The 63,078-nt window shown below is 44.0% G+C and overlaps 6 protein-coding genes and 1 pseudogene across 7 annotated transcripts; 6 read left to right on the forward strand and 1 right to left on the reverse strand.

The window, feature by feature from the left end:
- Positions 1 to 20,850: 20,850 nt before the first annotated feature.
- LOC106565647 (von Willebrand factor A domain-containing protein 1) lies at positions 20,851 to 26,586 on the forward strand. 2 transcript variants are annotated; one of them, XM_014132977.2, is made up of 6 exons: positions 20,851 to 21,152; positions 23,690 to 24,241; positions 24,665 to 24,982; positions 25,252 to 25,527; positions 25,889 to 26,170; positions 26,366 to 26,586. In XM_014132977.2, the coding sequence occupies exons 1-6, from the start codon at positions 21,068 to 21,070 to the stop codon at positions 26,413 to 26,415; spliced, it is 1,563 nt and encodes a 520-aa protein (XP_013988452.1). In that variant the 5' UTR covers positions 20,851 to 21,067; the 3' UTR covers positions 26,416 to 26,586. The 2 variants fall into 2 exon arrangements, with proteins under 2 accessions (XP_013988452.1, XP_013988451.1); XM_014132976.2 differs by having other exon boundaries at positions 25,889 to 26,586.
- A 588-nt stretch (positions 26,587 to 27,174) lies between these two features.
- LOC106565646 (cyclin-L1) lies at positions 27,175 to 34,910 on the forward strand. Its single transcript, XM_014132974.2, has 10 exons — positions 27,175 to 32,092; positions 32,301 to 32,375; positions 32,549 to 32,658; positions 32,741 to 32,861; positions 33,108 to 33,172; positions 33,311 to 33,410; positions 33,658 to 33,916; positions 34,166 to 34,256; positions 34,389 to 34,454; positions 34,544 to 34,910. Exons 1-10 carry the CDS (start codon positions 31,847 to 31,849, stop codon positions 34,704 to 34,706), a joined length of 1,296 nt encoding a protein of 431 aa, XP_013988449.1. The 5' UTR covers positions 27,175 to 31,846; the 3' UTR covers positions 34,707 to 34,910.
- A 4,561-nt stretch (positions 34,911 to 39,471) lies between these two features.
- LOC123725656 (olfactory receptor class A-like protein 4) lies at positions 39,472 to 41,122 on the forward strand (annotated as a pseudogene).
- A 430-nt stretch (positions 41,123 to 41,552) lies between these two features.
- Positions 41,553 to 42,944, reverse strand: LOC106565690 (olfactory receptor class A-like protein 4). Its single transcript, XM_014133060.2, has 2 exons — positions 42,858 to 42,944; positions 41,553 to 42,728 (listed from the first exon to the last, which is right to left on the reverse strand). The coding sequence occupies exons 1-2, from the start codon at positions 42,942 to 42,944 to the stop codon at positions 41,730 to 41,732; spliced, it is 1,086 nt and encodes a 361-aa protein (XP_013988535.1). The 3' UTR covers positions 41,553 to 41,729.
- A 1,564-nt stretch (positions 42,945 to 44,508) lies between these two features.
- On the forward strand, positions 44,509 to 47,296 carry LOC106565645 (uncharacterized). The gene has a single exon (XM_045691673.1). The coding sequence runs from the start codon at positions 45,239 to 45,241 to the stop codon at positions 46,385 to 46,387; it is 1,149 nt and encodes a 382-aa protein (XP_045547629.1). The 5' UTR covers positions 44,509 to 45,238; the 3' UTR covers positions 46,388 to 47,296.
- Positions 47,297 to 47,538: 242 nt separating this feature from the next.
- On the forward strand, positions 47,539 to 52,080 carry ssu72 (SSU72 homolog, RNA polymerase II CTD phosphatase). Its single transcript, NM_001139654.1, is given in 5 exon segments — positions 47,539 to 47,791; positions 48,628 to 48,771; positions 50,342 to 50,481; positions 50,675 to 50,793; positions 51,176 to 52,080. Coding segments are annotated over 5 exon segments (585 nt in total). The 5' UTR covers positions 47,539 to 47,711; the 3' UTR covers positions 51,278 to 52,080.
- Positions 52,081 to 54,699: 2,619 nt separating this feature from the next.
- Positions 54,700 to 60,078, forward strand: LOC106565644 (transmembrane protein 240). Its single transcript, XM_014132972.2, has 4 exons — positions 54,700 to 55,530; positions 55,816 to 55,922; positions 57,452 to 57,660; positions 59,038 to 60,078. Exons 1-4 carry the CDS (start codon positions 55,474 to 55,476, stop codon positions 59,190 to 59,192), a joined length of 528 nt encoding a protein of 175 aa, XP_013988447.2. The 5' UTR covers positions 54,700 to 55,473; the 3' UTR covers positions 59,193 to 60,078.
- Positions 60,079 to 63,078: the final 3,000 nt, after the last annotated feature.

The raw sequence follows: 63,078 nt of genomic DNA on the forward strand, positions 1-63,078 counted from the left end.
AGATTGTCAGCAGATATGTTTTTTGTTGTTGCATGAGTTACATTTAAAAAAATAAGAAGTTGAACATTTAAAGAGCAGCTGGGTTGGAGAAGCTTATACTGCCAACTACTGTAGTAACAACAGAGGTATAGGTATCCTGATAAATAAGAATAAACCATTTTCCCTTATGTCCCAGCATATGGACCAAGAAGGCTGTTTTCTAATGTTGAATTGTACGGTGAAAAATATGGTGAAAAATACACATTGATTTCATTGTATATCTCACCAGGAGCCATTTCTGGTGTTTTTGATAGAATTCAAGCTATATTAGAACAAAACCAGTCAGGAACTATTATTTTAGCAGGTGAACTAAATCATACATTTGATAAGATTGACAGACGTCGTACAGTTTTACAATCGCTTACACACTGAAAGTGGTATTTGAGGCACACTCAGTGAAACCATAAACTCATGTATGTAGTCAGACACGAGAGGTATGTGGCAGGGTCTACAGTCAATCACGGACTACAAAAGGAAAACCAGCGGACCACGATGTCTTGCTCCCAGACAAACTAAACAACTTCTTTGCTCGCTTTGAGGACAATGCAGTGCCACTGACACGGCCCACTACCAAAACCTGTGGGCTTTCCTTCACTGCAGCCAACATGAGTAAAACATTTAAACGTGTTAACACTTGCAAGGCTGCAGGCCCAGACGGCATCCCCAGCCGGGTCCTCAGAGTATGCGCAGACCAGCTGGCTGGTGTGTTTACGGACATATTCAATCAATCCTTATCCCAATCTGCTGTTCCCACATGCTTAAAGAGGGCCACCATTGTTCCTGTTCCCAAGAAAGCTAAGGTAACTGAGCTAAATGACTACCGCACTCATATGTCACTTCCGTCATCATGAAGTGCTTTGAGAGACTAGTCAAGAACCATATCACCTCCACCCTACCTGACACCCTAGACCCACTCCAATTTGCTTACCGCTCCAATAGGTCCACAGACGACGCAATCGCAATATCACTGTACACTGCCCTAACCCATTTGGACAAGAGGAATACCTATGTAAGAATGCTCTTCATCGACTACAGCTCAGCATTTAACACCATAGTACCCTCCAAACTCGTCATTAAGCTCGAGACCCTGGGTCTCGACCCTGCCCTGTGCAACTGGGTCCTGGACTTCCTGACGGGCCGCCCCCCAGGTGGTGAGGGTAGGTAACAACATCTCCACCCCGCTGATCCTCAACACTGGGGCCCCACAAGGGTGTGTTCTCAGCCCTCTCCTGTACTCCCTGTTCACCCATGGCTGTGTGGCCATGCTTGCCTCCAACTCAATCATCAAGTTTGCAGACAACACTACAGTGGTAGGCTTGATTACCAACAACGACGAGACGGCCTACAGGAAGGAGGTGAGGGCCCTCGGAGTGTGGTGTCAGGAAAATAACCTCACACTCAATGTCAACAAAACAAAGGAGATGATCGTGGACTTCAGGAAACAGCAGAGGGAGCAGCCCCCTATCCACATCGACTGGAAAGTAGTGGAGAGGGTGGAAAGTTTTAAGTTCCTCGGCGTACACATCACGGACAAACTGAAATGGTCCACCCACACAGACAGCGTGGTGAAGAAGGCACAGCAGTGCCTCTTCAACCTCAGGAGGCTGAAGAAATTCAGGTTGTCACCACAAACACTCAAAAACGTTTACAGATGCACAATCGAAAGCATCCTGTCGGGCTGTATCACCACCTGGTACGGCAACTGCTCCACCCACAACCGTAAGGCTCTCCAGAGGGTAGTGAGGTCTGCACAACGCATCACTGGGGGCAGGGGCGAAAATCTGATATCCACTTTGGAGGGGACAATTACATGAAATTTTCTCAAGAGCAATTCCTGAGGGGGACACCAAAAGTAGTGCTGTAACACATAGCCTACATTGTAATATGGTAAATGTATACTGAGGAACCAAAGAAATAAGGTGTTTGCCGTACTCCTAACTACCGGTACCCAAAACTACACAACTAATCACAACAGCAATACCATTGCCTTTAACAAATCTTAGTTCAGTCACCAGTTTAAGTTGAGAGTGGGGGTATCCATGGCATTTTCCAATTACGTTCCTATTTTACAAGTCAAAAAAATTGAGAACCTTTCATAATGTTGCCAAACAAAGACTCAACAAACTTACCTGAGACTCCCTGTCTCTGCCAGTCTGTCCCTGCATATCTGTCCCCAACTCTGCTGTCTGTGTGCCATCTGTTGCCTGCTCTGCCTAATGACATCATTGTGAAACATTTCCATTAGAATTTCATTTCTTTCTTATGAACATTTTATCAACTAGTCTTTGAGATATTAGGCTACTAGGGTTCTTACTATGCGTTTTGGTGTATTGAAAAATACTCTGATGTCCGTCTTTTATTTTTCTGCCATTTTTCTACCTGGCTGGCTACACACACAGTGTGCAGGGGCGGAAATCCCGGGGGGGGACGGGGGACACACGACCCCCCCATCCTGGGAAAAATATGATTTGTCCCCCCCAATATATCACTGAAACATAACTATGTAATTTAAATAATATTAATAATACGCAATGAAAACACTACACACAATTCTTTGCATTTGGCACAATTTTCATGCAGAAAATCTCTTGTTTTCACAATGAACACACTGCCATTCAAATATGCACACTGACTCATCACATGGGCAAACACCCGTCACATAGTTTTACAATTAGCAATCAGAGCTTTAGCATAAAAGGGCAACAGGTGAGCTCTTCTGTTTTGGAGCAATGGATGCCAACATTGGAAACAGAGGCAGAGCCAGAGGAGTGAGAGTAAGAGGAGGAGGACGGGGAGGACAAGGACAAGGATGAGGACGAGGAAGGCCAAGGACCGTAATCTCTGATGAGGTCCGAGCCACTTTGGTTGATCATGTGGGGTTCTTGTTGCTTCCTGTTTCCGGTCACAACTTGCAGACTTGTTTACGTGCTGCTGTGCGTTTTGTTGACGATCTTACTTTGCTACCTGACTACTTCACGGTTTTTACTTTTTCATTACCGTATATTTTTAGTTTTTCCCTCACTCAACTTTTTTCATTCAACTTTTTCACCCCGGAGGTTTTATCTGGACATGGTTCGTCAGGACTTCAAACAGCCGAAGCTAAGTAACATTAACATGATGCCTTCTAATTGCAGTCGTTGTACTCATAATATACAGGAGAACGATCGCCTTACGGCGAGGATAGCTGTGCTGCAAGCCCAGCTTCAGACGCAATCGTTAGGCAAGGGTCATTTCAGTGTAGGAAAGGATGAAACAGCGTCTGTGCCACCAGTAAGTACAGATAGTAACGTTAGTATAAACCCCCTCGCACGGTCCCCGCAGCCGGACAATTTTCTCATGGCTTCTGGAGGGAAACGCTGTAGGAATGCTCAACCGGTGTCGCTTATTCAGCCGACAGAAACTTTCAACCGGTTCTCCCCATTAAGCGAGTCGGAGTCGGAGTCCGAAACTTCTCTGGTCTCTGCTCCTCCCGTTATGGGGTCTGAGACGCCGAAGTCTCCCACCATTAGCTCTGACAAATTGAAAGCCCTAGTTATTGGCGACTCCATTACCCGTAGTATTAGACTAAAAACTAATCATCCAGCGATCAAACACTGTTTACCAGGGGGCAGGGCTACCGACGTTAAGGCTAATCTAAAGACGGTGCTGGCTAAAGCTAAAACTGGCGAGTGTAGAGAGTATAGAGATATTGTTATCCACGTCGGCACCAACGATGTTAGGATGAAACAGTCAGAGGTCACCAAGCGCAACATAGCTTCAGCGTGTAAATCTGCTAGAAAGATGTGTCGGCATCGATTAATTGTCTCTGGCCCCCTCCCAGTTAGGGGGAGTGATGAGCTCTACAGCAGAGTCTCACAACTCAATCGCTGGTTGAAAACTGTTTTCTGCCCCTCCCAAAAGATAAAATTTGTAGATAATTGGCCCTCTTTCTGGGACTCACCCACAAACAGGACCAAGCCTGGCCTGTTGAGGAGTGACGGACTCCATCCTAGCTGGAGGGGTGCTCTCATCTTATCTACGAACATAGACAGGGCTCTAACTCCTCTAGCTCCACAATGAAATAGGGTGCAGGCCAGGCAGCAGGCTGTTAGCCAGCCTGCCAGCTTAGTGGAGTCTGCCACTAGCACAGTCAGTGTAGTCAGCTCAGCTATCCCCATTGAGACCGTGTCTGTGCCTCGATCTAGGTTGGGCAAAATTAAAGATGGCGGTGTTCGCTTTAGCAATCTCACTAGTATAAAGACCTCCTCCATTCCTGCCATTATTGAAAGAGATTGTGATACCTCACATCTCAAAATAGGACTACTTAATGTTAGATCCCTCACTTCAAAGGCAGTTATAGTCAATGAACTAATCACTGATCATAATCTTGATGTGATTGGCCTGACTGAAACATGGCTTAAGCCTGATGAATTTACTGTGTTAAATGAGGCCTCACCCGCTGGTTACACTAGTGACCATATCCCCCGCGCATCCCGCAAAGGCGGAGGTGTTGCTAACATTTATGATAGCAAATTTAAATTTACCCCCAAAAAAACAACAACGACGTTTTCGTCTTTTGAGCTTCTAGTCATGAAATCTATGCAGCCTACTCAATCACTTTTTATAGCTACTGTTTACAGGCCTCCTGGGCCATATGCAGCGTTCCTCACTGAGTTCCCTGAATTCCTATCGGACCTTGTAGTCATCGCAGATAAAATTCACATTTTTGGTGACTTTAATATTCACATGGAAAAGTCCACAGACCCACTACAAAAGGCTTTCGGAGCCATCATCGACTCAGTGGGTTTTGTCCAACATGTCTCTGGACCTACTCACTGCCACAGTCATACTCTGGACCTAGTTTTGTCCCATGGAATAAATGTTGTGGATCTTAATGTTTTTCCTCATAATCCTGGACTATCGGACCACCATTTTATTACGTTCGCAATCGCAACAAATAATCTGCTCAGACCCCAACCAAGAAGCATTAAAAGTCGTGCTATAAATTCTCAGACAACCCAAAGATTCCTTGATGCCCTTCCAGACTCCCTCTGCCTACCCAAGGACGTCAGAGGACAAAAATCAGTAAACCACCTAACCGAGGAACTCAATTTAACCTTGCGCAATACCCTAGATGCAGTTGCACCCCTAAAAACTAAAAACATTTGTCATAAGAAACTAGCTCCCTGGTATACAGAAAATACACGAGCTCTGAAGCAAGCTTCCAGAAAATTGGAACGGAAATGGTGCCACACCAAACTGGAAGTCTTCCGACTAGCTTGGAAAGACAGTACCGTGCAGTATCGAAGAGCCCTCACTGCTGCTCGATCATCCTATTTTTCCAACTTAATTGAGGAAAATAAGAACAATCCGAAATTTCTTTTTGATACTGTCGCAAAGTTAACTAAAAAGCAGCATTCCCCAGGAGAGGATGGCTCTCACTTCAGCAGTGATGAATTCATGAACTTCTTTGAGGAAAAGATCATGATCATTAGAAAGCAAATTATGGACTCCTCTTTAAATCTGCATATTCCTCCAAAGCTCCGTTGTCCTGAGTCTGCACAACCCTGCCAGGACCTAGGATCAAGGGAGACACTAAAGTGTTTTAGTACTATATCTCTTGACACAATGATGAAAATAATCATGGCCTCTAAACCTTCAAGCTGCATACTGGACCCTATTCCAACTAAACTACCGAAAGAGCTGCTTTCTGTGCTTGGCCCTCCTATGTTGAACATAATAAACGGCTCTCTATCCACCGGATGTGTACCAAACTCACTAAAAGTGGCAGTAATAAAGCCTTTCTTGAAAAAGCCAAATCTTGACCCAGAAATTATAAAAAAAACTATAGGCCTATATCGAATCTTCCATTCCTCTCAAAAATTTTAGAAAAAGCTGTTGCGCAGCAACTCACTGCCTTCTTGAAGACAAACAATGTACACGAAACGCTTCAGTCTGGTTTTAGACCCCATCATAGCTGCACTTGTGAAGGTGGTAAATGACCTTTTAATGACGTCAGACCGAGGTTCTGCGTCTGTCCTCGTGCTCCTAGATCTTAGTGCTGCTTTTGATACCATCGATCACCACATTCTTTTGGAGAGATTGGAAACCCAAATTGGTCTACATGGACAAGTTCTGGCCTGGTTTAGGTCTTATCTGTCGGAAAGATATCAGTTTGTCTCTGTGAATGGTTTGTCCTCTGACAAATCAACTGTACATTTCGGTGTTCCTCAAGGTTCCGTTTTAGGACCACTATTGTTTTCACTATATATTTTACCTCTTGGGGATGTCATTCGAAAACATAATGTTAAATTTCACTGCTATGTGGATGACACACAGCTGTACATTTCAATGAAACATGGTGAAGCCCCAAAATTGCCCTCGCTAGAAGCCTGTGTCTCAGACATAAGGAAGTGGATGGCTGCAAACTTTCTACTCTTAAACTCGGACAAAACAGAGATGCTTGTTCTAGGTCCCAAGAAACAAAGAGATCTTCTGTTGAATCTGACAATTAATCTGGATGGTTGTACAGTCGTCTCAAATAAAACTGTGAAGGACCTCGGCGTTACTCTGGACCCTGATCTCTCTTTTGAAGAGCATATCAAGACTGTTTCAAGGACAGCTTTTTTCCATCTACGTAACATTGCAAAAATCAGAAACTTTCTGTCCAAAAATGACGCAGAAAAATTAATCCATGCCTTTGTTACTTCTAGGTTGGACTACTGCAATGCTCTACTTTCCGGCTACCTGGATAAAGCACTAAATAAACTTCAGTTAGTGCTAAATACGGCTGCTAAAATCCTGACTAGAACCAAAAAATGTGATCATATTACTCCAGTGCTAGCCTCCCTACACTGGCTTCCTGTTAAGGCAAGGGCTGATTTCAAGGTTTTACTGCTAACCTACAAAGCATTACATGGGCTTGCTCCTACCTATCTTTCCGATTTGGTCCTGCCGTACATACCTACACGTACGCTACGGTCAAAAGACGCGGGCCTCCTAATTGTTCCTAGAATTTCTAAGCAAACGGCTGGAGGTAGGGCTTTCTCCTATAGAGCTCAATTTTTATGGAATAGTCTGCCTACCCATGTGAGAGACGCAGACTCAGTCTCAACCTTTAAGTCTTTACTGAAGACATATCTCTTCAGTAGGTCCTATGATTAAGTGTAGTCTGGCCCAGGGGTGTGAAGGTGAACAGAAAGGCTGGAGCAACGAACCGCCCTTGCTGTCTCTGCCTGGCCGGTTTCCCCTCTTTCCACTGGGATTCTCTGCCTCTACCCCTATTACGGGGGCTGAGTCACTGGCTTACTGGTGTTCTTCCATGCCGTCCCTGGGAGGGGTGCGTCACTTGAGTGGGTTGAGTCACTGACGTGGTCTTCCTGTCTGGGTTGGCGCCCCCCCTTGGGCTGTGCCGTGGCGGAGATCTTTGTGGGCTATACTCGGCCTTGTCCCGGGATGGTATGTTGGTGGTTGGAGATATCCCTCCAGTGGTGTGGAGGCTGTGCTTTGGCAAAGTGGGTGGGGTTATATCCTACCTGTTTGGCCCTGTCCGGGGGTTTCATCGGATGGGGCCACAGTGTCTCCTGACCCCTCCTGTCTCAGCCTCCAGTATTTATGTTGCAGTAGTTTATGTGTCGGGGGGCTAGGGTCAGTCTGTCACATCTGGAGTATTTCTCTTGTCTTTTCCGGTGTCCTGTGTGAATTGAAATATGCTCTCTCTAATTGTTTCTTTCTCTCTCTCGGAGGACCTGAGCCCTAGGACCATGCCTCAGGACTACCTGGCTTGATGACTCCTTGCTGTCCCCAGTTCACCTGGCCGTGCTGCTGCTCCAGTTCCAACTGTTCTGCCTGCAGCTATGGAACCCTGACCTGTTCACCGGACGTGCTACCTGTCCCAGTGTCACGTCCTGACCAGTATAAGGGTTATTTGTTATTGTAGTTTGGTCAAGACGTGGCAGAGGGTATTTGTTTTATGTGGTTCGGGGTGGTGTTTTTGTAGAAGGGTATTTGATTTATGTATTCCGGGGTTTTTGGGCACTGTTCCTTGTTAATGTATTTCTATGTTTAGTCTAGTTAGTTGTATTTCTATGTTTAGGTTAATGGGGGGTTGGACTCTCAATTGGAGGCAGGTGCTTTCTCGTTGCCTCTGATTGAGAGTCCTATATATGGGTAATTGTTTGGTTTAGTGTTTGTGGGAGATTGTTTCTTGTTTTGCCTGTGTGAGCCTTACAAGACTGTTTGTTGTTCGTGAGTTCTTCGTTGATTATTATTTTGGTGTTCACTTTATTTTATAAATAAATCAAGATGAGCATCCACATTCCTGCTGCGTTTTGGTCCTCCATTCCAGACAACAACCGTGACACCCAGACCTGTTGTCCCAGACCTGCTGGAACCCTGACCTATTCACCGGACGTGCTACCTGTCCCAGACCTGCTGTTTTCAACTCTCTAGAGACAGCAGGAGCGGTAGAGATACTCTCAAAGATCGGCTATGAAAAAGCCAACTGACACTTACTCTTGTGTTACTGACTTGTTGCACCCTCGACAACTACTATGATTATTATTATTTGACAATGCTGGTCATTTATGAACATTTGAACATCTAGGCCATGTGCTGTTATAATCTCCACCCGGCACAGCCAGAAGAGGACTGGCCACCCCTCATAGCCTGGTTCCTCTCTAGGTTTCTTCCTAGGTTTTGGCCTTTCTAGGGAGTTTTTCCTAGCCACCGTGCTTCTACACCTGCATTGCTTGCTGTTTGGGGTTTTAGGCTGGGTTTCTGTACAGCACTTTGTGATATCAGCTGATGTAAGAAGGGCTATATAAATAAATTTGATTTGATGTGGTCAACCATGGTCTAACAATGAGGGAGGCTGGGCAAAGAGTACAGCCAAATTTGAGCAGGTACACTGTAGCATCCATCATCCGGACATTCCGAAATGAGAATAGGTAAGAAATCTACTCTCACTAGAAAATTGCAGTACTGCATATCAATACAGTACTCAATGAGTACAGTATTGCCTGTAGACTGTTCTGTAGGACTTTAAAAATAAAGTATGTTTCAAGTATTTGGGAAATGTATTCCTACTTTGTATTTACAGTATTTTACTATTTGTTTGGCAGAACTGAAAGATTACCAACACAAGGTGGTATTGATAGGTTCAAATATTGATAGGTTAAGCTTATCAACCCTGGACCGTGTCTTGCGCAGAAATAATCTCAGGATGAAGCAGGTCTACCTGGGTGCCATTTGAACGCAATTCAGAAAGAGTCAAATAATTGCGATATAACTATGTGCAAGTGAGTCCTATACAATCCCACAATTGATGCATACTCTCAACACTGTATAAATTATACATATTTCAGTATTGTAATCATAATGATTGTGCTTCATGTCTATTTCTGATATCCACTCCATGTCTATTTCTGATATTGTCATGTGTGTTTCAGAGAGTCCTTGAGCTAGAGGTGGCTGCAGTGGAGCACCAGTTCATCTTCATCGATGAGGTTGGATTCAACCTCACAAAAAGACGAAAGAGGGGAAGGAATATCATCGGCCAGCGTGCCATTGTTCAAGTCCCTGGCCCGCGCGGAGGGAACATCACAATGTGTGCAGCGATTACCCACCACGGCGTCATCCATCACCATGCTACCCTTGGCCCCCTACAACACCGCCCATCTGATCACATTCCTGGACACCCTACACAACACACTCATTCCACCAGATCAGGTAGATTTTACATTTACATTTACGTCATTTAGCAGACACTCTTATCCAGAGCGACTTACAAATTGGTAGATGGCCCAGAGCAGCTCAGGTACGTTGTCATTTGGGACAACGTAAGTTTCCACAGGGCTGCTCTGGTTCGTAATTGGTTCACTGCCCACCCACGCTTTTTAGTTGTTTTTATCTCCCTCCATATTCTCCATTCCTCAATCCTATTGAGGAATTTTTTTCTGCCTGGAGATGGAAAGTGCATGACCGAAATCCACAAACGCGTATACCTCTTCTCCAAGCTATGGAAGACGCATGTGGAGATATAGCAGCTGATGCTTTTCATGGCTGGAATCGCCATGCTAGGCGATATTTCCCCCGCTGCTTGGCCAGGGAAAACATTGCTTGTGATGTGGATGAGGTGCTGTGGCCAGACCACAACAGAAGAGAGGATGCAGCATAGTTTTTTTTTTTTTTTTTTACTGTAACTGTATACATTCAATTCTTCTGTTTTGTATGTAGACCACTGTATGTGCAACTTTGTGTTGGTTGGGAATGGGATGTACACTGTGTACATTGTTTTTGTGGGAAAAATAAAATATATTTGTTACCGTGTATTTGTGTGTTCTGAGTATAAAAACAATGTTCTCAAATATTTTACAACACACATATGTATGTACTGTCTGTAGTAATGGCAAAACTGAACCAAAAAAAGGCCTTAGTCCTTATGATGAATGGAGAACAAGTGTTTTCCATTCATCATAGTGTTTTATATTGAGCACATCAGTGTTCAACTGGTTCTTATAAATGTCTATTCATATGATGGTTTGTGTGTGTCATTTGAAAACAAAATACCATTTTGATAAGAAATAACATTGTTTTGAATGTAAAGTTTCATTTTGCTGGAGAATTGAGGGGTTTTGCCCATTGTGTGTGTGTTTTTTGATTTGTGTGTAGAGTTCTGAGAATATGAGGCATGCTTTCAGAAAAACTGTAACAACCCACAAACCGTGATGACAGCAGTGCAACATGCACTAACTCAAAATAATCTCCCACAAACACAGGTGGGAAAAACTACTTAAATATGATCCCCAATTAGAGACAACGATGACCAGCTGCCTCTAATTGGGAATCATACAAAAACCCCAACATAGAAAAAATAAACTAGATAAAACCCCCCAGTCACGCCCTGACCTACTCTACCATAGAAAATAAGAGCACTCTATGGTCAGGACGTGACACATTTGAACATCTTGGCCATGTTCTGTTATCTCCACCCAGCACAGCCAGAAGAGGACTGGCCACCCCTCATAGCCTGGTCCCTCTCTAGGTTTCTTCCTAGGGTTTGGCCTTTCTAGGGAGTTTTTCCAAGCCACCGTGCTTCTACACCTGCATTGCTTGCTGTTTGGGGTTTTAGGCTGGGTTTCTGTACACCACTGAGATATCAGCTGATGTAAGAAGGGCTATATAAATAAGATTTGATTTGAATAGAATATAAGTTATTTTTGGCGTGGCGTTGGAATGTATACGATCGCCAACCCTTGTGGTGACATAGACGAGGGGGCATGCCAGGGCTGAATACGCCACTCCAGACGCTACTTCCCCCGATGTTTAGCCAGAGAGAACATAGCTTGTGATGTTGATGAGGTGCTGTGGCCAGACCCAAATAGGACACAGGATGCACCTAATTGTTTTTTTCTTTATAGTAACACGCCTATTTGTTTATCTTATACTGTATTTGTTTTGTCTGTTACTGTTCATCTTGAAATCTGGATGAAAATAATGTTTTGAGAAATAAATACATTTTTGCATATCTGTTTATAGTGTAAATATATACTGAATATGCATACATACTGTATATATTTGTGTACATGAACGTGTGAGTGCTATGACAAAGTGCCGTGGACTCCACTGAACATGGAAAAGACAAAAGATAGTAATGTTTTTCATTTGTCACATCCTGTAAGGGCTGTCTTCAGGAATGGACCAAAATGCAGCGGAGTTAGTATTCATCTTTCAATTTAATTAGAAAGAACACTATAACAAACAAAACAAGGAAACTGACAGCCAACAGTCCTGTCAGGTGCAAACACACTAAACAAGAAACAATTACCCACAAACCCCAGTGACAAACAACTCCTACATATGTGACTCCCAATCAGGAACAACGATTCCCAGCTGTTCCTGATCAGGAGTCACAAGACACACACCAGACTGCCACGTCCTGACCCCCAAACTACTACACCAGCTCCATCTGCTGGTCAGGACGTGACAGTACCCCCCCCCCTCAAGGTGCAGACCCCGGAATGCACCTAACCACAACAACATAAAACCACCAACAAACAAAATCCCCAACAAAACCCTAAAACAGTAACCCTAAACAATAAGGGAGGGAAGGGAGGGTGGCTGCCGTCAACGACGGCACTGTGCTACACCCTCCCTCCCCAACCCACCTATCCTGGAGGCGGCTCAGGCTCTGGCAGCTCGGGGCAGTCTGGCCACTCCGGCAGCTCGGGGCAGTCTGGCCACTCCGGCAGCTCGGGGCAGTCTGGCCACTCCGGCAGCTCGGGGCAGTCTGGCCACTCCGGCAGCTCGGGGCAGTCTGGCCACTCCGGCAGCTCGGGGCAGTCTGGCCACTCCGGCAGCTCGGGGCAGTCTGGCCACTCCGGCAGCTCGGGGCAGTCTGGCCTCTCTGGCGACTGTTGACTGGCGGGCAGCTCTGATGACGACTGTTGACTGGCGGGCAGCTCTGATGACGACTGTTGACTGGCGGGCAGCTCTGATGACGACTGTTGACTGGCGGGCAGCTCTGATGACGACTGTTGACTGGCGGGCAGCTCTGATGACGACTGTTGACTGGCGGGCAGCTCTGATGACGACTGTTGACTGGCGGGCAGCTCTGATGACGACTGTTGACTGGCGGGCAGCTCTGATGACGACTGTTGACTGGCGGGCAGCTCTGATGACGACTGTTGACTGGCGGGCAGCTCTGATGACGACTGTTGACTGGCGGGCAGCTCTGATGACGACTGTTGACTGGCGAGGCTGGGTTGACACACTAGACTCCTGATGCGCGGGGCTGGTATAGGACGTGCCAGCCCGGAGACACGCACCTCCATGCTAGTGCGTCTGGCGGGAAACACCGGACCGAAATGGCGCGATGGCGGTCTTGATTGTAGGGTTGGCATCACCCCTTCCGGCTCGATGCTCCCCTTGCCCTGGCACCTGCGGGGCGCTGGTACTGGGCGAACTGGGCTGTGCGTCCGTATCGGCGAGATGGTGCGTACCACAGCGTAACATGGCGCCCTCCACCTCAATTGCACCTCCCTGTAGTCACGGGTAGCTGGCTTACGGCTCTTCTCTGGCCTGGCCAAGCTACCCGTGTGCCCCCCCCAAAAAAAATCTTGGGGCTGCCTCTCGGGTTTCCTAGCCAACCGTGTTCCAGCGTAACGTTCCCGATGGTTCCTCTGTCCAGCTGCCTCCACTCTCCTGAGTGCCTCCACCTGTTCCCATGGGAGGCGATCCCTTCCGGCCAGGATCTCTTCCCAGGTGTAGACTCCCTTTCCGTCCAGGACGTCCTCCCATGTCCATTCCTCCCTTTTTCTCTCCTGTCGCTGCTCCTTCCTCTTCCGCTGCTTGGTCCTTGTTTGGTGGGTAATTCTGTAAGGGCTGTCTTCAGGAATGGACCAAAATGCAGCGGAGTTAGTATTCATCTTTCAATTTAATTAGAAAGAACACTATAACAAACAAAACAAGGAAACTGACAGCCAACAGTCCTGTCAGGTGCAAACACACTAAACAAGAAACAATTACCCACAAACCCCAGTGACAAACAACTCCTACATATGTGACTCCCAATCAGGAACAACGATTCCCAGCTGTTCCTGATCAGGAGTCACAAGACACACACCAGACTGCCACGTCCTGACCCCCAAACTACTACACCAGCTCCATCTGCTGGTCAGGACGTGACACATCCGTATGTAGTTGACGTGCATAAGAGCTAATCATTTCATGGTTTGTGTGTAGAGTTTTGATGCAAAAACACTATTTTGAGAAGAGTTAAAATAGTTTTGAATTAAGTGTTTGGTTTTGTAAGAGATGTGTGACGTTTTGCATGTTGTGTGTGTGTTTTGGGGTTTTGTGTGTAGAGAAAGGGAGTCATCGTTTCAGAAATCATGTGTATGCATTTGTCAAAAACTGTAATATAGAAAAGCAAATTTAGGAAGACTCCAAAGAAGCTGAAAAATGAAATCTCTACAAAGAATTTACAGGACACCTGGAGATTACTATTCCCAACTACAAAATACCTTTTTTTCTCAAAGTAAGGAAAGCCATTCAAGAATTGACTACATTTTTACTTCCAAAATGCAAATCAATTTAGAACATTTTTGACATGCGTTTTTCTGTATTTTTTTGTTGTTATTCTGTCTCTCACTGTTCAAATAAACCTACCATTAAAATTATAGACTGATCATTTCTTTGTCAGTGGGCAAATGTACAAAATCAGCAGGGGATCAAATACTTTTTTCCCTCACTGTATAGACGTATCAATAATAGTTGTTGATGCGGAAAAGGCTTTCAATCATCTTGAATGGCCTTTTCTATTCAAAATTTTGGAAGCTTTTCTACTTTCCAGCTAGAATTATAAATGAAATACAGATATTGTATTATGATCCTAAAACGAAAATATACACGAATAATACATTATCTGATTAAATTGCTTTAGAAAAGGGTACAAAACAAGGATTCCCCCTCTCCCCCCTCCTGTTTGCACTGGCAATTGAACCGCTTGCAGAAATAACTGGGATTGGTAAACATGAATATAAACTAAACTTATTTGCAAAAAGCTCAGGTTATAAAATTAAGTGGGGGAAAAAAGTAATAACGGCAATGATGAAAATTCTTAATAAAACTCACGATTTACAGCAATCCTTCAAGTGGACCACAAAAACATATTAAATACTTAGGATGCTTAATAAGTGACAACAAATATATAAAGATAACTTTATTCCACTACTCAACAATATAAAAGCAGATCTAATTAAATGGAAGAATCTTCCCATAAATCCTCTTTAGAATGGCATGGCTGCCAAAGTTTTGTATTTATTTTCGGTAATAACAATTACCCCACCAAAGACATTCCTTAAAAAAGTATACTCGGTCATAACACTTTAAAAATATATTTTTTTAAATGTAACTTTTATTTAACTAGACAAGTCAGTTAAGAACAAATTCTTACTTACAATGACGGCCTAGGAACAGTGGATTAACTGCCTTGTTCAGGGGCAGAACAACAGATTTTTACCTTGTCAGCTCAGGAAGTTGATCTAGCAACCTTTCAGTTAACTGGCCCAACGCTCTAACCACTAAGCTAGCGGCAGGTAGCCGCCTAGGGCAAATTAAACTCAGAGAATAAAAAAGTCTGAGGGTGGTTTTCAAAGGATAAAGCTGAGAACATTAAAAACTTCATAGTTAAGAACACTATAACGATATGGGAAAAAATGAATTTTACAAGAACCAATATCCCTCCCTAGAAACACAACCTTAAGGAACAATCCTTGGATAGCTTTTAAGAATTAATCGACAAATTGGCCCACATGGAAAACTGAAGGCATAGAAACCATAAATGACTTGGTAATAGGAAAGACATATACTTCCATGACAGCTTTACAGTTTTTCCCAATTGTTTACACACTAAAATTGGACCTTGAAACGCAATCACCGAAACCTGAAACTCATGTACCAAATCCCTACACCAAGTCTGCAAAATTGCAAGCACAAATCCTGCTTTACACTCAGTTTTCAATTCTATATCACACTTATTGCAAAACACTACACACAGTTCTCTACATTTGGCACAACATTCAAAATTAAAATCTCTTTAGTCCCTTTGGAAAGCAACGCCAATCACAATGCCAAGCTCTATACACCAATTGGCAACACCCACTCCTCACAGGTGTAAACACTAGATGCTGAATTATTCACTTAGAAATCAGAGCTTTAGCTCTATAAAAGGCCACAGATGAGCTCTCCTGTTTTGGAGGAAAATGGAAGTCAATGGTGAAACAAGAGCTAGAGGTGAAGGAGTGAAAGTAAGAGGAGGAAGAGGAGGACGAGGACGAGGAAGGACAGTTGTCTCAGATGAGATCAGGGCCACATTGGTTGACCGTGTGCCCAACCATGGATTGAGTATGAGGGAGGCTGGGCAGAGAGTTCAGCCCAACCTGAGCCGCTACACGGTTTCATCTATCATCCGTAAATTCAGAAATGACAACCGGTACATTACCTACCATCTACAATATGCTTTTTATGTATGTATACTGTAGTATACTGCAGTCCGGCATATCAGTAGGCCTATGTTACTCAATGATTGTTGGCCAATGTTACAGTAATGTAATTTCATAATGAAAGGAAATAGATTATTTTAGCTTACTGTAACCAATCATATCATATATGTGGATCTTCTGCAGAACTGAGAGACGGCCAGGCCATGGTGGAAGACACCGGCTGTTCACACCAGAACAGGAGACCGCTATTGTGAACATGGTGGTGGCAAACAATACCATTAGACTACGAGAAATACAGAACCACATAATTGCAGACAACACAATATTCAATAACATTCACCAGGTGGGCTTGTCTACACACCGGATCTGGATGAAGCAGGTCTACAGGGTGCCATTTGAGCGAAACACAGAGAGGGTTAAAGAACAGAGCTATGAATATGTGCAAGTAAGTACTATACTGTGAATTTACTATCATATCAGCACTGTATAGACACATTACAGTACCGTAATCCAGTGTTTTGTGACTCACCATATTGACTGCTCTAGGTCTATGTCACATATTGTCTTGTTGTCTGTTTCAGAGTCTTGGAGCTGGATGCCGCTGCAATTCAGCACGTTTATATTTACATTGATGAGGCTGGCTTCTACCTAGCCAAAAGAAGGGGACGGGGACAGAACATTATTGGTCACCGTGCCATTGTGAATGTCCCTGGACAGCGTGGAGGGAATATCACCATGTGCGCAGCCGTTAGCCAGCAAGGCGTCCTCCATCACCATGCCAACCTTGATCCCTACAACACCGCCCTTGTCATCACATTCCTGGACACACTACATGGCATCCTCATTCCAGCCGAGCAGAGGGGTGGATCAGAGCAGCCCAGGTATGTTGTCATCTGGAACAATGTGAGTTTCCACCGGGCTGCTCTGGTCCGCAACTGGTTCATCGACCACCCACAATTTATTGTTCTATACCTCCCACCATATTCCTCATTCCTAAACCCAATTGAAGAGTTTTTGGGGGGAAATGACGATGGAAGGTGTATGACCTCCGTGCCTCTTCTCCAGGCTATGGAGGATGCATGTGGTGAAGTTGATGTGGGGGCTTTCGGTGGCTGGATCCATCACTCCAGAAGATTCTTTCCCCGCTGTTTAGCCAGGGAGAACATCGCTTGTGATGTAGATGAGGTGCTGTGGCCAGACCAAAATGGGAGGCAGGATGCAGCCTAATGTCTTTTTTCTTACATTTTGCATGTGTTTTTGTCTTTTTGTGTTTAGAGTTTTGAAAGAATGAGCCACTATCATTTATTTAATTTTTTTTGCAGAAAAACCTTTATCTTGCTGAATGTTTTTCCTGGTTATCTCCTGTTGGGTATGGAAAGTGTTACATACAAAACACAAGTGTTCAAAAATACAGCATTTTGGAAATAAACGAAAATGTTTTTGTTACTGTATTGCATTTGTGTGTGTTTATTTATGTATTTTTGAGTAGGTATACACTACTGTAACAATCTTTACAACCGGCTACAGTGTAACACTGAAAATGCAAAAGGCATTAACCTACTGATTGGATATTCATAGTAGTGTTTTGTGTTGAGCACATCAGTGTGTTGTTGGTTGATAGACAGATTTATTCATATGACATGTGTATGTCATTTTGATGCAAAAAAAAAACATTTTGGAAAGAGAACAGTTTTGAATGCTGTGTTTGCTTTTGCTAGAGCTTTGTAGAGTTTTGCAGTTTGTGTTTTGTGTTTAGAGTTTTGGAAAAACGTGTGGAAACAATTGTGGAAAACTGTAAAAAGCAATTTTGGGTTGACCAATGTAGATATTTTCAAATACATCCAACTTAAAAGTTTAATTTCATTTTGAAGTCTTTTGGATATCAGAGCAATCTTGAGGGAATCCTATTCGAGTAAGAAAATTATATTCATATGATAGGTAAGCTATACAAAAGCTTGCAGAGAGCCTTTCCAACTGACAATCTCTTAGAAATAAATATAAACTATTGGAACCAATATTTTAAAAGAACAAGATGGAGGAAATGTCAGAACATCACTAACGAGATTACAGTTAACAAAAATGTACACTTAATCCAGTATAAATGAATGTACAGAATTTATTATAGAAGAGAAATTCTACAGCACAAGGGCAGAGTCATGTCTGAAGTGTAAAACTACTAATGACTCAATATGCCTTCTGGGAATGTTACAAAGTTCAAACGTTTTGGGTGGAGGTGGCGAGATGGATGTCAGCGGTATTGCAATGTAAATGTACTTTTAATTTGTCTGTCTGTATATTTCAAGACATGACATGTGAGGGTGCACTGAGATACCCGATGAGTTGGACAAAACTCTTCTCATCAATTATCTTTAAAAAACGTATATTTAAACTGAAAATGAGCCAATTCTCTGTCGTTCATGCAATGAAAAGGTCAACTGCTTTATCTAAAAATGTAAAGTGCGATGGCGACAGAGAGAAACAAAATCGTGCAGTTTGTGGCCATGTGGAGAAAAGTGATAAGAGCACTGGACATAGGGGTGGGGGCTAGTGGGTCTGGGCAGGTATGTTTTGTATTGTTTATAAAATATGCAAATTCAATATTGTGTGACTGTGTAGAGTCCTGTGAGTGTGCATAGAGTCAGTGCAAAAATCTAAATAAAAGGCTCTTAGGTGTTTATTGCAATGAATAGTTTGCTGCCACTCCACCCTGTTAGCCTGCATTGTCTCAGGACATGCCCGAACACTGCTCCTCCCGTCCCTGAGTAGAGCACAAACCTGTTCACTGAAGGGGGTCCAGGTATTACTATATATACAAAAGTATGTGAGGACCCCTTCAAATTAGTGGATTCTGCTATTTCAGCCACACCCGTTGCTGACAGGTGTATAAAATCGAGCACACCGCCATGCAATCTCCATAGACAAACATTGGCAGTAGAATGGCCTTACTGAAGTGCTCAGTGACTTTCAACGTGGCACTGTCATAGGATGCCACCTTTCCAACAAGTCAGTTCGTCAAATTTCTGCCCTGCTAGAGCTGCCCCGGTCAACTGTAAGTGCTGTTATTGTGAAGTGGAAATGTCTAGTAGCAACAATGGCTCAGCCGCAAAGTGATAGGCCACGCAAGCTCACAGAATGGGGCCGCCAAGTGCTGAAGCGCATAGCGCGTAAAGATCAATACTCACTACTGAGTTCCAAACTGCCTCGTCACCACAAGAACTGTTAGCTTCATGAAATGGGTTTCATGGAGTGGCGCAAAGCTCACCACCATTGGACTCTGGAGCAGTGGAAACACGTTCTCTGGAGTGATGAATCACACTTCACCATCTGGCAGTCTGATGGACGAATCTGGGTTTGGCGGATGCCAGGAGAACGCTACCTGCACCAATGCATAGTGACAACTGTATATTTTGGTGGAGGAGGAATAATGGTCTGGGGCTGTTTTTCATGCTTTGGGCTAGGCCCCTTAGTTCCAGTGAAGGGAAATCTTAACACTACAGCATACAATTACATTCTAGATGATTCTGTGCTTCCAACTTTGTGGCAACAGTTTGGGGAAGGCCCTTTCCTGCTTCAGCATGACAATGCCCCACTGCACAAAGCGCTGTCCATACAGAAATGGTTTGTTGAGTTCGCTGTGGAAGACCTTGACTGGCCTGCACAGAGCCCTGACCTCAACCCCATCGAACACCTTTGGGATGAATTGGAAACACCGACCATGAGCCAGGTGTAATCGCCTAACATCACTGATGCTCTTGTACCTGAATGGAAGCAAGTCCCCGCAGCAATGATCCAACATCTAGTGGAAAGCCTTCCCAGAAGAGTGGAGGCTATTATAGCAGCAAAGGGGGGACCAACTCCATATTTGTATTTTTATTTAACCTTTATTTAACTAGGCAAGTCAGTTAAGAACAAATTCTTATTTACAATGACGGCCTACCAGAAGGCAAAAGGCAGGGACAGGGGCTGGGATTCAAAATAAATAAAAATATAGGACAAAACACAGCAGCACAACATGGTAGCAGCACAAAACATGGTACAAACATTATTGGGCACAGACAACAGCACAAAGGGCAAGAAGGTAGAGACAACAATACATCACAGGAAGCAGCCACAACTGTCAGTAAGAGTGTCCATGATTGAGTCTTTGAATGAAGACGTGGAGATAAGACGGCCCAGTTTGAGTGTTTTTTGCAGCTCGTTCCAGTCGCTAGCTGCAGCGAATTGAAAAGATGAGCGACCCAGGGATGTGTGTGCTTTGGGGACCTTTAACAGAATGTGACTGGCAGAACGGGTGTGTATGTGGAGGGTGAGGGCTGCATTAGGTATCTCAGATAGGGGGGAGTGAGGCCTAAGATTAATGCCCATGATTTTGGAATGATATGTTCGATGCGGATACTTTTGGTCATGTATTGTATGAGTGTAGAGCGATCATAATAGCCTACTAATGGAGTCAATAAAGTTTTAATCACATTCGTGCTATTGAATGTGAAGCATTCTGGATAATGTCCCAAACAGGGACGAAGTCCAACAAAAGTGACGCCGAAAAACTATTGACTGTTGAGGGGAGGACGCTTGAGAAAGGGAAATAGAAGGGGCAGTAGAGGACCAAAATATATTGGAGGGTGAAACAGTAGCAGAGCCGAGGAGGACATGAAATCGAAGAAGCACTTCCTTATCAGTTGATCTTGTGGAGAGGGGGGTAAATTCGTGCTGTGGTAGTGGGAGTGTCGCGCCTTCTAATACGTTTTAAATTAGGTAGTGTGGATAACACGGTCTCCGCTGTTTGTGTGTGCGCACGCGAGTGCCCTTGTGTGTGTGTGTGTGGGGGGGGGGGGGGGGGTAGTTCGTAATGACTTTTCAGCCTTGATACAATTAGGCTGTACAACTAAAAACGGACTGATCCCTTGGCGCATGAGAAGCTCGAGGGAATGTGAGAGGGAAGGATCTGTAATACAGTACAACAATGCCATGGACAGTGACTTGGGAAGATCCCGTTTAGGGTGCACTTGTTTGGTCTATTTCATCATAACGTATTGATCCAATTTATGATGGAGTGGCTTGGATTTTCCTGTTTGCTGTTCGGTGTGTTACTCCGGCCAAGCAACACACAAAACGTTGTGCCTGACGCAGGTGAGTTTAGCCTACCTTATACAGGTGTGTCACGGTTAGAGAGATGGCGTTTGAATATCACATTTACATTTATATAGAATATTTCCTGTAGACTCTCAACAATGTTCCTTTCTGCAGTTGGCGCTGATTAAAGTCGGGATACACAGTCACATCATTAGATAATCATTAGTTTTCTAACAATGACCTCCTTAGAATGCATCGTAATATTTATCTGATCACATGGCTTATTAGTGTGGTATCAGCAAAATAGTAACTTATTTACAGGGTCTAGTATAAGTGTATTGTATTATTGACAGAGTTCATATTTTTTCTGTAAAGTGTGTGTGTGTGTGTGTGTGTGTGTGAGAGAGAGGGAGAGGGAGAGGGGGAGAGAGCCTTCCAGCTCTTGGCATTACAGTTGAAAGGGAGACAATGGAAGCTCTGTCTTTCATTGATATTGCTGTCTTCAAGAAAAACATTTTTCCTGCTGACTTAGGCCAGAATTTTTCTGGAAACGGGTAACATTCTGTTTGTCAAATTACAATAACAAAGCTGTAATAATATATCCACGCTTATGGTAGTCCCCAACTAATTAAAAATAAACATTTGGATCTATGACTCAGGTTTATTTGAAAAATATTAAGCAAAGCCTTTGGAGACATTTTTCTGCAGGTCATAAAGGTGGGAACAAAGCTTAATGGATTTTTTTTAGCTACTTTTTAATTACATAAACAGAGACTTAGGGTTTGAAGGAAAAGCCATACTTCTTCTCTATTACATCTCTCACACGCAGTCTCTCTTGCTCACAAACACCTCACTGTGGAATGCAGAGGGAAGAGAGCTGCAAATCCCTTTGATCTCTTCTCTCTCATGATCCTTCTCTTTTCCTCCCAATATTTCACTAAGCTTCTATCTATTTTATAAGGGGTTAATAGGGGATAGTGCCTCTGCCTCCTTTCCCATCCCTCCCTCACTCTCTTCTCCATCTGTGTTAGTTACTATTGTATGGTTGTTTTCAGACATTAGCTGATACCATTCTCCTGATTGCTCTGTTCTCCTTCATTTCCTCTCATCCCTCCCTCCCTCTCTCTCCCTACCACCACCATCATTTTCTAGCGCTCTATAAAAGTTTAATGATTGTGGAATGTTGTTCCAAGAGGGCTCTCTGAAAGGAACAGAGAGCTGAAGTTTATGTGGGTGACACAGAGAGAGAGAGAGAGAGAGAGAGAGAGAGTGAGAAAGGGATAAAGGGAGATGAAAACTAACAAAGGCTCTGCAGGAAGTGGAATAAAATGTGTGGAAGAAGTGACGCAATATGCATAATATGTATATGTGCCTTTGGATGATGGCAGTCATTTGTGTGTGTCTGTGTCTGTGCGTCTGTGTCTGTACCAGGCGTCAGCTTGTGATTGAGTGATACCTGTATTGTTCTTACTAGACCAGAGCATGTCAGTGCATCACCCCAATAGCATGTTAGAACAGCAAAATCATTGGGTTGCTCCTGCATTCATGCAGGGTTATACACCTGTTACAACAGGTCATGACAGCTGATGGAAAAATAGATGGGTTTCATCTGACATGCCCTTGTCCCTGAGGTGACAGAGGTATGTCTACTGTTTTACCAACCATATACTGTATAGCTGTTGCCAACCTGCTTTGGCAGTCAGCCTCTTAGGCGTTCTATCACACCAGTAACACACAGCAGAGAGGCAGAGAGCTGAGTCAGACACAGGACAAATGAAAATGTATGAGCTACTATATTTGAATTTACTGCAAGTGTGTTTTTGTTTTGTTAGTAGAAGCTGGGGTGTAGAAACTGGAGTGCTAATAGAAGCGATTTAGATTTTACTGGAAATGATTATAGTATGTAGATGGTTGAGAGAGCAAATGGGGCTCAAATGTTTCTGAGAATAAAGATCCAGTGACAATTATAATGTGCTTATCAGAGTGCATCTGTCCAGACTGTGGCTATTCTCTGCACATAATGTTCTCTGTCTCTCTTTTTATCTTTCTCTCGCTCTCTCTCTCTGTTGTTTTGTTTCTCTTTCTCTAGTTTGTGTCCGTTTTCTTCCAACTATCCTCAGTTTTTAATCTGTTTAATTTCTGTCACTCCCTTGACAGTCATCTCTCAACCCCATACCTTTATCCATATTTTAGCACTCGTCTCTTCATCCCTCTTTCCTTTCCTTTCCTCTCACTTGTCCTGTGTTGTCCTATGTTCTATGGCTTGGATCCCAGTCTGTGTTTGAATAAAATGGCTTAAACCAATAAAGTTTATTTTGACTGATCACACAAAGAACAGCTAATATTTAGATTTGGACATAGGAAGATTAGCAAGTAAAGAACTACCACGACAGGTAATAACATTGGCAAACAATGTCTTTTGAAAAGCTTTTCATTACAAGTGTTTTTTTGTTGCCTTGTGGAATCTGTTCCTGGGCTTGCAGCCACATGCCTGCTTACAATTCTCTTTGTAGATATACGGTATCAGGGATAAATAGCTTCAGTGTGATCGCTCTCTCTCGTCCTTTCTCTCACTCTCCCCCTTTCTCTCTCAGCTCTGAACTGTTGTGAAGGGGACATCCTGCTCCTGTTGGATTCTTCAGGAAGTGTGTCATCCTATGAGTTCTCTCGCCTGCTGCGCTTCCTGTCTGAACTGCTCCTCCCCTTCTCACTGGGGCAGGGCCAGGTGAGGGTGGGGTTGCTGCAGGTGGGCACTGAGCCACACCTGGAGTTTGGTCTGGACGCCCACAGCACCCAGCCTGGCCTGCAGGGGGCACTGCAGAGGACCAGGCAGCTCCAGGGGGACACCAACACTGAGGCTGCCCTCACACTGGCACAGGGGCTGCTAGCCAGGACTGGAGCTGGGGATGAAACAAAGCTCCCTAAGGTGCTGGTGTGGCTAACGGACGGGGTAGAGCCGGGAGTAGTGGATGGACCAATGGCAGAGCTGAGAACGGCGGGCGTGTCCGTGCTGGCTGTCTCTACAGGACACGGGAACTACCAGGTGCTGCGGAGGGTGGTGACCGCACCCATCGAGTCCCACCTGTACTTTGTGGACATCGATGACATCAGCATCATCACAGAGGACCTGAGGGAGGCCATCATTGGTGTGTGGGGCGGGGTTGAGGGAGGGAGGGAGGGAGGGAGGGAGGGAGGGAGGGAGGGAGGGAGGGAGGGAGGGAGGGAGGGAGGGAGGGAGGGAGGGAGGGAGGGAGGGAGGGAGGGAGGGGGAGGAGGGAGGGAGGGTAGTGACTCACAAAGGGTGGATACAAAGACAGAGGAAATAGATGACAATATGTGAAATAAAACAATTTGCCCTTCAAACAGCACAGCATTGTATAAAACCATTCAGCACACATAGTTTTCACTTCTAACACTACAACAGAGGTGGGACTATGCTGCTTGACTAGAACTGAGTTGCCAGACTCAAGTATTTATAGACGGTCCTGAGATTGCAGCCTTTGTATTGTCCATGCAAACTCCCCACCTGAGGTGATGTCTTTCCCCGCACCCCTCTTTCTCTCTCTTAGAGCTGATCCATGCTGAGGGCCTGCGGGTGGTAGAGGTGTCCTCCCACAGTGCCGTGCTGCAGTGGCGTCCTGTCCTCAGTGCCAACACAGGCTTCTATGAGATCCACTACAATTCTATGCTGCCAGGTGGCGGGAAGGGTCAGCCTAGTGGCGGGGCCAGCAGCGGGGTGCAGTACCACAGACGGACCCTCCCTGGGGATGCCAGCTGGATAGAGCTGAGTGGTCTGCAACCAGACACCAGCTACACCGCCTCCCTCAACCCAAAGTCCAACCAGGACTACCTCAACACCCTCAGTGCCAACTTCACCACACTGCCCGGTGAGAGGGCGGGAGGAAGGGAGACTGGGAGAGGAGGAAGAGAGGATGGAAAGAAAGGGATTGGAATAGATGTCAGGAATGTGGGAGTGGAATATAAAGTTCAGTGACATGGTAGAAATATGAAATATGAATAGTCTAATAGAAAATCAACACTGGTAGTTAATCTTTTTACATTATTGAACAACTTGTTGTGCATAATAATAATCTATTTTATTTTTCTGTCATCCCCCTCCCCTTTCCTCCCTGTCCTCTCCTCTCACACACCCTAGAGGTGTTGAGCCCAGCGGTGGTCACGGTGTCAGACTCAGGTCCTGACAGGGTGCGAGTGAGCTGGGGTCCTCTGCAGCCTGAGCAGGTCCAGAGGTACCAGATAGAGTATGGAGCTCTACCCAGTGGACAGGTCCACATGGTTATGCTACACGGACATCAGAATACCACTCTGCTCACTGGTCTAAAGCAAGAGACACAATACCTGGTCACCATCAGCGCCCTGTACTCCACTGGCAAAGAGAAGGCTTTGTCTGTCAAGGCCTGCACTCAGGAGGGTAAGATGTGTGTGTTTTTGTTCACCCTCTGAATGGCAGACATACACAATCCATGTTTCAGTTGTCTCAAGGCTTAAAAATCCTTCTTTAAACTGTCCTCCCCTTCATCTACACTGATTGAAGTGGATTTAACATGTGACATCAATAAGGGATCACAGCTTTTACCTGCATTCACCTCGTCAGTCTATGTCATGGAAAGAGCAGGTGATCTCTATGTATTTATCGTAATCATTTATAAGGAGTCCATCCCTCCCACTTTTACCTTTGGGCCTGGCCCCTCTCTTTTTTTCGTTCTGTGATTTATGGCTTTTATAACAAAGCACAGACACTAACTTGTCCTGTATCTCTGTGTGTATCTCAGTGTTGCCTGCCCTGGCTGACCTCCAGCTGACCCCAGTGGGGCGTGATGAGGTGCAGGTCCGGTGGCGAGGCCACGAGGAGGGTCTGAGGGGGTACTGGCTCAGCTGGGAGAGGGGTGAGACAGAGATCCCCTCCCGCCCTGCGTCCTCTTCCCTATACCTGCTCCCTGGCTCCTTGTCCACGCTGCTCACACACCTGGCCCCCAGCAGCCGAGTGTGTGTGTCCCCTGTCTACCGCACGGCCCGGGGAGAGGGGCTCTGCTGCACCACGCACACACAAACTGGTCTGACACTGCGCACACAGACACACACACACACAGGTCTGCCAGCCTTATATTGGACTTGACCGATTTATTGAATCGCCACATTATAGTCATTGTAATTTTAAGGAAGTAGTCGTCTTCATATGGCAACAGGAAAGTAATAACCCCTTTTTCTCTCTCTCTCTCCCTCTCTCTCCCTCTCTCTCACTTTGATAGGGCAGTATTTTGCAGTTATCAATGAGATTTGCCTGCAGTCAGAGAGCTGAAGTGGAGGAAATGTTTGAAATTTGAAGTGCTTTATTGCCACATCAATGCTGTGGTACAATGGAGTCACATCTCTATGTCGCTTCAAACCACTTGATTATCCAGTATTCACACCCCTTGACTTTTTCCACATTTTGTTGTGTTACAGCCCAAAATTAAATGGATTAAATTTAGATTTTTTGTCACTGGCCTACACACAATACCACATAATGTTTTTCAACATTTGTACAACTTAATTAAAAATGAAATGTCTTGAGTCATTAAGTACTACAAAGATACAGGTGTCCTTCCTAACCCTTTTGCCAGAGAGGAAGGAAAACGCTCAGGGATTTCACCATTAGGCCAATGGTGACTTTAAAACAGTTACAGAGTTTAATGGCTGTGATAGGAGAAAACTGAGGATGGATCAACAACATTGTAGTTACTCCACAATACTAACCTAATTGAAAGAGTGAAAAGAAGGAAGTCTGTACAGAATAAAAATATTCCAAAACATGCATCCTGTTTGCAACAAGGCACTAAAGTAATACTGCAAAAGTAATACTGCAAGCAATTACATTTTCGTCTGAATACAAAATGTTATGTTTGCGGAAAATCTAATACAACACACTACTGACTACCACGCTCCATATTTTCAAGCACAATTGTGGTGGCTGCATCATGTTATGGGTATGCTTGTAATCGTTAAAGACTGGGGAGTTTTTCAGGATAAAAAATAAACGTAATGGAGCTAAGCACAGAAAAAATCCTTGTTCAGTCTGCTTTCCACCGGACACTGTGAGAGGAATTCACCTTTCAACAGGACAATAACCTAAAACACAAATCTAAATCTACACTGGAGTTGCTTACCAAGAAGACAGTGAATGTTCCTGAGTGGCTGAGTTACAGTTTTGACTTAAATCTATTTGAAAATCTATGGCAAGACCTGAAAATGGTTGCCTAGCAATGATTAAGAACCAATTTGACAAAGCATGAAAACATTTGAAAATAATATTTCTGTATTTCATTATCGATTAATTGGCAAAAATGTCTAAAAACATGTTTTCACTTTGTTATTATGGGGCATTGCATGTACACAATACATTTCAAGAATTTAGAATTCAAGCTGTAACACAACAAAATGTGTAATAAGTAGAGGTATGAATACTTTCTGAAGGCCATGTAAGTGGATTATGTTGTCATTTCATAAGGAAGAGAGGTACTGGGTCATCTGGGTCAAGATAAAGAAGTGTAGCTTCAGCATAGAGCTGTTGTGATCCAAATGGATGGATTCCATTTCTCTGACTCCAATGAGAAGGATTGCCACTGATGGGGGATAGGTGGATGGGGATGAAGAGAAAGAAGGGTGGATAGAGGGGGACAAAGAAGACATAGAACCCCCTAACTTTCTTGAATAACCGTATCTTCTCTCCCATCATCCATCTGGTCATATTGTGGGCATGCTGTTACACATAGGCATTTTAATAATTTCTGATAAAAAGATAACTATATTCACTTCATAAACATGATGTAAAATCAAAATGTACTTGTACGCTTTCTCACATATTTTTTATATTCAGTTTTCAGTTTAGCTTCCACATAATAGGCTGCAGTCAACATATGAACCCATCAGCCTGGCTCTTGTGAACTTGCTTGCAAAGATCGCCATCTAGTGGGACACATCTTTTACCACAGGCTGTGACAATCAGGCCTATGTTCAACTTTTTCAACTCTTTGTCTGCTGCACAGTACACCCCTAAGTGTGAATATAATGCAAAAAACTACGCCCATGTTCCAATTGAACAGCAATGCATTGGTCTCATATAGAGGGTAGATAAATTGCAATATCTGAAAACAGGAAAACATTTCCTCTCACATCTCATCTTCTGGGTCGTTCCATGTCATTTCAGCAAGCCATGACACAAACCATCTCAGATTGTTCTGAAATTGTTTCTGTAGTAGAAAAACAGATTAAATAAGCATTCCAGCAACAATATTTGGTTGAAATATAATTTGATCTCTGAGAAATTAAACGAATTGATTGCATCCAAATTGGCCATTTAAATGTATAGGATTCATATAATATTTAATAAATATAGTAACTGGGGCGGCAGCGTAGCCTAGTGGTTAGAGCGTTGGACTAGTAACCAAAAGGTTGCAAGATTGAATCCCTGAGCTGACAAGGTACAAATCTGTCGTTCTGCCCCTGAACAAGGCAGTTAACCCACTGTTCCAACGCCGTCATTGAAAATAAGAATTTGTTCTTAACTGACTTGCCTAGTTAAAGAAAGGTAAAATAAATATAGTACCTAACATCCGATTTGGACCAAACTTTTTTCTAACAATGAGTAAAACACAAGGAATCCAAAAGTCACCCACAGACCCCCCACACCCCACGACAATCCAGAGGAGGCTGGTGGAAGGAGCCATAGGAGGGCGGGCTCATTGTAATGGCCGGCATGGAATCAATGGAACGGAGTCCAACCAGTTGTTTCCATGTGTTTGGTACCATTCCATTAATTCCATTCCAGCCATTATAATGAGCTACCTTCTATAGCACCTCCCACCAGACGACACTGCGCCAATCTCACCCCCAACAACTCCATGCCGCCTCAATGTTAATAAAGGGATAGTTCACCCAAATTACAAACTGACGTATTGGTTTCCTGACCCTGTAAGCAGTTTATGGACAAGGTATGACAGGAACCGATGCTTTGGTTTTGTTTACCGAGCCACTGTTTCTTTTTAGCATTTGTTGCACATATCCAATGCAAATCAACGGTACCTATATTAGCATTTTTACACTTCATGTCCAAATCATCTGTAAGTAACAACAGGAACCACATTTCCATCCACAATTTTTAGGCCAGTAAAGTCCAACATATAAAAATAACATGACAGCTGTGATGGAAACAGGAAGTTTCGTTACAATTGTATAAATGCAGACAGATCATTATTTCGTTCGACATGGTGGGATCTTTTTGTGTATGAAAAATTAATTATGCAAGAAAAGGTGGTGCAAATTACAAATATTGTAAATAATAACCATCATATCGAAGTAAACTTGGAGTCACAAAGTGATATGGTTTGTGGTCCTCCCTAGGGTTGTGGTGGTAGTGACATTTTGTCAGCTGTGATTGTCAAGCAAATAACTGCCGGTCTCATGGTAATTGACCATTAATTAACACATTTAGCATCTCCTGGCTTCCACGCATAGCCTACAAGCCACTGATGCAGACCTTTGGAACATCTACATTTTAAAAAGTCTATTAAATCCATGTAATACAGCCTATACCATCACAATAAATTCATTATTTATTTTAGACAGGTCTAAAGAAGTCTATTTCAGAATAACAGAATAGCATACTCTTGAGTTGTCCTTGTGTTAGGCCCTGATATGGCTAAGCCATATGGCTAGTTAATTTAGCATACAAGATTTGCTTAGAATTCCATTGCATTATTTTATAGTTTGAAGAATACGATTGAATAAAATAGAAAATATATTTTCTCCAAAGATTTAAGGAGTGTGCACATGTGGCTATTCTGTGTAGAGCAGTTAACAAAGAGGTATTATGGTCACCATAACAGCCCTAGGACTCTTCCCACTATGACTCGGGAAACCATGCAGTTTATTAGGCTACAGATTAAATAAATCATAATGAACTTCACAGGGTGGTGAAAGTGCACAGTACAGTGATGAGTTTTCCAATAAATATTGAAGGTCTTATTCTGGTGACATGATGATCGATGCTTGACTACCGTTTGACAAATAAAAATATTCTGTCTCTTATCCATAATAATCTCATCATGTAGACTCACTAGACTATTTGTATAGCCTACCCGCACTGCAAGTTGTTAGCTAAAGAGCGCATGTGCCAAGACCAGAGTAGGCACATTTGCTATTTTGCTCAACAGTTTTGTTAACAAAACTATCGATGGAAAATGCCATGGAAACACATTTAAAATGTTTATTCGGTATATGAAAACTTGAGGAAAAACTACATTTTGTGTGCACTAAGTCATCACCTATTAATTTTTGGGGGAAACAAGTCAGTTTGGTGGAAACACCACAGGTGGGAAAATGTGCATATTTTCTTAATGTGGATTTTAGAATATTCACATGAAAATCTGTTGCCAATTGGATGGAAACCTAGCTATTGAGTTACACAATACATGTTTTGGTACATTAGGATGATTTGGACATGAAGTGTGAAAATGCTAATATAGGTACCATTGACTTGCATTGGATTTGTGCCACAAATGCTAGAAACTTTAGTGTTTACCTGGTAAGGAAACCAACATTGAGGGGAGGGGATTATTTATATTTTTTAATCACCTAATAGCAGGTACAGCACCATCTAGTGGTCAGAACCTGGTAGTATCAGGATGTATAATGGCACATAAACCAAACGACTTCAATGATTGGTTTCTATAAACGGGGGACATCACCAAATTCACTGGGAATGCATTACATAGGATAAAGAAACAATACTCCGAGCAGCAGCTTCATACTACTTTTCAGACATAGAGAACTGATCATATATACTCGTTGCTGGGGTGGTTTTGGTGTGGGGGGTCCGTGGGTGGCTTTTGAGATTCGTCATGTGTATTTAATTGTTAGTATATTTGGTGGAAATCGGATTTTAAGTACTATATTTATTGAATATTATACGAATCCTATACATTTAAATGGCCAATTTGGGTGCAATCAATTAGATTCATTTCTCAGAGATCAACAAAATTATTTTGCAGGATGCTAATTTAATCTGTTTCTAACGACAGAAATTATATAAGAACAATCTGAGATGGTGGGTGTCGAAATACTTTCTTGTACTTTTTCAAGTGGAACGACCCTTGTATTCTATGTACTCAATGTTAATATCATATGAGGTAATAAAACGAGTGTAAATTGCTTCTTCTTTTTTAATAATTTCATTTGGAGTGTAGAAATCAATACAACACACACAAACACACACACACAGGCAACTGTATGATTGTTGTCAGGTACAGTATGACCATTAATATCTCTAGACAAAATTGTCAAATGCCTTGCAGCCCCACCATAGATTGATCTGCATTAATTAAGATTTAGCCTATTAAACAGCAAATCTTTTTTACCCAAGTGAGTCCATTTTATCAATGATAGGCTCTTCCCTCAAGAGACAATAACTTTTTCAACTGCAACACACGCTTAGAAATAACATTCTGTTATCAAAACAATGCAAACTTTTACAAAACGATGAACACCGGAATTTGCAGAAATAAAAATTAACAGCTTCCACCGTTTAAAAAATACTGCTATTATTGGTTTACGCAACGAAATTCAAGACCACAATAACCAATCACAACCAGTATGAAGAATAGCAAGGGGCGCGGTTTACATACGGACCATCCAATCGGTAGAGACTGTACTGGAGTCCCGGGCTGGACTGGGCCTCGGTCTTGCCTGGTGTCATGCAACCGACTATTGAATATGTGATGGCGGCAGAAGACTTGAGAATTCCCGGGGAGGGAATTCTTATAGGGGATAAAATATACTCTGGTGTAACCCTAACTTTAGATAACTGTCTCCTGCCGCCGGAGCGACTACAGCAGAGTCCGTCCGCTGAACATGGGCTCTCCGCGGATACCGAGGAGCAGCTGCGAATGCGGGGCTGTGAGTTGATACAGGCCGCGGGTATTCTGCTTAGACTCCCGCAGGTTGGTAACAGCTATTTAGCTAACTATTGTGCCGAAGTTAAGTAGAATTTGCATTCAAAGTCAGACAAATCTAATTGTACAGGTCAAACACGAGACCATGTCTAAAATCAACAGCTAAGTTAAAGACGCATGTTGTTTACCAATGAGGCAGGCCATGCGATGGATTTAAATCGTAGTTAGCAAGTTAATTGATAAACGTTCTCTCCAGGTAGCCATGGCCACGGGGCAGATCCTTTTCCAGAGGTTCTACTACTGCAAATCGTTCGTCAGACACTGTGCAGAGGTAGGACCCTCATTATCCTGCTCTGTTTGGCAACCAGTTCCACTGCAAAAATCCTTTATCAAACTTAGCGCAAACGTTCACCCTGTTGCTGTGACTAACTAATCCCATGATGCCATTTGTCCTCTTTCCCCTTCTCAAAATACCCATCTACCTCCCTGCCTGCCTCTTTCCAGATGGTTGCCATGGCTTGTGTGCACCTGGCTTCAAAGATTGAGGAGGAACCGCGCAGGGTACGCGATGTTCTCAATGTGTTCTACCACCTCAAACACAGCAAAGGCAAAAGGTAAGGGGTTCTGAACTCCTCTTCCAGTTCTCCCAACCCTCTTGCGTTATTGTGTATATCGCTAACCATGTGTATCTTCCAGGACCCAGGTCCCCATGCCTTTGGATGCCAGCTACATCAGTGCCAAGGCTCAGGTGATCAAGACGGAGAGGAGAGTGCTGAAGGAGCTGGGCTTCTGTGTGCATGTCAAACACCCCCACAAGGCAAGCAGCAGACTCCTTACCTCACCACCTTCAATACATTCAGTGGCGCATTTTATCTAAAACAGGACAATTGATAACCACTGTGGTTTAGGCCCTGTTTGTCCTACTGGTTTGTTGTGATTGCTACTGTAGGCTTGGATTTGTATTACCATGACATGCCTAACAAATTATCTTGTCTACGGCAATTTACATTGCATCTGGTCTTGGGAACACATCCCTAACAGTTTTTGTGCTCCTCTGTCACAGATCATTGTGATGTACCTCCAGGTGCTGGAGTGTGAGAAGAATACAAAGCTGGTACAGACAGCTTGGTGAGTATCTTCTTGATATTTTGTCTTTATTTTGTTTAATCATTTCTCAATGTATCTTGAATGTCATATTAGGAAGAGTTCTTATTTATCTATTTTCATCTCGCTCTCCGCCTCTCTCTGCTGCTGTCTGTTTTCTAGGAACTACATGAATGACAGTTTGAGGACAGATGTGTTCCTGAGGTTCAGTGCTGAGACCGTGGCCTGTGCCTGTATCTACCTGTCAGCCAGAACACTTCAGGTAGGACACTACAGTGTACACTTATGTGCTTTAAACATGCTAACACATAAGGTATTTTACAGTAGTATACCATCCCAGGTTGTCATTCATACACCTGCACATATCAGCACACCTACTACACAAACAAAGATTTTATCTAAGGACATATGCTCAAACATGATTAGCTGGTCTATATAGCTCCCAGATATCCATAACAGCGACATGACCACCTGTCTGATTCCTCACCCTCCTCCCGTCTTCCATGCAGATCCCTCTGCCGGACCAGCCCCCCTGGTTCCTGCTGTTTGGTGCGTCTGAGGAGGACCTGAGGGAGATCTGTGGGCGGATCCTGAGGCTGTACTCACTGCCCAACGTCTCCCTCCCCAGTATGCTAAAAGAAGTGGACCAGTGTCACCTGGCCCTGGATGCACGCATCGCCAAGGCTAAGCTGGCAGGAGGGGGACTGCTGGCTGTGGGCACCCCCACCCTGGACGTCCCCTCCAGCTTCTCCCCTGCCTCCAAAGCAGGTGAGAAAGGCGCACACCATTCACCCATAGGAAACACACTGTGTAATAAGTGATATCCTAATGTTTTATATCATGTTTTTTTTGTTTCTATTTCCTTATTTTTGCATCCTGGCATCTTTTTTTAAATGATTATTACCGTCCTCTCCACTTCTGTTTGTCTCATGTGCTCATCATTTCCTTTAGCAACCCTTTGACTTTTGAACCATTTCCTCCTACAAAGTTCCGTATGCTCATCTCTCTTTGTCCTAGCGTCGCCTGCTGTACCACAGACCAACAGGGAGTCTCCCCTAAATCAAGTCGCCCTAAAAAATGCCTGCCGGAAACTCACTAACGGAGACGAGTAAGTATTCTTCCTCTACTGGAGTATGGGGATATCTGTACTGGGTATATTTGTGCGATTGAATGGAGCTGCTTTCCCTCATGAAATGAAGACTCTTCTACTTTTGCTTTTCTCCTTTTTTTTCTCACTCAGGAAGAAAAGAGGGAGTCGTAGTGATGAGAGGAGAGAGACTCAGTCCATGTCTCCTTCCAGAAGAAGGTATGGAAGAAGCACTGTGCCTTACTCTGTTTCATATGGACTCCATTTTGGTTCTGAGCTCTGAGACTAACTTCACTCTCTGTTTTCAGACGCAGTCGCAGTGTGTCTTCTCCTTTGCGCTCTGTCTCTCCCACCCACCGCCAGAAAATCAGTCGCAGGGATAGAGAAAGGGAAAAAGAGCGGGAGCGTCGGCGGGAACGGGAGAGGGAGCGAGGAAGAGGAAGGAGAGATGAATACTCACGTAGAAGATAACTCTCATAGGTGTTATCAAGGAAGAGCTATCGTAAATGACCTATGGAACAGCACATCATGGACCAAATACAAGCCAGACTTTCCAATGTTTTCACTTTTGTAGATTGTTTGTATTACATTATAATTTGGGAAACTATGCTCTAAGATCATAGTCCAAAGCTTTTGTCTGAACAATATTTTTGAAATAAAAATGCTTTTAGATGATCTGTTGTCTTGTTTTATGAATGGCATCAAGTGATTTAGATCACTGTATTGGTCAACCGCACACAAGGTTTAACTGAAATGTGACTTACGCTTTTAACCCAACCCCTCCGAAAGACTCATATATATATATATATATATATATATATATATATATATGAGGGAGATCTGTGGGCGGATCCTGAGGCTGTACTCACTGCCCAACGTCTCCCTCCCCAGTATGCTAAAAGAAGTGGACCAGTATCACCTGGCCCTGGATGCACGCATCGCCAAGGCTAAGCTAGCAGGAGGGGGACTGCTGGCTGTGGGCACCCCCACCCTGGACGTCCCCTCCAGCTTCTCCCCTGCCTCCAAAGCAGGTGAGAAAGGCGCACACCACTCACCCATAGGAAACACACTGTGTAATAAGTGATATCCTAATGTTTTATATCATGTTTTTTTTGTTTCTATTTCCTTATTTGCCCTTCCAGACTGCCTCTGCCTACCCAAGGACGTCAGAGGACAAAAATCAGTTAACCACCTAACCGAGGAACTCAATTTAACCCTAGATGCAGTTGCACCCCTAAAAACTAAAAACATCTGTCATAAGAAACTAGCTCCCTGGTATACAGAAAATACACGAGCTCTGAAGCAAGCTTCCAGAAAATTGGAACGGAAATGGCGCCACACCAAACTGGAAGTCTTCCGACTAGCTTGGAAAGACAGTACCGTGCAGTATCGAAGAGCCCTCACTGCTGCTCGATCATCCTATTTTTCCAACTTAATTGAGGAAAATAAGAACAATCCGAAATTTCTTTTTGATACTGTCGCAAAGCTAACTAAAAAGCAGCCTTCGCAAATGGAGGATGGCTTTCACTTCAGCAGTAATACATTTATGAACTTCTTTGAGGAAAAGATCATGATCATTAGAAAGCAAATTACAGACTCCTTTAAATCTGGGTATTCCTCCAAAGCTCCATTTTCCTGAGTCTACACAACTCTGCCAGGACCTAGGATCAAGGGAGATACTAAAAGTGTTTTAGTACTATATCTCTTGACACAATGATGAAAATAATCATGGCCTCCAAACCCTCAAGCTGCATACTGGACCCTATTCCAACTAAACTACTGAAAGAGCTGCTTCCTGTGCTTGGCCCTCCTATGTTGAACATAATAAACGGCTCTCTATCCACCGGATGTGTACCAAGCTCACTAAAAGTGGCAGTAATAAAGCCAAATCTTGATCCAGAAATTATAAAAAACTATCGGCCTATATCGAATCTTCCATTCCTCTCCAAAAAAATTGAAAAATCTGTTGCACATCAACTCACTGCCTTCCTGAAGACAAACAATGTATACGAAACGCTTCAGTCTGGTTTTAGACCCCATCATAGCACTGAGACTGCACTTGTGAAGGTGGTAAATGACCTTTTAATGACGTCAGACCGAGGCTCTGCATCTGTCCTCGTGCTCCTAGATCTTAGTGCCGCTTTTGATACCATCGATCACCACATTCTTTTGGAGAGATTGGAAACCCAAATTGGTCTACATGGACAAGTTCTGGCCTGGTTTAGATCTTATCTGTCGGAAAGATATCAGTTTGTCTCTGTGAATGGTTTGTCCTCTGACAAATCAATTGTAAATTGCGGTGTTGCCCAAGGTTCCGTTTTAGGACCACTATTGTTTTCACTATATATTTTACCTCTTGGGGATGTCATTCGAAAACATAATGTTACATTTCACTGCTATGCGGACGACACACAGCTGTACATTTCAATGAAACATGGTGAAGCCCCAAAATTGCCCTCGCTAGAAGCCTGTGTTTCAGACATAAAGAAGTGGATGGCTGCAAACTTTCTACTTTTAAACTCGGACAAAACAGAGATGCTTGTTCTAGGTCCCAAGAAACAAAGAGATCTTCTGTTGAATCTGACAATTAATCTGGATGGTTGTACAGTCGTCTCAAATAAAACTGTGAAGGACCTCGGCGTTACTCTGGACCCTGATCTCTCTTTTGAAGAACATATCAAGACTGTTTCAAGGACAGCTTTTTTCCATCTACGTAACATTGCAAAAATCATAAACTTTCTGTCCAAAAATGACGCAGAAAAATTAATCCATGCTTTTGTTACTTCTAGGCTGGACTACTGCAATGCTCTACTTTACGGCTACCCGGATAAAGCACTAAATAAACTTCAGTTAGTGTTAAATACGGCTGCTAGAATCCTGACTAGAACCAAAAAATGTGATCATATTACTCCAGTGCTAGCCTCCCTACACTGGCTTCCTGTTAAGGCAAGGGCTGATTTCAAGGTTTTACTGCTAACCTACAAAGCATTACATGGGCTTGCTCCTACCTATCTTTCCGATTTGGTCCTGCCGTACATACCTACACGTACGCTACGGTCACAAGACGCAGGCCTCCTAATTGTCCCTAGAATTTCTAAGCAAACGGCTGGAGGTAGGGCTTTCTCCTATAGAGCTCAATTTTTATGGAATGGTCTGCCTACCAATGTGAGAGACGCAGACTCAGTCTCAACCTTTAAGTCTTTACTGAAGACTTATCTCTTCAGTAGGTCCTATGATTAAGTATAGTCTGGCCCAGGAGTGTGAAGGTGAACGGAAAGGCTGGAGCAACGAACCGCCCTTGCTGTCTCTGCCTTGCCGGTTCCCCTCTTTCCACTGGGATTCTCTGCCTCTAACCCTTTTACAGGGGCTGAGTCACTGGCTTACTGGAGTTCTTCCATGCCGTCCATGGGAGGGGTGCGTCACTTGAGTGGGTTGAGTCACTGACGTGGTCTTCCTGTCTGGGTTGGCGCCCCCCCTTGGGTTGTGCCATGGCGGAGATCGTTGTGGGCTATACTCGGCCTTGTCTTAGGACGGTAAGTTGGTGGTTGGAGACATCCCTCTAGTGGTGTGGGGACTGTGCTTTGGCAAAGTGGGTGGAGTTATATCCTGCCTGTTTGGCCCTGTCCGGGGGTATCATCGGATGGGGCCACAGTGTCTTCTGATCCCTCCTGTCTCAGCCTCCAGTATTTATGCTGCAGTAGTTTATGTGTCGGGGGGCTAGGGTCAGTCTGTTACATCTGGAGTATTTCTCTTGTCTTATCCGGTGTCCTGTGTGATTTTAAATATGCTCTCTCTAATTCTCTCTTTCTCTCTTTCTGTCTTTCTCTCGGAGGACCTGAGCCCTAGGACCATGCCTCAGGACTACCTGGTATGATGACTCCTTGCTGTCCCCAGTCCACCTGGCCGTGCTGCTGCTCCAGTTTCAACTGTTCTGCCTGCGGCTATGGAACCCTGACCTGTTCACCGGACGTGCTTGTTGCACCCTCGACAACTACTATGATTATTATTATTTGACCATGCTGGTCATTTATGAACATTTTAACATTTTAACATCTTGACCATGTTCTGTTATAATATCCACCCTGCACAGCCAGAAGAGGACTGGCCACCCCTCATAGCCTGGTTCCTCTCTAGGTTTCTTCCTAGGTTTTTGGCCTTTCTAGGGAGTTTTTCCTAGGGATTTTTTCCTAGCCACCGTGCTTCTTTCACATGCTTTGCTTGCTGTTTGGGGTTTTAGGCTGGGTTTCTGTACAGCACTTTGAGATATCAGCTGATGTACGAAGGGCTATATAAAAATAAATTTGATTTGAAATTTGATATATACAGGTTTTGATGCTGTTGTGGGGGGTTAAGTGCCTTGCTCAATGGCTTCTAGGACTTTGATACCAACAACGCTGCGGTTGCTAGCTTTACGTTTTCCTGTCGTACCCGGGATTCAAACTGGCAACCCTCTAACTGCTAGGCTACCTGCCACCCATTCAGCACCACAACCAAACACACCTCTACATCCCTCCCTAGGGAAGCTAGGCATCATAATGAACCTAGCTGCTAAGGAAACATGTTTCAATTAGGCTGACTGATGAATCTCTCGTGTTCCCTTTATATGCGCGCTCAGTAGCTAAACCCTGGGATTGGAACCCCCACAATATCTCTGGCCTAGCAGAGGTTAGTTGAGTAACTAGGGAAAGATAGGTGGATGGATATGCCAGGAACTACTTTGTATTTATCTGGTCTCCATGGTGAGTTTACATAGGTACTTCTGTGGGAGGTTGGGCTTGTGCTGGATGCTACAGAGAGAGGGAGTGTATAAAAGTGTACCTGAAATAGATACGTATTTTTTGTGCATTTGTATTTAGGTGTTCATGTTTAGAATAAAACATCTAGCAGTGGATTAGAAGATGCAGATAGAATGGAGCTGACAGTTACTGGAATATAACTCGCTCTTCTAAAAAAAAAAAACTTCTGAAAATAGTGCCCTGGATTAGGATGCAGAGAGACAAAGTATTCTAACCAGGACTCATTCTAATTCAGTAGCTGAGATGGAGGCCCCAATGCCGGAGTTGAGAGGGCAGGAGCCGGTGGGGATGGGGCTCTGTGTCACCACGTCTTCCACTCAGACCGCCTTGTACATTATTCTGATCCAGCTGGGTATCACGGGTAACACCACAGTGGTTGGTGTGATCGGGGAGAACGTGTTCAAAGACCCCAGTGGAGTACATAACTCCACCTGATGAACATGGCCCTCTCCAACCTGCTCATGTCTGTCCTGAGGAACGCCCTGCTGGTCATCGCTGACCTGGAGCTGGGTTGGTCTGGGACAAGGGTCGAGCACTGGAGTAGAGGATGTTGAAGAATAATGGCTTTATGTGGGTGCTCGAGACAAGGGAGAGGCAGGTATGGGGATTGTGTGTGGTTTGGGCTCTAAGTAAAAGGGTTGTGATTATGGGATTTGATATTTAAGATATCAGAGGGTTTTGCGCTGATCTTTGAGGAGTGGTAGTTTAAAATGTAAGCGCAAGGGAGGGTGGTGGGGTCTGTGATTGGAGATATGCTATGTGAAATGAAAGCAAGCTGACAATATACCGTGCCATAATTGCTGGAATTAGTATTGTTCCGGTCGACACTATTGTGTACACACACACACAGACACACACAAAAACTGACACCCAGCTCTCTCTCTCTGTAGCTGTACTCCTCCAGAGACCAGTGTTGCTTCTTGATGGGGGTGTGAGTGTGGCTTCCCTGCCTTGTCTCCTCTCCTGTCCTCTCCCCTCCGACACTTCCCACCCCTCTCCTCTCTTCTCCTATCTTCTCATCCCCTCCCGCTTCTCATCTCCTCTCTCCACTTCTCTCCTCCCCCTCCCATGCAGACCCTGATGTTGTTCAACAGCAGCACACGCACCCCGCTGGGCTGTTTGTGGGACTTCCCCTCCAGCTACGCGGGCCTGGCCTAAGCCACCACCTCCATGGTGATCCACGAGACAGTGCCCATTATGCTGATGGCCATCACCAACCTTGCCTCCCTCTACACGCTCTATGCCCACAGCAGGACCCGCTACACCGCACACATGACCACGGACGCACCCGCCCTGAAGAGGGCACCGGCCGAGAGACAAGCTGTCAAGGTGAAAGAGGCTGGACAGGATTCAGAATTATGCCGTGTTATATGTACCCTGCTTACTGTGGATGGAAGGATGGAGAAGTACAGCACATGTAATGTGTACCTGTAACATGAGGAATGTGGGAAGAAATGGCTTATGGATTACCAAGGTGTTAATTTACCACTCTGTGACATCTGCTGATATAGAAAAGGCTTTATAAATACATTTGATTGATTGATTGAGGATCCAGGTTCGCTTTCAACAAACAGTGTTATTACAGAAAATACATGTTTATGTGTATGTTTTATGACCCTTATGCTAAGAGAAAAAGAAAACAGGTAAATAGTTTCACAGTATTTTCCCTCCCTGCCCTCCCTCTTTCTCTAGGTGATTCCAGCCCTCATAATGCTCTTCATTGGGTCTTGGGGAACCAGCCTCATTTCTATAAACTAGTTTAACTTCAACCGAGGTTTGTCAGCCGAGTTCCTCCTGGTTACAGCTCGCTTTGCCAACACCATCTTCAATGCCATTTCGCCCATCGTGCTGGCAGTGGGTCACCTGCGGCTGCGTGCTGTCATTAAGTCTATTCTTACTCACTGACAGAGCCCACACTCTGACACACACACTGCAACTGACATTATGGGGAAGTCAGTGGAAAGATATTATACTTGCCCTCAGCCTAACAGTAACATAGAATTATATGGTTGTTAGCATTCCTCTAACCATTGGCATCCATTTTGATCCTCTTCCTTAGGAAGGCTGTTTTAATATGGCCGCTATGACAGACAAACCCATTCATTTTATATGACCATTTCTAAGGATGCAGTGATCAGTACTGAGGAAGAGCACTGTCACTTGTTTGGAGGGGTTTTGTAGAAAATATTGTTGAGTTCTTAATTGGAATAAAATGTGATACTCTGTACTTGTCAGTGAGACTACATTAACACAATTTATTTCTGGCAAGCTGCCTTTTTGTGAGTGAGAGAATGTTTTTGATATATTGACTGTACGTAAGAGGGCACTCCTAGCTGTAGATAGTTGTTGTTACATGTTCTGACTTGTTTGCTCTTTAAAAAACAGTCATATACCATCTCCCAGCCTGAGGTTCCTCTACATCAGAGTTTCACAAACTTCACAATATTTCAATACTCCAAATGTAGAAGATCTTAAACATTCCAATACTTTAAAAGTACTATGGTATTTATTGGTTGGGTTATTACATATTTAGACATGGTTTTATATACATGTTGACATTTAAACACAGACTGAAGGGGAGGCAAGCATTGGTTAATTAATGATTCCATACAAAGTGGTACGCCTTCATTCATTCATTCATTCATTCATTCATTCATTCATTCATTCATTCATTCATATTTGCTTTAACTCTCTCCTCTTATTTGATAACCTCTCTCTCCTTCTGAATAGTGAAAACGGTTTGTTTTGCAGTCCTCTCCCTTTTGTCTGGAGCTTTGCTTTCATCTATTATTTTCTCCTGTTGACATTTCACTCTGTCAGCACAGCCAGCGATCATCCTCATGATCCTCCTCCTCAGCTTGCCGTGTCCCAGAGCCACCACCATGGGACTGAAGCCCACAAACACAGAGGCAGAGAAGTGGGCCACAGTCAGCAGCTCCTCCGCATGGTTCCCCCTGTTATGGTTATAGTATGTCACCGCCGCAACTTGCAGGACCCAGCACACCACAAACAGCATCACCAGCAACATGATCACATGACTGGCCTTGCGTTCACTGGCCACGTGTCTGTCCAGCTCGCCATGCGTCCCTCCCCCTGCCTCGCCCGCCGAGGTGACGGCCCGGATGTGTTTGGCCAGCGAGTGCAGCGTAGCCAGGTTGGTGCCCACCATCAGCACCAGGGGAACCACCTCGTTGAGGGCCAGGGAGGTGGAGGCGAAAGCTGAGCCCTGCTCCTCCGAGGGGAATTCCCACATACAGCCCAGCAGGGGTCTGGTGGTGCAGCTGATCACCATCAGCTCCACCGTGGCATTGCCTTGGACATGTGTGGTGTAGACCAGCGCTGGCAGGGAAAAGGCCAGATTGAGCCCCCAGACCAGCCCCAGAGCCACCCACACCTTCCTCCTCTCATGCTCCTGTGCAAGGGGGCCCATGGCCACATGCTGGCGCTTCAGGGTGGCACAGTGGAAGGCACTGAGGGTCAGAGTGACCCAGCAGCTCACGGCCCGCCACCACACCCACAGAAACATGAAGAGGCGGCACCAGCCCTGGGACAGTGACACGTCCAGACCCAGATCAGACACAAAGATGGGTACCGTGCGGAACAGAGACGTCAGCAGGTTGGCCAGCGACAGGTTCACCAGGATGGTGTCAGAGGGAGGGAGCCGACGAGACAAACTTTCAATGGCCGACTGGAACACCTGAGAGAGAGGGCGAGAGAGAGTATAATTCATTATTACACTAAACACTGTGTGATGTCCTCTTAGGCTGATATTCCATGGCTATTGGCAGCTGGGTTCCATTTATTTTTTTGATAGTTCTCTCCTCACCACATGGATGACCAGTATGTTTCCCAGGATGCCAGAGAAGACCAGAAACCCAAACAGAATAGCATCTACAGTGAGGACCTCCGACATCGCATCCTCCTTAGCATGGCGCTACTATTTATTTCTTATTCATTGCATGGATGTGTCTCAACTCTCAAGAGTGGTGAGAGCTACTCTCCCTACTCTGTTACTCTACCAGGGTATCCATTGTATATCTGCCTTTATCCTGTTCATTGTGAACTATTTATATAGACACACACACTCATCCACAAACAAAGCCATCCCGTTGCTGACCCGGCTCAGGGTCAATTTACTCCAATAATTTGTCGCCTAGATACCATGCCCTTACCTGCTGCTAAGGCATGCAGATTTTTCACTCCATTGGCCAGCTGCAAAGACACACACCTCTTATCAACTCATACCCCACAGACAGGCCACATCTACAAGACATGTGAGGCTGACTAACACCTGAGACCATAAAGATATACAAATAATTTCAGCTCATTTCAGTGGGTGTCCAGACATGTATTTATTTTTTTGCCCTGTTACACAGCAGGCTGTAAATGGTTAATTCAAACAAATAAAACATGGTGAAATCTTCCTATTTTAACAGGGGTATGTGATTGTGTCAGATATCTGTTGGGCCATACATGTATATTTAGATGTTTGTGTGATATGTTATGATCCCTTTGTTCGTGCCCCATCCCATGAGTGTCTCTACCCCCTCATCGTTAGCTCCCATTGCTCAGATGTAGAGAGGCATCATCAGACTAATTTACCCAGCATACCCCAGGGGCTTCCCAGGGGTCTTATTAAAACCATCCCATCCACTGATGCTGCAGTATTATTCATTAATCACACTGTTCCTGTCCTCTCCCTTGGCCCTACTAGCTTGCCTATTGTTTCCTTTTGGGAATGGAAATATAATCATTACCTCCAATAACCTTGTCAGTGAACTGCTAAGTCGAATTGATCAGAAATTAAAATGAAATGCTCTTATATTCAAGATCTTCACATATATGAAGCTTTTTGTGACCATTATATCTGCCAGTAGGTGTTAGACTTGGAGTTGTATTACCCATATGATGATTAGGCTACTTACTCATCAACACAGCAATCAATGTGTATTTAGATTGTTGTAATCTAGCTCTGGTTTTCCTATTATCTGATCGTTCTAACGATGATACTATTTTAAAGAGGTTATAAAGAGGTTGTACAACTAACCAGAAATGGATGTTTCAGCAAAAATCTTCAGAAGTGTTTGAGTGTGTGCAAAAGAAACCTAGCTCTCTACAAGGTCTGCCGTTTAACTAGCGCCAGAATATTGTAGAACGTTATAGACCTATTATCAATTATCGCCACTTGAGGACGCTGTAGGTTTGGAAATAGCATCACATCAAAACCAACAACAGCCCTGGGTGACCGCTGACGATATCCAAATGTCAGTTAGCGTAACATAAATGTATCTCATTAATGTGTTATAAACTGTTACCAGAGTTAATTGCTGCAAGTTTCATAGTCTTCTACAATAAATTTTTTTCCTGAAAATATGACATTTGTATTACAGGATAAACATGCACAAAACAATGTCCTGTAATGCATTTCCAATAAACTGCCTGACTTGATAGCATAGACAAAAGGCTACACACATCAGCCTTGAAGACTACAGCCTAACACCAAATGTGGGGAAGAGGAGAGTGGAAGGAAGGATGGAAAGGCACAAAAAAGTAACGGAAATGGTGGCAGGGAAATTAATATTGGAGTGGGGATTTGAAATGATGACTCATGATGTAATTGATTGTTGATGACTAGGCTACAAACATTCTGACAGACACACACAAACACACACTTCCTCACAACAACCATCAAAGAAAGCCTGACTGGAGGACAAGACTGGGCCAAATGGGATTAAAAAGATAACTGCCGCGGTCCTCGTTCTCGAAAACCCAGACATGGAAGTTATTTTCTCAAATAGCCAAAATGCATCTTACATTGATTTCCGTTACATGAACAATTGTAATAAGCGATGTGACCTATTTATTGGTTGGTTTAGTTGTGTGCATAACCAACATTTGTGTATGGATAAACAGATCAAGCATGCGTATCCAAGTGATAGCAGTCTGGCTCATTCTCTAATAGTGTGGATTGCAAACTATCAATCATCCAACTAGGTATATGATTGTTACTGTTCGCTTTTGTTGCAGATTGTTTTCGTGCTCTGCACCGGGGAGAGGCTACACCGCATTGGTGGTTTACGACTGTTATGGAAGGCACCTGCCCCCGTACCTCTCTTTCTCGCCTCGGATCTCCGCTGACAGTAACGGCGCAGTCCACTATCAATTTTCACTAAATACAGTGAGAGTGAACCTGTAAGACGGGAAGACATGAGAGGCCAACCGCGGCTGTCCCTGGTCGCCTTCTCGGCAGTGCTTCTCTGTTTGTGCCGCGCAACAATCGCAGTTTCCAACCAGACACGAGGCGGCCGCGATGGGCAATCACCATCATCGTCAGCATCTTCATCAGACGAGGGAAGCGAGAAGGACGTGGGTGTCTCCCCAAACTCTGGCCAACACCATAACTACGGTATTGATTATTTCAGTAAGAATCAAACTATGAGCACACCAAAGCTGGAGGGGGACCTCAGCCATAGGAATGGCACTTCATCCATCAACACCAGCAGAGGCAATACAGGAACCACTGTGATATCTGGCTGGCCAGACCATGTGCAAGGTGGAACAAGGTGGGTCATGGCCATGGAGGGAGAAGTGGCACCAATATGTGCCTACCGGGTAACAGAGGGGGGAATCGGGGGGCGGTTGTGTTTTCGACACACACAGCAGGGGTTCAGGTGTCATCATGGAGACTGCCGGACTGTTCCATCTCCAGGAGGGTCCCTGGTGGCCAACGTTCTGACCAACGGTAGCGTGCTGCTACAGTGGACATACGAAGGTCTGAGGGAAGAGGCTCAAGGGACAACCAAAGGAAACACAGCTAGACATGACCTAGATAAACAAGAGACTAAGACTAGAGGAACAATTGTAGAGGGACAGAAAGGGGCCCCTAGGACAGGGCTTGGGGAAGAGAGCAGGATTTTGACTGCCTCACCAAAGAGGGTATTCAGTGGACGACGGGTCAGAAGAGGTGGGTTTGCGCTGAGCTGCTGGTGGAATGGGAGCTACACCCAGTTTGAGTGCGCTGGTCTTCATCTTGGCTCCGGTTGCAGGGACTTCCTGCTGACTGAGCTCCATGAGAACATCCCCTACCGCATCTGCCTACATCCGCTGGCCTCCACCCTGACCCCACTGCCCCACTCAGGAGGAGCAGGCCAAAGACAGGACCTGGGAGACTGCGTGGAGTTCACCGTCTCACCCTTGGGCATGCAGGACATTGTGATCGCCATGACAACAGTGGGAGGAGCCATCTGTGTGATGCTGGTCATCATCTGCCTGTTGGTGGCGTACATCACTGAGAACATCATGAGCCCCACGACACAGCACTCACACTCCACATACCACACACACTCTCGCCACTAATGTCACTCACGCACGCACACACACACACTTGTATTCTTGTTAAGCAATATCACACTAATTTCTTTTACTCCCACATCTAAATCCATACACTAAAAACACATGTATGTAACATACTGTGATTGAACAACCACACACACATAATAGAAATCTCACACAGATTCAGGGCATCGCACCTTACACACGACTAAAATACATCATACCGATGTGCAAGCTTGTGGAAGAATGATGAACTAAGCCTCAGAACAAACCACCACACTTTCAAATACTATTAAATACTTTTCAAATGATAGGGCTCAGATAATTACATCTCTGTTTTTGTGTGCATATTTTTCTCTCATGTGTATTTATCTCAGCCTTTCTGCTAGAAATCAATGTGTGCTGTATTAGAGATAGTAAGATGGTAGTCGGTAGGCCTACCTAAGAGTGAAACATTGTCTATAGTTGAGCAGAGGAGAAAAAAAATGTGTGCCAACCAGTATAAACCAGTATTTATAAAGATTTCTCAATTTTTTTGGAGCCCAGTTATATATTGGTTATGATTACCTCTGTTAAGTGGCAAATAATAAGTGCAAGCACAGTAGGTAATTTAATTCGTGCTTTTTTCATTTTTACCTCAGAGAGGATTCATTTAATTAATGTCAACAATTAACCCCCAGGCAGCCAAGAATGATTCCTATTCGCCATATCTTGTCATGGCTGTAGAGAGCTATGTATGTCATTGACCTTTAACAGGCTGGTCTGCTCTGCAGTCTGCCAAATACTGTGCCAAACCTCTACTTTAGGAGGCCCTGTGGAATCAATAAAACACACCGAATATGTGTGTATGTGTACCCGTGTACAGAAAAATATTATTAATATTTGTATCTATCCGTCCATCCATCCATTGTACAAATAAAATATAGATGGTTATGCCTAGACTGTGTGCAATTAATAACGGATACATGTGGCACAGTTGCAGCCTGTTTTCCAGCATCCTCGGGGCTTGATCGGGTCAGACCGGAGAAGTTTATGTTTGGATGACGTCATGCATGCACAATGGATGGATGCACCATAAATGGCTTTGGTGTGAAGCCCTGCCCCCATATGACATCAGCTGTAAAACCTTGTGGTTAAAACTCCCCGTCGCCATTTTAACAGGCTCACAGAAAGAAGGTTGTCAGATCGCTTTGACTCATTTATATATACCCTGTTGTATTTGGTTGGTTAGTTAAAACGAAGGTTTTCCCTGCAGTCCTTTTGTAATAGCTACATTTGTACCACGTTTAAACAAGTTGTACTTTCTTAACATTCGATTGCTAGTTCTTTCAGAAAAATAGCATTCGCAATGCCGAGCCACCCGCTGCGCGTGGCGGTGGTGTGCTCGAGCAACCAGAACCGCAGCATGGAAGCGCACAACATCCTCAGGTAACATTACTGGAAGACAAACTACGACGACATGTCACGAAGCCGCAACTTTTGATTTTCAGCGGCCTGTTTTTTTTTACTTGGTTGAGAGCTCACCCTCCACACAACAATGCAGGCTTGCTACGCCGACCGTAGTCTTTTTACGACAAACGAAGGGTCGACGCATTTTATTACACTAATATGGCTAACTTCCATATTTTACAAGACTGAGACGTATACTTCTAGGTCTTTATGAAGCTCAACTAATTACGAGTGTCACACATGGAGAAAAAGTAAATGTATTTTTCCTCGCCGGTGTTACGACTACCGGAAGTAGGGCATTTTTAACTCAGTGCAGTGACTGTCGGCATAGCCGTCAGTCACTAGCTGGAAGTAACTAGAACAAACTGGCTAGTGCTAGGTAGGCAACGAATCGGTCAACTACCTGAAATTGTAAAAATATGATTAGAAAAAAATGTATACAAATAGTTAGACCTGCATCGCCTACAACTTACTTTCATGTTCTGGATTATTCCATGAAAGGATCATAACGCAATTGTCACCCAACAGCCTCAAAATGAATCAACATTTTAGGCAGGGTAACACTAAAATAATACATCTTACGACTAATTTGTCATTTCACTGAGTAAAAAAAACTGATGGAAAGAAAGGTAAGGAGAGCCTATTGGGGAATTACAGAAGATTCCTGCAATATGGCTCTTATGATGAGAACTTCATTGATGATGACATCCACGCATTTCCCATGCTGTGGTCTGTATACTTTTTGCATTGTATGTACTGGTCTGAAAGTAACCATAATTTCCCGTTTCATTCTCTATTTCTTTCCGTCTCTACAGTAAGCGTGGCTTTGACGTACGCTCTTTTGGGACAGGATCCCATGTGAAGCTACCTGGGCCAGCACCGGACAAGCCCAATGTGTATGACTTCAAAACTACTTATGAACAGATGTACAACGACCTGGTCCGCAAGGACAAGGAGCTGTATCCCCTGCACACTTGCATTCACACACACCTTAAACACAGCCCTATCTCTTCCATGTTTCCTTTCTTCAGTGAGTTATTCTCTTAATATTCACTGGAAATATACCAAATTATATGTATGAAAACATGCGGGTCACTGAACATGGAGGTGCATGTTAAAGTTTATGATTTTGTAGTAAAGGATGGCCTTCACTAACCTGATCCCAGATCTGTTTGTGTTCTTGCAAACACCGTTGCTGCACTTGTCGAGCCAAACATTGGCATGACAGTGAATGACATGGAGTTTGCATGATGGCACATACAGACTGGCACTCAGGCATGTCCTCACATCTATTTGTGAGATTTCACATGCTGTCACATTGCTTTTTCTAATGAGTGGGGTGCATGAAAGATTTCACTTTTGACAGGTTCATGTAAAGAAGTATCCATTTATCCTCTATAGCCAGGTAGGTTGTTTCTGGGCCCAGAAACCAGAAGGTCTAGGGAATATATCTCAGTCTTTCCATATCAGGACCAGGATGTAGACTATAAACAAAACAGAAATGCTGGTTTGTTGCGCACTATATGTATTTGACCCAACTAGTAGTCTGTTTAATTTAAATCTTGTGTTGTAAATTGGCAAGGACACTACTTTTGAATGTGAACATTCATTCCTTCTGTGTTAGTATATGCTTCCACATGTAAATAATTGGACCCCTTCCTTCCACTACAGGGTTCTCAACCACACTCCTCATAAAAATAAATTTGCCATTGAAGCCAAGTTCTTATCTTTGAAAAGGCATCAATTCATATAACAACTCTGGAGCCCACATGGTCCAACCTTAAATGGACTCCTACTGCTACACTTGGGATCTGAATAAATTGGATAGGTGTAAGCAGGAAGGTGAACATTGGAGCTATTATCATATTGTAGATGCCAATAAAATCCTATCAGATCTACTGAAGTGCATAGCAGGGTAGGGGCTAGCAATCAATTTGGGATTCAGCGTAAGACTGAAGTATTTGAGACAGTTCTGTGTTAGAAGGCATGCCCACTAGTGTTTTAAATGTACCCCCAAAGATTTTTTGGACAATCGAGATATCTGCATGCTTGTAAAAAGAAAGGGGATATGTATGAATTGTTAGTGGGAACTAAATAACGCTCCTTTCACTTCCCAAGTCCCTATTTAAGGAGTGTACAAGTTGACACCCATCCTTACAGTGCAGGCAAGGATTGGAGAACATTTCTGTAATATTTTCTTGACTATTCATCTCCCTCTTTCTTCCTAAACCCAACATATTTTCTCCAAATGTAAAAATTGTTAGGTGAGGAAGGTGAGTTTATCTAGAATACTGCACCGGTAGTTTATTAGATACCAGTTACAATAGTTATTACAGGATCTTATTTCAAGTTATTAAACTTCTAAAGATCAAAAATGTTTTTCATGTGTTATGAGTTTTGGCCTCTAGAGGGTGTTGTCTAACTGGTGTCAATCTGAGACGTTTGATATATTTTCATAGATCCCTTAATGTTTGAGGTCTTGTGTGTTGTCCCTCGTCTTGCTGTGTTCCTTGACCCTCAGCACCTCAGATACACGCAGAACGGAATCCTGCACATGTTGGACCGCAACAAGCGGATTAAGTCCCGACCGGAACGCTTCCAGAGCTGTAAGGACCAGTTTGACCTGGTCATCACCTGTGAGGAGAGGGTCTACGACCAAGTGCTGGAGGGTGAGGGGACTGGTGACAGAAGGGTGGAGGGATTCACGTGTCAAGCTATGAACTATTATAAATGGGGTTTAATGCATGTGAAATGCAACTGAAATATTGAATACACTTCCATGAAAGCATGCATAACTACAAAGTTAGTCTAGCGCTATGCCACTCTGTCTACATGTTGATCAACTATCACTATCCCACTCAGACCTGAGCTCCCGGGAGCAGGAGACCTTCACGCCGGTTCACGTCATCAACGTGGACATCCAGGACAACCACGAGGAGGCCACACTGGGGGCTTTCCTCATCTGTGAGCTGTGTCAGTGTGTGAGTGTCTGTCTGCCTGACCCTACGCAGCTACAATCACACAGTTACTTTGTCATAGGGAATGTCAGTTTTTGTTATAGGAACATGGTATAATGGGGAGTCAGAGACTCTGTACTCCTGGGGTACATAGTGGTCTTTTTTTCTACAGTGTTGAATGAGCTCTGCTAGATACATGTTGGTGACATACAGTACATGTAATTGAAGAACATACACAGAGCATTTTGTGGTGTTAGGATGATTGTGTTGAGAGACAGCAATGGTGCATGAGTTAGTGGTATGTCTCTGTGATTCTGTTAAACTGGGACTTAAATTGTATTTGATGCATTTGCCTTGCCCAGTGTAGCAGGTGTTGTGTTCAGACTGTCCCTTCTCCCCGTCTCAGATCCAGCACACCGATGACATGGAAAACGAGATGGACGAGCTGCTGCAAGAGTTTGAGGACAAGAGCAATAGGCCTTTCCTCCACACAGTCTGCTTCTACTGATGTCTCTGCTACCAAATCTGCAATATCATACGCCCCCTGACCAAACATGCACGTTTATACACAGACCCATGTACACTTCCGTATGAACTTACTGATGACTTTTCACACAGACATACACAATGCTCAATCTCTGCTGTTGGTCAGGGCTGAGGGTGAAGGGATGGTTGCTCTCTGCTTTCTCTATTAAGTGGACAGGCTCATCCCTCCTGCTCTGCCTTTCCTCCTTGGGGCCAAGGTGGGCCCAACGTCCTCCCCCCATCCTATAGTGAAACCACTGACCCGCCTCCCCACAAAGAGAAAAGCCCCTTTTGTCAAACACATCCTCTACCTCTAAAGGAGGATTTTTTTTGTTCAAGTGTTGCACAGTGATGCGGATTGCAGAGCAACATTGATTTGAGTTCCTTTTAAAGAATGAATATATTTTTTATTTTAATTATAATTTGTCACATTTACTCTTGATTGTGGAGAGTAGTAGTGTTTACGGGATAGAGTGGAGACTGGTTAGGCATGAATGTGTTTCAGTGTGTGACTGTAGGAATGAATCTAAATAGGGGGCTATATAATGAACAACCAAATGGAGACTACAAGGTTCTCATTTTGCCCTCTTAATTTCTGTTATGTATGATTCATATTTAAAAACACAAGATTTGCTACCTTTTTCAGGGAGTAATATTTTTTTCTTTTGTAAATTGAAAAGAATGAAAACATTGTAATTATTTGCAAGCTGAGAACTCAGTCCATAGTGCCTGAATATTTCTGTATGTACATATGAATCCAATGACTGAATAAACATGTCTAGAAAAACATTTGAATAATTGAGTGTTCTTTTTAGTGTTGCACATTTTTCTTTGCAGTTTAGTCATTTAGCAGAAGCTCTTATTCAGTGCAACTAGGGTTAAGTGCCTTGCTCAAGGGCACATCGATAGATTTTCCACCTAGTCGGCTCGAGGATTCAAACCAGCAAACTTTCGGTTACTGGCCCAACACGCTTAAACGCTAGGCTACCTGCCGCCCAGATCCAGGATGCAACCGGTGTAGAATAACAGTGAAATGCTTACAGGTCCTTTTCCATAATGCAGAGTTATGGATTGACAAAAATATATAAATATTTACACGAGGAATAAATACGCAGTAAATAACGAGTAAAAATAACAAGGCTATATACAGGGAGTACCAGTACCGAGTCGATGTGCAGGGGTACAAGGTAATTATGGTAGCTATGTACATATAGATAGGGGTAAAGTGACTAGGCAATGGGATAAAGTGAGCTGTAGCAGCAGCGTAAGTGGTGAGGATGTGCACGTTATGTGTGTATGGGAGTATGTAGTGTCAGTGTAAGTATGTGTGTGTGGGTAGAGTCCACTGTTGTGCATAGTCAGTGCAAGAGTTCATAAAAAAAAAAGGTTCAATGCAGGTAGTTCAGGTAGCCATTTGATTAGCTATTTAGCAGTCTTATAGCTTGGCGGTAGAAGCTGTTCAGGGTCCTATTGGTTCCAGATTTGGTGCACTGGTAGCACTTGCTGTGTGGTAGCAGAGAGAACAGTCTATGGCTTAGGTGGCTGGAGTCTTTGACAATTTTTTGGGCCTTCCTCTGACACCGCCTGGTATAGAGGTCCTGGATGGCAGGGAGCTCTGCCCCAGTGATATACTGCGCCGTACTCACAACCCTCTGTAGTGTCTTGCAGTCGGGTTCCTTGCAGTTGCCTTACCAAGCAGTGATGCAACTGTCATGCCCTCTTCACAACTGTGTGGGTGTGTGAACCATGTTAATTCGTTAGTGATGTGGATACTGATGATCTTGACCCACTCCACCACAGCCCCATCTATGTGGATTGGGGAGTACTCCCCTTTCCATTTCCTGTAGTTCACGATCAGCTCCTTTGTCTTTCTCACGTTGAGGAAGAGGTTGTTGTCCTGGCACCACACTGCAAGGTCTCTGACCTCCTACCTCATCGTCGTCAGTGATCAGTCCTACCACCGTTGTGTCATCAGCTCTTCGTGGGTGACAGGGAGTACAGCAGGACAGTGCTACAGGGCGATATTCATTTAGGCAGGTTACCTTGGTGTTCTTGGGCATGTGGACTATGGTGGTCTGCTTAAAACAAGTTGGTATTACAGACCTGGTCAGGGATAGGTTGAAAATGTCAGCGAAGACACTTGCCAGCTGGTCAGCGCATGCTCTGCGTACACCTCTCTGCATTCAGTTGGAAGATTTTAATCAACAAATGTACCTTGTCAAGGTTCTATAGCCCAATGACAGCATTCATAAAGAATGCAGTGAGAATCAATTTCATCCTCTTCCATCTGCTCATGTCCATATGGCAACATGATACTATGTGTACCATTTCAAATGTGTTTTGCCCTACCAGGCCTTTTTAATCACTTACCTATGGCATTGTCAGCATGCCCAACTAACATTTTGTTCTGTCCTGATCTTACTCCAATTTCACTGATTAATGATAAGCAATACAATTGTTATATTCAGTGCACAGAAACAATTGAGTGGCTGGGACACAGTGTAGCCTGGCTCACCTTGAATTGCACATGGAACATAATAATGTCAGAGAGTATGATTTGATTGATGCAGCAGTTTGTTCATACTGAGAGAGGGAAGGATGGGAGGGCTGCAAGGTCACTGATTTATGGTTAATGCTAAAAGGAAATTCCCCAGAGACAAAGCTAGGGTTAAACTAAAGTGACAGTCCCATATCCTAACCTGCCTCTGTCGTCTCTAGTGACATAAATGGATAAATGACCTTGTCCTTGCCATACATTAGCTACAATAGGACCAGGGGTTTTTGTTTGTCATCGGCTATTTAATAAACTCGATTCTGTGACATTTTAGATTTCACGCGACTGGTATACGAAATATGGTGGAAACTCGGACTCCCCATAGCCCATGCTAAACCAATCCAATGTGTTTACATGCGTGGGGAGAACAGAGAACTTTGAGAGTCACTATACAGGCCTTCTGTCTACAAAGCCACACCATCAACAACACAGGTCCAATCTGGCTCATATTGGAGTTGACCGTGGTGCTGAATCCACATCTGCTGGTCGCGGTGCTGTCCATGTTGCTTATGTGTGCACCCTTATAAGGACACTGTGACACTTGGGTTTCCTGCAGGTTAGAAAGTCAGGACAACATTAAGAAAAATTATGTAAATATGTGACATTCTATTAATCCCTATTGGCCGATAACGGGCTGGCATTCCCATGGCCCCAATCCACTCAAACCTAATTCATCTTCCTCTTGCTTGCTTTTCCCTGATAGACGTAAGCAATAAAGGTAATTTTGTCACAAACGAAGCCTAGCCCCCACAGAATGGTGCAGCATACATTATTTGAACTGCAATGTCAGAGAGAGAGAATGAGAGAGAGAGATAGAGAAGTGTACATATCCGTTTCTTTCAATCGTTGTTTATTAATGTTGAAGCATGCTATCATCATCATTATCATACGCTCAAACCTTGACATATGAATAGGCGTGCCTAGGCTACTAAACTGCTTCATTTATCTAACGAAAAACGGGCGGAAAATGAAACAGCCTATAAAAAAATGCCTCAGCTAAATAAATACTGGAATGCACAAGGAGGCACCGTTCTCTCTTTCAGCTGCGCCAAAGTAGCATATGTTGGACTATAATCATTTATAGATAGCATGACAGTAAACAAGCACCTGCTAGAGGGAGCTAACACGGAAAAAGATTTGATACGAGAAGAAAACATGCATCGATACCTCCTTGCCTAATGCTAGTGGATGCGTTCAGGTTAATAAGCTAGGTTACACCAGGAACAATGTGCAGTGGCGGCGGTCATCACAACAACGCATGGATCGCGACCTCATCCTGCCAGCTTCTGTGTTGCGGTGCTCTGGAATTGCCTAATAACAATCTCATTTCTGACATAGGCTACAGCTTTCACAACGCACCACGCCTACTCATCATTGAACGCACCTCGATTAACCATCTTCGCCAGTGCACAGTGTGCTTTTCAAAAGGGAGCGAAAGAGAGACTGGTCCGCATCTTCTAATGTCGCGGAGAAAGGAACATTGGATAGACGAGGCAATGATGGGTGGTTTGACACTGATTCTGCATCCATGAGCGCCTTCACTTCCAACAGAGTGTTGTTTTTTGGCCCAGGTACCACTGGATAGTTCTGGCGAGAGAGAAAGAAACTGCTGTTAGGAAGTTTGGATGCAAATGGCCACAACCACCATGATCTTTATGATTTTGGGGGCTTCACTTGTGATGGTAAGAACACGGTTATGCACATTCCCGCTCTCCCTTATGTGTAACAATGTAACGTTTTAAAAGATGTCAAATTGATATTTCAGTAGACCTAGACATCAACGTGGCCTAGCTACACGAGGCTACATAATGTATAAACAAACTGTCAATGGAAAACTATTTATTTGGAGTCAGTGAATGTTTAGAATTGACATTTTTGTTTGTCATTTACTTGAGAAGTCGGGCAACATATGGTGTTATGGGAATGTAGCTTGTTTTGTTCCAGTTTACTTGTATGGTTCTTTTCAGGCAGTAGCGTGTCTAACGGACATGAACGCTCTACTGGACCGCTTTCACAACTACATCTTACCACATCTACGAGGGGAGGACCGCGTCTGCCATTGCAACTGTGGAAGGTAAAACCAACTTAGAAAAAATCATGCAATTTAAAGTTGTGCAAAACAAGAGCATGAGTAAACCATTGCTTTGAAACTTCAGGTGATTTATAGTGCACTGTTTATGGCAATGGTCCATCGTCATTTCATGTTGTTTGTTATAGGACAAACATTGTTGACTCTCCTGTTTTTGTTGACTCACCTCAGAGGTTTGATCACTGGTGAACTAGTGATGTAAAGCATCTGAGATAATGCGTTTTCTGCATGTTGTTGAGCTCCTATCACTTTCATCATCTAATTACAGTCTGTACATCAATGATGTATGAAACAGCTGGGACCTATGTTGAACTATGCCCCTGTCCATGATGGACAGGACTCTGGCTCAACATTCCCACAGAAACACAGGTCACCTGTTAAGTTTTGAGTTTACTCCTTAGGCCCACATCTTAGTCATCACTGACAGTTTAAATAAATTGAAAAACGATTTGTTTGGGGCTTTACATAAAAAATGTAACTTCAATCATTTTAATGTTACTGAAAACAACTGTATATGTTGGTGGGTTGATTTTCCTGTGAACAACATTACTCACTCCTGCAGGCAGCCATACCTCCCCCTCCCTCCCACTCAGACCTGCTATGAGCTGTGAGATGTGGTGAGTGAGTGAGTGAGTGAGTGAGTGAGTGAGTGGCCTGGGTGTGTGAGAGAGATGATTAGACAGTGTAGGAGAGCAGCAGCGAGTATGTCAATAAAGCTTTGTGAATTTCATCATGTGTTTGAGTGAGATAGACCTGGAGACAGGAAAAAAGAGAGCGGTATTTTGAGACCTCCCAGATATGAATGAGTTGTCAGGGTTCTGGATAGCAATATCTTTCACTCTCTCACATGCTTCCTTAGGTTCACTTCTCTCACTTGTTTGTGCACTCCACATCCTCCTTTTTTGTTGCCACATACCTCTCTCCCTTGACCTTTCTGCCCACCTCAACACTCTCTTCTTGCTGCTATGGTTTCTCTCTACTGGAAGCGATGCCTGCAGCCCAGTAGGAGAGGGAGTTGGTCCACATGCATCCCCGCACCCCAACTCCCATGGGGCAGCGAGGCCAGCTGTTAGTGATGCGTTTCCTGTGCTGTCCTCCAGCTGCAGCTGTTCGCCTCTCAGTGATGGGGCTGACAGCAGCACACCCACCCAACCCATCCATCCCACTCACCCAAAGCACTACAGCAAAGCATATGGAACCACACACAGCCTTACAATATACAGTATACTCTATATATGGTAGATTTAATTACTCCCTTATGTAATTGTCTCCCTCAATGCACTTTTTCTTCATTTTCTTTTCTACTTCTTCCTGTCCCCACTCTACCACCCTGTCCCCCTCCTCTGTCCTCCCGTCCCTCCTCTCTTCTCTTGCTTTACTCCCTCACCTTTTCCTCCCTTCCCTCTCCACTGTGTCCTGCGTTCCCTCCTCTCCTCTTCCTGTCTCCTCATCTCCCTCCCCTGTCTCCTCTTTTCTACTCTCTTCTCCCTGTGTCCCCTCCCTCTGGGCTTCAGGCACCATGTCCACTATGTGATCCCGTACGATGGGGACCAGTCTCTGGTAGACTCGGCAGAGAACTACTTTGTGAGTGATAGCGTGACCAAGCAGGAGCTGGACCTGATGCTGGGGCTGCTGCTGGGCTTCCTCCTCAGCTGGCTACTGCTGTGGCTGGACGGGGCGCTGCACGCTGCCCTCAGGGCCTGGAGGGCCAAACAGCACCATGGTGAGTAAGCAGGAGGAACAACCACACAGGAGGCCTCTGACAGGCAGAGAGACACTTTGTATGGGGAGCTGGTCCAAAAATGCTGACACAACACTTGAGGAGCTCTGGGTTTTAAAAACAGTAGCAGTAGAAAGTTACTAAGGAATACAGATTTATTTTCATGGGGTGGGGGGGGGGGGGGTTAGGATGCTCTTTGGGTGAGTGAGGGAATGGACAGGAGAATAATAGTCTGAAGGTGCAGCGGTATGATCTCTCAACTTTTAAACCTCTTTGGATTAGTTTGTTTGATGAAAACTGCAGTGTCGTGGGAGCCTCAGTTCCGGAGACTACAGTACAGTGTGTAAACCTGTCTACGGTTCGATGGCATTTATGTGTGACTCAGCCATCGACCTACTTTATCACACTATTCCCCAGCTCGCTGCTGTTTTTCTTTTGATTTTCTATATGTCATTTAAGGTCAGCATTTTTTTCAGGCTTAGATATGACAGCGGGATTTTTTTACCCCTCAGATTTCTATATGAAACTGTTGGCACTGATATAGTCATCATACATTCTTCCCATTTAGTCTAGTCACAGTTTTTCCTGTGTGTAGATTTTTCTCTTCATATTTCTATATTCAGTTGTGGGATTAGTATAATTCACACCCGGAGCTGCTTGTCGTGTAGGAAGTGATGGGGGTGGTTGGCAAAGAGGTGCAGAAATGAGTCATGTACAGTATAGGGATTCAAAATCATGTATTTTCAAATTGATATTTCCTCTCCTGCACACAAGCACACGCTTGCATGTGCACACAAACAGTGTTCATTTTAGTGTCCGTAGTTTTAAAACTGAGTTCAGAGTAGACCTACTGCAATGTTTCAGTGTCTTGGGATTTCTCTCTCCTCTCTGTACAGATCCTGAATCCCTCTCCCCCGCTTAAAATTCACTATTTCTCTCTCCCCGTCTTCCTCGATTTCCAACTCCCTCCCATCACACCAATCAAATTCATGTAATTTAATTCTCCCCCATCGCCTGTCTCTCCTGTGAAACGTCTGCGGGCGTTATTAGTATGGCGGAGACGTCTCATCCTCTCTCCATCTCTCCTTTCTGCTCTCCACTCACTGCTCTCCGTTTCCCTGCTCTTTTTTCCCTGTCTCTCAGCCCATGGTGTCCTCAGACTTAAATTAGATGAGTCAATTTGGATCACACCTCCATTCTCAGATATAAATACCCCACACCCATGAGCCACACACACAATTACGCACACACACATACACAAACTGCACGCTCGCACACAAATTAAATGGAGGACAAATCCTTCATCTTTCAATCACACATTTAATGTTATCTATGTCCTGTCTTCCCGGCCCCCTACTTTCTTTCCTTTACTGTGTCCAGATGTGTTCTCCTGGTCATGGGTTCCCCGCTTCTGTAGCCTGAGAGACCTGGGGAGACGGGTGCACCTGAGGAAGCTGGAGGACTCCAGTGGGAACATGGTGCACATTAAGCAGAAGCTGTACCACAATGGACACCCCAGCCCTCGTAACCTCTGAGAGCCATTGCACATTGGACACCCCAGCCCACGCCACCTCTGAAGGCCATGCAACAACGGCCACCCCATTCCACATCACTTCTGAGAGCAATGGACTGGCTGAGACAGACTGAGACCTGCTGTCAACTAACCAACCAGACTTTAGCCACATGGGCAACTAAACACAATGACTATCCAAGATATACCCTTCAAACCATACTGTTTCCTATGGACACTGGATAGAGCACTTTCTCAAGTGACCCCATGGTCTTCCCCCACAGTGCACTCCTCACCCTCCATATTTTATGTAAAAAGATTGTAGTTAATGAGAATGCATTTAGGAGGGCGTAAACAATTTGCCAGAGTGTGTCTGTTTTTGAAAATAGTTATATATATTTTGTTTTAGAATGTCAATTTTGCTAGAAGTGGGGATAGGGTGTACTCAGTATTTTGCTTGGGTTTTGTCAGTTTGTAGAAAAATGTGTTTATTTGCCTGAAGATGTCAGTTTTGAAATTAGAATATTTATTTTGCTCGAGGTTGTTTATTTTTGACAGGGGTTTGTGTATTGGAAGAGGTACACTATATATACAAAAGTATGTGGACACCACTTCAAATTAGTGGATTCGGCTATTTCAGCCGTTGCTGACAGGTGTATAAAATCGAACACACAATCTCCATAGACAAACATTGGCAGTAGAATGGCCTTACTGAAGAGCTCAGTTACTTTCAACATGATAAGAATCGTCTGTCTCCTCGGTTGCAACACATCCGAGTTCCAAACTGCCTTTGGAAGCAACGTCAGCACAATAACTGTTCGTCGGGAGCTTCATGAAATGGGTTTCTATGGCCGAGCAGCCGCGCACAAGCCTAAGATCACCATGTGCAATGCCAAGCGTCAGCTGGAGTGGTGTAAAGTTCGCCACCATTGGACTCTGGAGCAGTGGAAACGCGTTGTCTTTAGTGATGAATCACGCTTCACCATCTGGCAGTCCAATGGATTAATCAGGGTTTGGTGGATGCCAGGAGAATGCTACCTGTCCCAATGCATAGTGCCAACTGTAAAGTTTGGTGCAGGAGGAATAATGGTCTGTGGCTGTTTATCATGGTTCGGGCTAGACCCCTTAGTTCCAGTGAAGGGAAATCTTTACACTACAGCATACAATGACATTCTCAATGATTCTGTGCTTCCGAAGTTGTGGCAACAGTTTGGGGGAGGCCCTTTCCTGTTTCAGCATGGCAATGCCCCAGTGCACAAAGCAAAGTCCATACATAAATGGTTTGTCAAGATCTGTGTTGAAGAACTTGACTGGCCTGCACAGAGCCCTGACCTCAACCCCATCGAACCCCTTTGGGATTAATTGGAACGCCGACTGCGAGCATGGCCTAATCGCCCAACATCAGTGCCCGAACGCACTAATGCTCTTGTGGCTGAATGGAAGCAAGTCCCCGCAGCAATGTTCCAACATCTAGTGGAAAGCCTTCCCAGAAGAGTGGATGCTGTTATAGCAGCAAAGGGGGGACCAACTCCATATTAATGCCCATGATTTTGGAATGAGATGTTCGACAAGCAGGTGTCCACATACTTTTGGTCATGTATTGTACTTTGTGTCTATTTTAGAAACTTTTCATGTAAAAACTGTGCTGAAAGGGGGCCTATGGGACAGAATGGAATTATAAATAATTAGGGGTGGGAAAGAGGACGGAAATGCTGCCTGCTTGTCTAACTGTGTGGTGTGTACAGTATATGCAATGTGTCAATATTGAAGAACCATGAGTAAAGGTATGTGTGTGTGTGTGTGTGTGTGTGTGTGTGTGTGTGTGTGTGTGTGTGTGTGTGTGTGTGTGTGTGTGTGTGTGTGTGTGTGTGTGTGTGTGTGTGTGTGTGTGTGTGTGTGTGTGTGTGTGTGTGTGTGTGTGTGTGTGTGTGTGTGTGTGTGTGTGTGTGTTTTACGGGTTACAGAATTTTATTGATATTTTGTCCAGAGGGTCATCACCATGGAAACCTGAAGACGGAATTCCAAGACTGAGAGTTACACTCAGGAGCTCTATATAGTTGACAAAACACTTTACACTGAACAGCCAGTTGTAGAGCGCCTCCATCATGGTAGCTTAGAAAGGTACTTCCTGTGGTATATGGAAGCAATAAGGCCCGAGACGGTGTGGTATATGGCTAATATACCACGGCTAAGGGCTGTTCATACGCACAACGCAATGCAGAGTGCCTGGACACAGCCCTTAGCCGTTGTATATTGGCCATATACCTCAAACCTCTGAGGTACCTTATTACTATTATAAACTGGTTACCAATGTAATTAGGGGAGTAAAAATACATGTTTTGTCAAACCTGTGGTATACGGTCTGATATACCACAGCTGTCAGCCAATGAACATTCAGGGCTCAAACCACCCACTTTATAATTATTAACTAATATCTAAAGTAGGTGCAACATGCCCTTGTCATGGCATTGGAGAGTGATGCTGTGTGAGAACTCGGTCACAATTACTGTGACACCTTGGGATTCTGAATGAATTCTTTCCTTATGAATTTGTCTCTAGGGAGCGGAATGTAGACTCATTCAATTTTGACCCCCTTTCTCTTCCCTGCACCTCCCCCATCTTCCCTTGACCCGTGCCTCTCTTCCCAAACATTGGTGTTGTAAAGATTAAATGTTGGTTTCATTAAAAGGGACAACTGGGGTTTAACACTGACATAGTGCTGCTGTGTCATTACACGGGTTCAAGATGAAAGGTAAAGTTCACCATGATATCAGCATTTGTTGGTCACGTTTTTACAATGACTTTAACGTCTATGAAACCCTGAGAAAAAAGAAACCCGCACGCTGCTCTTGATTGTATCACTGCTCTTTAATAAGCTGTATCACTGCTCTTTAATAAGCTGTATCACTGCTCTTTAATAAGCTTTACGTATCGGCCTCACAGCCTTCGTCAGAGCTTTTGTGAGTTTTTTTTAAATTAGCACCCTCACCCAGATCCGTTCCATGCATCCAATGGGGTTGGAGTCGAGGGAAGTGTTACCAAATATAACAATGGATTTCATAAATATTCTAATAAAGTGTGTACCTAAAATGTATTAAACACGTCTGTAAAACCACAATGAGGACATCGACCCACCAAGCAAGTTTTCATAAATCATTGGGTGCCAGCCACTTTAAGAAAATGAGCCAGGCTCTTTTACGCTCTCTTCTGAATGGTAGCTATGAATGCAGAGCTTGCACACAGTGCAACAATATGAAGTGTGAATATTTCTGCCACCCACATACAGGAAAACGGTTCCAAATAAATGACATTATTACGTGCTCCCCCACCCATGTTATCTACATGATTAAATGCCCATGTGGGCTGTGTCATGTAGGTAAAACCTCTTCTCTCAAACAGAGAATTCGTGAACATAAATGTTCAATCAGGAGAAACGACAAGGATTAGCCGGTCGCAGTACATTTTAATGACCAAAAACATGACATTTCTTCCTTTAGATTTTGTGGCACAGAGAAAGTCAAGATATCAGACAGGGGAGGTGATAAGTAATACTCTGAGTAAAAGAGAATGTTTTTGGATTTTCACCCTCCAGACATTATTTCCTAAAGGACTTAATGATGAAATGCCTATGTATGTTATGTTGTAAATGTGAACATGAATTAATGCCCCCATTTCACATACTCTGACGTTTTTCTTGCCGCTGTACCCAATGATTTATGAAAACTTGCTTGGTGGGTCGATGTCCTCATTGTGGTTTTACAGACGTGTTTAATACGTTTTAGGTACACACTTTATTAGAATATTTATGACATGCACATTGTTCTTTTTGGTAACACTTCCCTCGACTCCAACCCCATTGGATGTGTGGAACGGATGTGGGTGGAGCTAGGTCTACATAAGGGTGCTAATTC

This window comes from Salmo salar, chromosome ssa12, assembly GCF_905237065.1.
Source record: "Salmo salar chromosome ssa12, Ssal_v3.1, whole genome shotgun sequence".
NCBI lineage: Eukaryota > Metazoa > Chordata > Actinopteri > Salmoniformes > Salmonidae > Salmo > Salmo salar.

Bases quoted from the DNA above. Each gene is read 5' to 3' on its own strand.
- LOC106565647 (XM_014132976.2), top strand. From the start codon at position 21,068: ATGATGGAGTGGCTTGGATTTTCCTGTTTGCTGTTCGGTGTGTTACTC. The intron at 24,242-24,664 runs GTGTGTGGGGCG...TCTCTCTCTTAG, and splicing joins CCTGAGGGAGGCCATCATTG to AGCTGATCCATGCTGAGGGC. The intron at 25,528-25,888 runs GTAAGATGTGTG...TGTGTATCTCAG, and splicing joins CAAGGCCTGCACTCAGGAGG to TGTTGCCTGCCCTGGCTGAC.
- LOC106565646 (XM_014132974.2), top strand. From the start codon at position 31,847: ATGCAACCGACTATTGAATATGTGATGGCGGCAGAAGACTTGAGAATT. The intron at 32,376-32,548 runs GTAGGACCCTCA...GCCTCTTTCCAG, and splicing joins TCGTCAGACACTGTGCAGAG to ATGGTTGCCATGGCTTGTGT. The intron at 32,659-32,740 runs GTAAGGGGTTCT...TGTATCTTCCAG, and splicing joins AAACACAGCAAAGGCAAAAG to GACCCAGGTCCCCATGCCTT.
- LOC106565690 (XM_014133060.2), bottom strand. From the start codon at position 42,944: ATGTCGGAGGTCCTCACTGTAGATGCTATTCTGTTTGGGTTTCTGGTC. The intron at 42,729-42,857 runs GTGAGGAGAGAA...CCTCTCTCTCAG, and splicing joins ACATACTGGTCATCCATGTG to GTGTTCCAGTCGGCCATTGA.
- LOC106565645 (XM_045691673.1), top strand. From the start codon at position 45,239: ATGAGAGGCCAACCGCGGCTGTCCCTGGTCGCCTTCTCGGCAGTGCTT.
- LOC106565644 (XM_014132972.2), top strand. From the start codon at position 55,474: ATGCAAATGGCCACAACCACCATGATCTTTATGATTTTGGGGGCTTCA. The intron at 55,923-57,451 runs GTAAAACCAACT...TCTGGGCTTCAG, and splicing joins TGCCATTGCAACTGTGGAAG to GCACCATGTCCACTATGTGA. The intron at 57,661-59,037 runs GTGAGTAAGCAG...TACTGTGTCCAG, and splicing joins GAGGGCCAAACAGCACCATG to ATGTGTTCTCCTGGTCATGG.